The sequence below is a fragment of the Macaca fascicularis genome, chromosome X (assembly GCF_037993035.2).
Source record: "Macaca fascicularis isolate 582-1 chromosome X, T2T-MFA8v1.1".
Lineage (NCBI taxonomy): Eukaryota > Metazoa > Chordata > Mammalia > Primates > Cercopithecidae > Macaca > Macaca fascicularis.
This window is the reverse complement of record NC_088395.1, coordinates 23986724-24052749: the sequence shown is the minus strand read 5'-3', so window position 1 is coordinate 24052749 and position 66026 is coordinate 23986724. Positions and strand designations below refer to the sequence as shown.

Below are 66026 nucleotides of genomic sequence, written 5' to 3'. Positions count from 1 at the left end.
AATAAAGAAAATGTGGTATATCCATATTATTCGAATATTATTTGGCAATAAAAGGAATGATGTGCTGCTATGAGTTGAGTTGTGCCCCTCAAAAAGATATATTGAAGTCCTAACCCCCCAGCACCTCAGACTGCAACCTTATTTGGTAATATGGTCTTTACAGAGGCAATCAAGTTAAAATGAGGACATTAGGATAGGCCCTAACCCATAGGACTGGTGTCCTTAAAAAAGAGGAAATTTGGACACAGAAACAGGCATACATACAAGGAGAATGCCAAGTGAAGATGAAGGCAGAGATAACAGTGACATGGCGGGGCGCAGTGGCTCACGCCTGTAATCCCAGCATTTTGGGAGGCCAAGGAGGGCGGATCACCTGAGGTCAGAAGTTCAAGACCAGCCTCCCCAACATGGTGAAACTGTCTCTACCAAAAATACAAAAATTAGCCAGATGTGGTAGCAGGTGCCTGTAATCCCAGCTACTCAGGAGACTGAGGCAGGAGAATCACTTGAACCCGGGAGGCAGAGGTTGCAGTGAGCCAGGATCACACCACTGCACTCCAGCCTGGGCGAGAGAGTGAGGCTCCCTCTCAAAAAAAAAAAAAAAAAGATATAAGGGTGACACATCTTATCTTTGGAATGCCAAAGACTGCCAGCAAGGCAGCAAAAGCTAGGAGAAAGGCCCAGGCCCAGAACAGATTCTCCTTCACAGTCCTCAGAAGGAGCCATTCCTGCCAACACCTTGACCTCAGACTTCCAGCCTACAGAACTGTGAGACAATACATTTCTGTTGTTTGAAGCCACCCAGTTTGCAGTACTTTGTTACAACATGGATGAACCTTGAAAACATTTTGCAAAATGAAAGAAACCAGGCAGAAATGGCCACATATTATATGAGTCCATAATAAAAGTGTCTAGAATAGGCAAATCCATAGAGACAGAAAGTAGATTAGGGTGTGCCAGGGGCTGGGTGTGTGTTTGAGGTAGTGCTGGGATGGCTGCCTAATGTATATGGGGTTTCATGTTTCAGAATTAGATCGTGGTGGTGGTTGCATAACTTTGGGAATATACTAAGAACCACTGAATTATATATTTTAAAAGGGTAGGTTTATGGTATGTGACTTGTATTTAATAAAAAATTAAGTCCAGGCGTGGTGGCTCATGCCTGTAATCCCAGCACTTTGGGAGGCTGAGGCAGGTGGATCACCTGAGGTCAGGAGTTCGAGACCAGACTGGCCAATGTGGTGAAACCCCGTCTCTACTAAAACTACAAAAATTAGCAGGGCGTGGTGGCGAGCGCCTGTAATCGCAGCTACTCGGGAGACAAGAGAATCGCTTGAACCTGGGAGGCAGGAGAATCGCTTGAACCTGGGAGGTGGAGGTTGCAGTGAGCCGAGATCATGCCACTGCACTCCAGCCTGGCGACGGACTGAGACTCCATCTCAAAAAAATAATAATAATAAAGTAAAAAAATAAAAGAATCACTTGAACCCGGGAGGCAGAGGTTACAGTGAGCCGAGATCATGCCACTGCACTCCACCCTGGGCAATGGAGCAAGACTCTGTCTCAAAAAAATAAAAATAAGGGCTGGGAGTGGTGGCTCATGCCTGTAATCCCAGCACTTTGGGAGGCTGAGGCTGGCAGATCACTTGAGATCAGGAGTTTGAGACCAGCCTGGTCAACATGGTGAACCCTCGTCTTTACTAAAAATAACAAAAATTAGCCGAGAATGATCGCAGGTGCCTGTAATCCCAGCTATTCGGGAGGCTGAGGCAGAAGAATCGCTTGAACCTGGGAGGCAGAGGTTGCAGTGAGCCGAGGTCGCACCACTGCACTCCAGCCTGGGCAACAAGAGCGAAACTCCATCTCAAAAAATAAAATAAAGGCCGGGCGCGGTGGCTCATGCCTGTAATCCCAGCACTTTGGGAGGCCGAGGCGGGTGGATCACGAGGTCAGGAGATCGAGACCATCCTGGCTAACACGGTGAAACCCCGTCTCTACTAAAAATACAAAAAAAAAATTAGCCGGGTATGGTGGCAGGCGCCTGTAGTCCCAGCTACTCAGGAGGCTGAGGCAGGAGAATGGCGTGAACTTGGGAGACAGAGCTTGCAGTGAGCCGAGATCATGCCACTGCACTCCAGCCTGGGCAACAGAGTGAGACTCCGTCTCAGAAATAAATAAATTAATTAATAAAATAAAAATAACAAAAATAAATAATCCCTCAAGCCTCAAGGAACAGGACAAGGCCCAGTGACTGTTCCTATTGTGGCTGGATGTTGAACCCACTGGTTCCTGGGGAAGGGGCTTGATTTAAAAAAAAAAAAAAAGTTGTGAAAACAAAAATAGGGGCTGGGCGCAGTGGCTCACGCCTGTTATTCCAGCACTTTGGGAGGCCAAGGCGGGCAGATCACTTGAGGTCAGAAGTTTGAGACCAGCCTGACCAACATGGAGAAACCCCGTCTCTACTAAAAATACAAAACTTAGCCAGGCGTGTTGGCGCATGCCTGTAATCCCAGGTACTCAGGAGGCTGAGGCAGGAGAATCACTTGAACCTGGGAGGCGGAGGTTGCGGTGAGTGGAGATCACGCCATTGCACTCCAGCCTGGGCAACAAGAGCGAAACTCAATCTCAAAAAAAAAAAAAAAAAAGAAGAAGACAAATAGGAAAGCCTGAAAATAAGTGAGTTATATATTCAGTTCAGGATCTTAGACTTCAAAAAGTAAACTCCAAAGAAGTAGAAAGATGGGTATAAAGTCTATAAGAGCAGAAATTAATGACAGAAAGGAAAGAAAAAGGCAATCAGTACAACCAAAATTTTGTTCTCTGACAAAACTACTAAAATAGAAAAAATTGTTGGGCACAGTGGCTGTCGCCTATAAACCCAGTTACTCAGGATCCTGAGGCAGGAGGATCACTTGAGCTCAGAAGTTCAAGGCTACAGTGAGTTATGATCCCGCCACTGTACCCTAGACTAGGCGACAGAGTAAGACACCATCTCTAATTTAAAAAAGAAAAAGGAAAAAATTCCAGCGAGTCTGATCATCAGAAAGGAGAAGAGAGAAAATAAACAATAATAGGAACAGAAAGGAAATATAACAAATGATAACAGTAGAGATTTTTAATAACATATGAGAACATTGTGAACAACCTTGGCCCAGAACATTTGAAAACTAAGATACCATGGAAAGATTTCAAGAAAAATACAGATTACCAAAATAGGAACTGATAATCAAATACCTCTCATGATAAGAAATATCAAGCCCACACAGTTTTACTAAAAAGTCTTACCAAACCTTCAAAGGAAAGATAATCTCTCTATATTAAATTATTATGAAATAATATATTTCAGAAAACAGAAATAGTGGGAAATTTACTCAGCCCATATTATGAGCTAATACAAATTTAATATCAAATTCACAAAACAGTGTTAAAAAATAATGTTTTAGACCAATCTCACTTATTAACATGCATGCAAAACTTCTAAATAAAATAACAAGCCGGATGCAGTGGTGCGTGCCTGTAGTCCCAGCTAACTAGAGGCTGAGGCAGGAGGATCCCCTAAGCCCAGGAGTTTGAGACCAGCCGTTGCAACATAGCAAGACCCCAACTCCAACAACAACAACAAAAAAAATAGTAACAAACCAAATTTTAGCAGACCTCATCTCTAATAAAAATAATACACCAGGCACAGTGGCTCACGCCTATAATCTTAACAGTTTGGGAGCCTGAGGTAGGTGGATCTATTGAGCCCAGGAGTTCAAGACCAGCCTGGGCAACATAGTGAGACCTCTCTACAAAACATTTTTAAAAATTAGCCAGCTGTTGTGGCGCACACCTCTAGTCCCAGCTACTTGGGAGGCTGAGGTGGAAGGATCGCTTGAGCCTGGGAGGTGGAGGTTGCAGTGAGCCGAGATTGTGCCACTGCACTCCAGGCTGGGTGACAGAGCAAGACCCTGTCTCAAAAAATAAATAAATAAAAATAAAAAGTAATGTGTTATGACTAGGTAGACTTTTATGAGGAATGCATCAAGAAGGGTTCAACATCGGAAAATCTAGCAAAATATTTTATAGATTAAAGGGAAAATATAATCATTTCGTGAGATAAAGAAGAGACAAACACTCATTATTTGAAACAAAACAGGCCAGGCATAGTGGCTCATGCCTGTAATCCCAGCATTTTGGGAGGCCAAGGTGGGTGGATCACCTTGAGGTTAGGAGTTCAAGACCAGCCTGGCCAACATGGTGAAATCCTGTCTCTACTAAAAATACAAAAATTATCTGGGTGTGGTGGCGTGCGCCTGCAGTCCCAGCTACTTGGGAGGCTGAGGCACAAGAATCGCTTGAACCTGGGAGGTGAAGGTTGCGGTGAGCCGAGATCGTTCCATTGCACTCCAGCCTGGGTGACAGAGTGAGACCCTGTCTCAAAAAATAATAATAATTAAGGCCAGGCACAGTAGCTCATGCCTGTAATCCCAGCACTTTGGGAAGCCGAGGTGGACGGATCACCTGAGGTCAGGAGTTTGAGACCAGCCTGGCCAACATGGTGAAACCCTGTCTCTACTAAAAAAACAAAAATTAGCCAGGCATGGTGATGGGCACCTGTAATACCAGCTACTTGGGAGGCTGCAGCAGGAGAATCACTTGAACCCAGGAGGCAGAGGTTGCAGTGAGTCGAGACCATGCCATAGCACTCTAGCCTGGGCAACAATAGCGAAACTCAGTCTCAATAATAATAATTATTATTATTATTGACTGGGCACGGTCGCTCACGCCTGTAATCCCAGCACTTTGGGAGGCCGAGGTGGGTGGATCATGAGGTCAGGAGATCGAGACCATCCTGGCTAACGGAGTGAAAACCCCATCTCTACTAATGACAGGGTTTATGCTATATATTATATAATATATATTATATATGCTATATATTATGTTATGTTATAGATAATATGTATATTATATCATATGTTATGTTATATGACATGTATTATATATATTTATATTATATATAATTTTTATATTATATATTATATCAATTGTATATAATATATTATATATCATATCATATTTTAAAAATAATTATTATGTAATTATATATTATATATAATTTTATATATAATTTATATAACACATAATAATATATAATTATATTATATAACTATATAATTAATATTAATAATTAATATAAATAACATATAATAAATAATAATTGTATATTATATAATGTATATATAATTTATAATAAATAATATATAATATATAATAATTATATAATAATTTTTTTAAAGAAAAAACTTCTAAGAGAATTAGAATTAAAAGGAAATGTCCTTAATCTGGAAAAAGAAATCTATTTGAAAAATAACACTGTAGTAGAGGCAGGACTAGTAAGTACAAAGATGGACAAAATCGACAAAAAACAATTCTACAATGACCTGAGAAGTGGTCATGCCTGAAAAATTGCTGAACTTTGTGCAAGAACGGTGGGAGTCTGCAGTGTTCTTCTCTGGGGCCTCTCCCAGATTCCAGCTCCATTAGCGTGAAGATTCTGCTAAGGCTGGGTTGGCTGTGAGGTAGTCAAAGTGGTCTCACTCAGTTGGGAACAGTGGGTAATGCCCATGCACAGTAGCACAGTCAGAGGAAGTGACGATCTCAGCAAAGGGTGGGAAGGGATGATATACATCTCCCTTAGCCTGGGGTTGCCATTGTGGTTGCAGCAAGCGCATTCCTAGCTGAGACTGTATATACAGCAAAATCAGACAAAATGGCCTTTAAGATAAGAAATACTACTAGAGACAAAGAGGTACATTTCATGATGATAAAAGGTTCAATACATCAGGAAGATATAACAATTATACACTGATACATACCTAATGAGAGTCTCAGAATACGTGAAGCAAAAAGTGAAAGAATTCAAAGGGGAAATAGACAATCAGCAACAATAGGCAAATATTACAATACTTCATTCTTGATAATAGAGTGAAAAGAAAACTTTTTTTAAGAAGAAAACTTTTTTAAAAAGTTTTTTTAAAAAGACAGAGTTTCAATATGTTGCCCAGGCTGGTCTCAAACTCCTGGACTCAAGTGATCCTCCCGCTTCAGGCTCCGGAGTAGCTGGGACTACAGGCATGTAACACTGTGCCTGGCATAGAGAGAAAATTTGAACACTATTGTAGTAGACATAGTCCCTCCAAAATATCCACATCCTAATCTCCAGAACCTGTGAATACGTTATCTTACATGACAAGAGACTTTGCAGATGTGATTAAGTTAAAGATCTCAAGGTGGAAGGATTGTCCTGGATTATCTGGGTGGGCCCAATGTCATCACGAGGGTCCTTAGAAGTAAAAGAGGGAGGCAGAAGAGTGAATGTCAGAGTGATGTAATGTGAGAACGACATGAGCAACCTATTGCTGACTTTGAAGATGGAAGGGGACCATAAGCCAAGGAATGCGGAGCAGCTTGTAGAAGCTGAAATGGCAAGAAAATCCCCTACAGCACCCAGAAAAGAATGCAGCCTTGTCAACATCTTCCCCTCACCCAGTGAGACCGATTGCAAACCTCTGACCTCCAGAACTATACGATAACAAGTATGTGTTGTTTTAAGCCACTAAGTTTGTGGCAACTTGTTAGAACAGGAATAGAAAATGAATACTACTATCAACTAACTCAATCTAACTAACAATTTTAGAACATTCCACTCATCCAGTTCAGAAAACACATTCTTTTCAAGTAGACATGAAACATTCTCCAAGATAGAGCATATCATAGGTGATAAAACAAGTCTCAATAAATTTAAAAGAACTGAAATCATACAGAGTGTGTGGTATTCTGACCACAATGGAATCAAACTAGAAATCAAAATCTCTAAACATATGGGAACTAAACACACTTCTAAATAATCCATGAATCAAAGAGGAAATTTCAAGGGAAACTTTTAAAATACAGTAAATTTAAAAAGATAAATACTGTATGGTTCTACTTAAATAAGGTATCTAAATTAGTCAAATTCATAGAAATAAAAAGCAGAATGGTGGTTACCAGGGGCTAAGAGGAAGAGAGAAGGGGGAGTTGTTTAGTAGGTATAGAGTTTCAGATCTGCGAGATGAAAAAGTTCTGGAGATCTGTTTCACAGCAACAAGGTGGATATATTTAGAACTACTGAACTGTATACTCAAAAATGATTAAAATAGCCAATGTTTATGTTATAGTTTTTTATCACAGATTAAAAGGTAAACACATTACATATTTTGGGAAAACTGGAAAGAAAAATTAATCACCTTTATCAAAATAAAAATGAATACAGTGAACTGCATGAAAGTGAAAATACAATAGCAATTATTGGTAGAACATTAGCTGAAGCAGTATTGAGAGGGGAAAAAAATATCTCAAAGCAATAATCTAAGCTCCCGATAGGAAAGCCTAGGAAAATAAGAGTAAAATAAACCCCAATAAAGCAGAAAGGAGGAAATAATAAAGATAAGATCAGAAACCAATGTGAAAACAGAAAAAAAAAATAGAGAAAAGTCAACAGAACAAACAGCTGGGTTCTTGGGAAAAGACCAATAAAATCTACAAACCTCTAGCAAGATAGTTGAGAGAGAGAGGAAGGACATAAACTACCAATATCAGGAATGGAACAGGGGATATCACCAGAGACCCCGTAGACATCGAAGGATAAGGGAATACCACAAACAATTCTACACAGAAAAATTTGTCTTTTTTCCCCCACCATTTTGTGGAGAACGGGGTCTCGCTATATTGCCCAGGCAGGTCTCGAACTCCTGGGCTAAGCTATCCTCCTGCCTCTGCCTCCCTAAGTTCTGGGATTTACAGGTGTGAGCCACTGCACTTGGCCAAAAATTTGACAACTAAGATGAAGTGCACCAATTCACCTAAAGACACAAACTAATAATGCACCCAATATGAAATACATAATTTCAATAGTCCTATATATCTTAAGGAAATTGAATTCTTACTCTTAAAAATCCCATGTAAGGGCCGGGCGCGGTGGCTCAAGCCTGTAATCCCAGCACTTTGGGAGGCCGAGACGGGCGGATCACGAGGTCAGGAGATCGAGACCATCCTGGCTAATATGGTGAAACCCCGTCTCTACTAAAAATACAAAAAACTAGCCGGGCGAGGTGGTGGGCGCCTGTAGTCCCAGCTACTTGGGAGGCTGAGGCAGGAGAATGGCCTAAACCCGGGAGGCGGAGCTTGCAGTGAGCTGAGATCCGGCCACTGCACTCCAGCCTGGGCGACAAAGCGAGACTCCGTCTCAAAAAAAAAAAAAAAAAAAAAAATCCCATGTAAGAGGCTGGGCGTGGGGGCTCACGCCTGTAATCCCAGCACTTTGGGAGGCTGAGGCAGGCAGATCACCTGAGGTCAGGAGTTTGAGACCAGCTTGGTCAACAAGGCAAAACCCTGTCTCTACAAAAAATACAAAAATTGGCCGGGCGTGGTGGCAGGCACCTGTAATCCCAGCTACTTGGGAGGCTGAGGCAGGAGAATCACTTGAACCCATGAGGCGGAGGTTGCAATAAGCCGAGATCACGCCACTGCACTCCAGTCTGGGCAACAGAGTGAGACTCCATCTCAAAAAAAAAAAAAAAAAAAAAAAATCCCATGTAAAATGCTGTAGCAGCTTTGCAAAATACTTTGGAAGTTTCTTAAAAAGTTAAAACATATAATTACCACGACCCAGCAATTTTGCTTCTAGGTGTATACCCAAAAGAATTGAAAACAGGTGTTCAAACAAAAACTTGTACAGGAATGTTCATTGCACCACTATTCACAATAGTCAAAACATGGAAAAAACCCAAATGTTCAACAACAGATGAATAAATAAACAAAATATGGCATATTATTCAATTGCAAAAAGGAATGATGTACTCACACATGCTACAACATAGATGAACCTTGAAAACATTATGCTAAGTGAAAGAAACCAGACACGAAAGACCACATATTGTATGATTCCATTTATATGAATTATCCAGAGTTGGCAAATCCATATAAACAGAAAGCAGATTAGTGGTTCAGTGGCTGAGGGGAATGAGAATGAGGAGTGACTACTCAATGAGTCTAGGGTTTCTTGTTGGGGTGATGAAAATGTGCTGGAATTAGATGGTGGTAATGGTTGCACAACATTGTGAAAGTACTTAATGTCATATTGTACACTTTGCATAGCTAAAATTGGACATTTTATGCTATGTGTATTTTACCACAATATGTATTTTTTTTTTAAAGAATCACACACCAGCCGGGCACGGTGGCTCACGCCTGTAATCCCAGCACTTTAGGAGACCAAGGCGGGTGGATCACCTGAGGTCAGGAGTTCGAGACCAGCCTGACCAACATGGTGAAACCCCATCTCTACTAAATACAAAAAATTAGCCAGGGCCGGGCGCGGTGGCTCAAGCCTGTAATCCCAGCACTTTGGGAGGCCGAGGCGGGCGGATCACAAGGTCAGGAGATCGAGACCACAGTGAAACCCCGTCTCTACTAAAAATACAAAAAATTAGCCGGGCGCGGTGGCGGGCGCCTGTAGTCCTAGCTACTCAGGAGGCTGAGGCAGGAGAATGGCGTGAACCCAGGAGGCGGAGCTTGCAGTGAGCCGAGATCGCGCCACTGCACTCCAGCCTGGGCAACAGGGTGAGACTCCGTCTCAAAAAAAAAAAAAAAAAAAAAAAAAAAAAATTAGCCAGGCATGGTGGTGCATGCCTGTAATCCCAGCTACTTGGGAGGCTGAGGCAGGAGCTTGAACCTCCCCGGAGACAGAGGTTGCAGTGAGCCGAGATTGCGCCATTGCACTCCAGCCTGGGCAACAAGAGCGAGACTCCATCAAAAAGAAAGAAAGAAAGGAAAGAAAGGAAAGAAAGGAAGGAAGGAAGGAAGGAAGGAAGGAAGGAAGGAAGGAAGGAAGGAAGGAAGGAAGGAAGGAAGGAAGGAAGGAAGGAAGGAAGGAAGGAAGGAAGGAAGGAAGGAAGGAAGGAAGGAAGGAAGGAAGGAAGGAGAAAGAAAAGAAGGAAAGAAAGAAAGAAGAGAGAGAGAGAGAAGGAAAGAAAGAAAGGCTCATATACCATGACTAAGTAAGGTTTTTTCCATGGATGAAAATTTGGCTCAATATTCAAAAATCAGTCAAAGTAAGCCACCACATTAACAAGCTAAAGAAGAAAGATCACATAATCATATCGATTGATGCAGAAAAGGCATTTGACAAAATTCAACACCCATTCCTGATAAAAATTCTCTGAAAACTAGGAACAGAGGGTAATTTCTTCAACTTGATAAAGGATATCTACAAGAAAACTTATAGCTAACATTATATTTACAGGTGAAAGGCAGAATTCTTTACCCCTAAGAACAGGAGCAGCTGGCCGGGCGCGGTGGCTCACGCCTGTAATCCCAGCACTTTGGGAGGCCGAGAAGGGCGGATCACGAGGTCAGGAGATCGCGACCATCCTGGCTAACACGGTGAAACCCCGTCTCTACTAAAAAATACAAAAAAAAAACTAGCCGGGCGTGGTGGCGGGCGCCTGTAGTCCCAGCTACTCGGGAGGCTGAGGCAGGAGAATGGCGTAAACCCGGGAGGCGGAGCTTGCAGTGAGCTGAGATCCGGCCACTGCACCCCAGCCCGGGCGACAGAGCAAGACTCCTTCTCAAAAAAAAAAAAAAAAAAAAAAAGAACAGGAGCAAAGCAAGGATGTCCCCTCTCATTACCTTCTTCAACATAATACTGGACATTCTAGCCAATGCAGCAAGATTAAAAAGAAAAAAAAAGGGGGGGGGAAATAAAAGCCATCTTAGTTGGAAAGAAACCGTCCTTATTTACAGATGACATAATTATCTATGTAGAAAATCCACAAAAGAACTCCTAGAACTAATAAGTGAGTCCAGCAAGGTCACAGGATATAATATAAACATACAAAATCAACTGCATTACTATACATTAGCAATGAACACATGGACAACGAGATTTAAAGTACAATACCTTGGCCAGGCACGGTGGCTCGTATCTGTAATTCCAGCACTTTGGAAGGCCGAGGCAAGTGGATCATCACTTGAGGTCAGGAGTTCGAGACCAGCCTGGCCAAGATGGTGAAACCCTGCCTCTACTAAAAATACAAAAATTAGCTAGGCGTGGTGGTGGGCACCAGTAATCCCAGCTACTTGGGAGGCTGAGGCAGGAGAATCGCCTGAAGCTGGGATGTGGAGGTTGCAGTGAGCCGAGATCACAGCATTGCTCTTCTGGCTTGGGCACCAGAATGAGGGCCTATCTCTCAAACAAAAAACAAAAAAAGAAGAAGAGAAGAGGAGAAGAGAGGAAAGAAGAGAAGATTATCATTTATAATTGCTCAAAAAAAAAATAAAACAGGTATAAATCTGACAAATCATGTATAGGACTTATATGCTGAAAACTACAAAACACTAATTAAAAAAATAAAAGAAGCTGGGCTCAGTGGCTCACGCCTGTAATCCCAGCACTCTGGGAGGCTGAGGCAGGCGGATCACGAGGTCAAGAGATCGAGACCATCCTGGCCAACATGGTGAAACCTCGTCTCTACTAAAAATACAAAAATTAGCTGGGCGTGGTGGTACGCGCCTGTAGTCCCAGCTACTCAGGAGGCTGAGGCAGGAGAATCGCTTGAACCCAGAAGGCAGAGGTTGCAGTGAGCCAAGGTTGCACCACTGCACTCCAGCCTGGCAACAGAGCAAGACTCTGTCTCAAAAAAATATATAAAAGAAATAAATAGGCCGGGCGCGGTGGCTCAAGCCTGTAATCCCAGCACTTTGGGAGGCCGAGATGGGCGGATCACGAGGTCAGGAGATCGAGACCATCCTGGCTAACACGGTGAAACCCCGTCTCTATTAAGAAATACAAAAAAAAAAACTAGCCGGGCGAGGTGGTGGGCGCCTGTAGTCCCAGCTACTCGGGAGGCTGAGGCCGGAGAATGGCGTAAACCCGGGAGGCAGAGCTTGCAGTGAGCTGAGATCCGGCCACTGCACTCCAGCCTGGGTGACAGAGCGAGACTCCGTCTCAAAAAAAAAAAAGAAATAAATAAAAGAAGATCTAAACAAATGGAGAAACATTTCCATGGATGGGAAAACTCAACATAGAAAATATGTCAATTTTTTTCAAATTGATATACAGGTGTAATACAATTCCTATCAAAATCCCAGCAAGATTTTTCTATTGATACAGACAAGCATATTCTAAAATTTACATGGAAAGTAAAAGGAACTAGATTAGCTAAATTAATTTTGAAAAAAATGAATAAAGGGGAAAGAATAAGTCAACCTGATTTCATGCTTTATTATACAGTAATCCAGACTGTGTGATATTGGCAAAGGAACAGACACAGATCAATGGAACAGATTAGAGAACCCAGAAATAGACCCACACAAATATACCCAACTGATTTTTAACAAAAAGCCTTTTCAATAACTGGTGCTACAGAAATTATACATTCATAGGCAAAAATGAGACTCCACCTAACTGCACACCTTATACAAAAACTAACTCAAAATGGGTCATGGTCTTAAATGTAAAACATAAAACTATAAAACTTTAGGGAAAAGAAAAGTAAAAAATCTTCAGGATCTAGGGCCAGGCTAAGTGTTCTTAGATTTAACACCCACAGTATCATACAAGGAAAAGTGGGTAAGTTGAACTTCATCAAAATGTAAAATTTTGCTGTAATAGAATCTGTTTAGAGGATAAGAAGTCAGTCTACAGACTGGAAGGAAATATTTGCAAATCACATATTTGACAAAGAATTAGAATCTCAAAACTCAACAGTAAAAAAGTAAATAATCCAATTACCAAATGAGAAAAGGACATGAACAGTCATTTCATCAAAAAGGATATACAGATGGCAAATAAGCCCATGAAAAGACATTCAATATCATAGCCATTACAGAGATGCAAGTTAAAATCACAATGAGGTATCACTGCACACCTGCACACCTATCAGAATGGCCAAAATAAAAGGTGATGATGGCTGGTGGGAATGTTAAAAAGTACAGCCACAGGCCGGGCGCGGTGGCTCACGCCTGTAATCCCAGCACTTTGGGAGGCCGAGGCGGGCGGATCACAAGGTCAGGAGATCGAGACCACGGTGAAACCCCGTCTCTACTAAAAATACAAAAAATTAGCCGGGCGCGGTTGTGGGCGCCTGTAGTCCCAGCTACTCGGGAGGCTGAGGCAGGAGAATGGCGTGAACCCGGGAGGCGGAGCTTGCAGTGAGCGGAGATCGAGCCACTGCACTCCAGCCTGGGCGACAGAGCGAGACTCCGTCTCAAAAAAAAAAAAAAAAAGTACAGCCACTCTGGAAAACAGTTTGGCAGTTTCTTTAAAAACTAAACATGTTTAAAAACTAAAATTACCTTTTCTGTGAGTTACCAGGAAGAAATAAATAAATACTAAAACTACCACACAACCCAGCAATTGTACTGCTTGACATTTATTCAGGAGAACTGAAAATTTAAGTTCAAAGACCTGCATATGAATATTTATAGCAGCTTTACTTTTTTATACATGTATTTAATCTTGCTTAATTAAGCTGAATACCACAGCTTTATTGTAACAGGCAACAAATGTAAACAACCCAGAGGTCCTCCAATAGGTGAATCGTTAAACTACAGTACATCCAGAATACTATTCAGAAAAAAAAAAAAAAGGAACAAGCCTGGGCAACATGGCAAGACCCCACCTCTACAAAACTTACAAAAAATTAACCGGGTGCGGTGGCATGTGCCTATACTTCCAGCTATTCTGAGGGGCTGAGGTGGAAGGATCGCTTGAGTCCCAGAGGTAGAGGTTGCGGTAAGCCGAGACTGCGCCACTGCACTCCAGCCTGGGGGTCAGAGCAAGACCCTATTTCAAAAAAAAAAAAAAAAAAAAAAAGAACAAACTATTAAACTATTGATACACACAACAATTTGAATGATTCTTCAGAGAACTATGCTGAGTGGGGAAAAAAAGCCAATCCCAAAGTTATAGTTCAATTTATACAACATTCTTGAAATGACAAAATTACAGAAATGGAGAACTGAATAGTGGTTGCTAGAAGTGAGGTAGGAAGAAAACAGACGTGGCTACATGAGGACAACATGAGGGATCCTTGGTGATGCAACAGTCCTGTATCCTGACTGTATCAATGTTAGCATCCTGGTTGTGCTATGGTACTACAGTTTTGTAAGATGTTACCACTGGGGGACACTGTGTAGAAGGTACATGGGATCCCTCCTTATCAGCGATACCCAACCTTTTTGGCCCCAGGGACCTGTCTTGTAGAAGAAAATTTTTTCACAGATAGGGGGTGGGTGGTTTCAGGATGAAACTATTCCATCTCAGATCATCAGGCATTAGTTAGAGTCTCATAAGGAGTGTGCAACCTCGATTCCTCGAATGCAGGGAGTTCTCCCTTCTGTGAGAATCTAATGCTCGCTCGCCTCCTGCTGTGCGGCCAGGTTCCTAACAGGCCAAGGACTAGTAAGGGTCTGGCACTCCAGGGCTGGGGATCTCTGCTGTATATGATTTCTTAGGACAGCATGTTAATCCACAATTATCTCCTTTAAAACGTTTGTTTAGGCTGGGCGCGGTGGCTCAAGCCTGTAATCCCAGCACTTTGGGAGGCTGAGATGGGTGGATCACGAGGTCAGGAGATCCAGACCATCCTGGCTAACACGGTGAAACCCCGTCTCTACTAAAAAATACAAAAAACTAGCCGGGCGAGGTGGCGGGCGCCTGTAGTCCCAGCTACTTGGGAGGCTGAGGCAGGAGAATGGCGTGAACCCGGGAGGCGGAGCTTGCAGTGAGCCGAGATGTGCCACTGCACTCCAGCCTGGGCAACACAGCAAGGCTCCGTCTCAAAAAAAAAACAAACAAACAAAAAAAAAAGTTTGTTTTTTTTGTTTTGTTTTGTTTTATTTATTTATTTATTTATTTATTTTTTTGAGACGGAGTCTCACTCTGTTGCCCAGGCTGGAGTGCAGAGGCAAGATCTCGGCTCACTGCAACCTCCGCACCCCCGGGTTAAAGCAATTCTCCTGCCTCAGCCTCCCGAGTAGCTCTGGGGACTACAGGTGCCCGTCCCCACGCCAGGCTAATTTTTTGTATTTTTAGTAGAGATGGGGTTTCACCGTGTAAGCCAGGATGGTCTCGATCTCTTGCCCTCGTGATCCACCTGCCTCGGCGTCCCAAAGTGCTGGGATTACAGGCATGAGCCACTGCGCTGGGCAGGGTGATTCAGAAATTACCTCTGCTGGGCCGGGCACGGTGGCTCACGCCTGTAATCCCAGCATGTTTGGAGGCTTAGGCGGGCAGATCGCAAGGTCAGGAGATTGAGACCATCCTGGCCAAAATGGTGAAACCCCATCTCTACTAAAATACAAAAAAAATTAGCCAGGCATGGTGGTGGGCACCTGTAGTCCTAGCTACTTGGGAGGCCAAGGCAGGGGAATTGCTTGAACCCGGGAGGCGGAGATTGCAGTGAGCCGAGATCGCGCCACCGTACTCCAGCCTGGTGACAGAGTGAGACTCTGCCATCTAAAAAAAAAAACAAAAAAATCAAGAAGAGGGCCTGGCGGCCGGGCGCGGTGGCTCAAGCCTGTAATCCCAGCACTTTGGGAGGCCGAGGCGGGCGGATCACGAGGTCAGGAGATCGAGACCATCCTGGCTAACACGGTGAAACCCCGTCTCTACGAAAAATACAAGAAAATTAGCCGAGCGAGGTGGCGTGCGCCTGTAGTCCCAGCTACTCAGGAGGCTGAGGCAGGAGAATGGCGTGAACCCGGCGGGGCGGAGCTTGCAGTGAGCTGAGATCGTGCCACTGCACTCCAGCCTGGGGCACAGAGCAAGACTCCGTCTCAAAAAAAAAAAAAAAAAGAAGAAGAGGGCCTGGCTTGGCAGCACACACCTATAGTCCAAGCTACTTGGGAGGCTGAGGCAGGAAAATTGTTTGAACCCAGGAGTTTCAGGTTACAGCGAGCTATGATTGTGCCATTGCACTCCAGCCTGACAGGGTGAGACCATGACTCAAAAAAAAAAACAAACAGATCAAACAGAAAAGAGAGAAGACATAAATTACCAAAATCAGGAACAAAAGCTTACAGAACTACCTACACTTCACATAAAAGGATTAAAAGGCATTCTATGAATAATATTACACCCACACATTAGAAAACTTAGATGACATGAATAAATTCCTGAAAATATACAAATTACCAAAATTAACTCAACAAGCAATAGAAAATCTAAATTATGCAGAATGCCTCATTTTATTACACTTTGCTTGATTGCACTTTGCAGATATTGCATTTTTTACAAATGAAAGGTTTGTGGCCACCCTCCGTCAAGCAAGTCTATCAGTTCCAACGTTTTTAACAGCGTGTGCTCACTTAACGTCTCTGGGTCACATTTTGGTAATTCTTAAAATATTCCAAGTCTTTTCATTATTATTATATCTGTTATGGTGATCTGTGATCAGTGATCTTTGATGTCACTACTGTAATTGTTTTGGAACACCAGGAACCATGTCTATGTACCCATAAACGTTATGTGTGTTCTGACCGTTCCACCCACTGGCCACCCCTTGCCCTCTCCTGGGGCCTCCTTATTCCCTGAAACACAACAATATTGAAAATAGGCCGATTAATCACCCAACGATGGCCTCTAAATGTCCAAGTGAAAGGTAGAGTTACGTATCTCTCACTTTAAATCAAAAGGTAGAAATGATTAAACTTAGTGAGGAAGGCACGTGGAGAGCCAAGACAGGCCAAAAGCTAAGCCTCCTGTGCCAAACAGTCAGCCAAGTTGTGCAAAGGAAACCTTCTCGAGGGAAATTAAAAGTGTTACTCCAGCAAACACATGAATGATAAGAAGCAAAACAGCCTTACTGCTAATATGGAGAAAGCTTGAGTGGTCTGGATAAAGATCAAACCAGTTACAGCATTTCCTTAAATCAAACTCCATTCAATTCTATGAAGGTTGAGAGAAGTGAGGAAACTGCAGAAGGAAAGTTGGAAGCCAGCAGGAATTGGTTTATGAGGATTAAAGAAAGAGGCCATCTCCATAACAAAAAAGTACAAAGTGAACCAGCAAGTGCTGATTTAGAAGCTGCAGCAAGTTATCCAGATCTAGCTAATTGATTAAGGTGACTACACTAAACAACAGATTTATTTTCAATGTAGACAAAACAGTCTTCTATTTGAAGAAGATACCATCTAGGACATTTATAGCTAGAGAGACGTCAATGCCTGGCTTCAAAAGCTTCAAAGGACAGGCTGACTCTCTTGTCCTAGGGGCTAATGTATTAATAGTTGATGACATTAACTTGAAGCCAACGCTCTGGCCATTTCAAAAATCCTAGGGCCTGGGCCTGGTGTCGTGGCTCATGCTTATAATCCCAGCACTTTGGGAGGCCAAGATAGAAGGATCCCTTGAGGCCAGGAGTTTGGAGACCAATCCAGGCAACATAGCAAGACCCCAATTTTACAAAAAATTTAAAAAATTAGGCACGATGGAGCATGCCTGTAACTTTAGCTACTCAGGAGGCTGAGGCAGGAGGATTCCCAGAGCCCAGGAGTTTCAGGCTGCAGTGAGGTATGATTATGCCACTGCACTCCAGCCTGGGCAACAGAGTGAGACCCCATCTCTAAAAAATAAAATAAAATCCTAGGTCCCTAAAGAATTGTGCTAAATCTACTCTGCCTGTGCTTTATAAATGGAATCACAAAACCTGGATGACAGCACATCTATTAGCAGCATGGTTTACTGAATATTTTAAGCCCAATGTCAAGACCTGTTGCTCATTTTTTTGAAATCCCTTTCAGCCAGGCGCAGTGGCTCACGCCTGTAATCCCAGCACTTTGGGAGGCCCAGGAGGGTGGATCACCTGAGGTCGGGAGTTCAAGACCAGCCTGGCCAACATGGTGAAACCCTGTCTCTACTAAAAATACAAAAATTAGCCCGGCATGATGGCATGCACCTGTAGTCCCAACTACTCAGAAGGCTGAGGCAGGAGGATCGTTTGAACTCAGGAGGCGGAAGTTGCAGTGAGCCCAGAGATCATGCCTCTGCACTCCAACCTGGGTGACAGAGCAAAACTCTGTCTCAAAAAAAAAAAAAAAAAAAAAAAACCCTTCAAAATGTTACTGCTCACTGACAATGCACCTAGTCACCCAAGAGCCCTTATGAAGATGTACAAGGAGATTAATTTTTTTATTTGAGACAGCGTCTCTCTCTGTCACCCAGGCTGGAGTGCAGTGGCACAATCACAGCTCACTGCAGCCCCAATCTCCTGTGCTCAAGCCATCCTCTCCCCTTAGGCTCCTGAGTAGCTAGGACTATAGGCCCATGTCACCACGCCTGGCTAATTTTTAAATTTTTTGTGGAGATGGAGCCTCCCTGTGTTGCCCAGGCTGGTCTCGAACTCCGGGGCTCAAGAGATCCTCCCACCTCAGCCTCCCAAAATGCTGAGATCACAGGTGTGAGCCATCACACTCAGCCCTAATACTGTTTTCATGCCTGCTAACACAGCATCCATTCTGCAGCCCATGGCTCAGAGAGTAATTTCAACTTTCAAGTCTTATTGTTTAAGAAATACATTTCGGCCAGGCATGGTGGCTCACGCCTGTAATCCCAACACTTTGGGAGGCTGAGGCAGGTGGATCACGAGGTCAGGAGTTCGAGACCAACCTGGCCAACATGGTGAAACCCCATCTCTACTAAAAATACAAAAATTAGCCAGGCGTGGTGGCGGGCACCTGTAATCCCAGCTACCTGGGAGACTGAGGCAGGAGAATTACTTAAACCTGGGAGGCAGAGGTTGCAGTGAGCCAAGATTGCACCACAGTACTCCAGCTTGGGCAACAGAGCAAGACTCTGTCTTGGGGAAAAAAAAAATACATTCCATGGCCTGGAGCGGTAACTCATGCCTGTAATCCCAGCACTTTGGAGGCTGAGGCAGGCAGATCACTGGAGGTCAGGAGTTTGAGATCAGCCTGGCCAACATGGTGAAACCCGTCTCTACTAAAAGACATTCCATGTTCATGAATTAGAAGAATCAATATTGTCAAGATGGTACTTCCCTCCAAACTGGATCTAGAAATTTAGTGTGATCCCTAACAAAATTCCAGAAGGTTTGGGTTTTTTCGTTTTTGTTTTTGTTTTTGTTTTGGGGGGGGTGGAATTGACAAGCAGATCCTAAAAGTTATATGGAAATTCGAAGGACTTCAAATAGCCAAAACAGTTTTGAACAAAAAAAGAAGATAAAGCTGAAGGATTTACATTACCCAATTCCAATTTCAAAACTCCCTGTAAAGCCACAATAATCAAGATGGTGTGGCACATAGATCAATATAGTAGAATTAAAGAAATTAACTTTTATACTTACGTCAACTGATTTTCAATAAAGATGCCAAAACAATCCAGTGGGGAAAGAATAGTTTTTTCAACAAATGCTTTGGGAGAATTAGACATCCATTTAAAAATAAAATTAGGCCGAGTGTGATGGCTCATACCTGTAATCCCAGCAGTTTGAGAGGCTGAGACGAGAGGATCACTTGAGGCCAGGAGTTTGAGATTAGCCTGAGCAACATAGTGAGACCACATCTCTACAAAATAAAATAAAATAAATAAAAATTAAAAAATGAACACAGACCTTTACCCCACACCATTGAAAAATTAGCTTACAATAGAACCAAAACTATAAAACTTCCAGAAATTATTAAGAAGCACATGAAAAGTGCTCAACATCATTAGTCATTAGGAAAATGCAAATTTAAACCACAAGATACCACTACATACCCACTCAAAGGGTTATACAGGGCCAGGCGCGGTTGCTCACACCTATAATCCCAGCACTTTGGGAGGCCGAGGCAGTCAGATCACGAGGTCAGGAGATTGAGACTACCCTAGCTAACATGGTGAAAACCTGTCTCTACTAAAAATACAAAAAAAATTAGCCAAGCATGGTGGCAGGCACTCGTAATCCCAGCTACTCAGAAGGCTGAGGCAGGAGAATCGCTTGAACCAGGGAGGCAGAGGTTGCAGTGAGCCAAGATTGCGCCACTGCACTCCAGCATGGGTGACAGAGCGAGACTCTGTCTCAAAAAAAAAAAAAAAAAAAAAAAAGGGTTATACAGGCCGGGCAATGTGGCTCACTCCTATAATCCCAGCACTTTGGGAGCCCAAGGCAGGCGGATCACTTGAGGTCAGGAGTTCGAGACCAGCCTGGCCAACATGGTGAAACCCCGTCTCTACTAAAAATACAAAAATTAGCCGGGCGGGGTGGTGGGCGACTGTAATTGCAGCTACTCCGGAGGCTGAGGTAGGAGAATTGCTTGAACCAGGGAGGCGGAGGTAGCAGTGAGCCGAGATCACGCCACTGCACTCCAGCATGGGCAACACAGTGAGACCCTGTCTCAAAAGAAAGGGGGGTTATACAGTAATCCCCCTTATCTCCAAGGTTTCAGTTACTTGTGGTAAACCAGTCTGAAAGTATTTTTTTTTTTTTTTTTGAGACGGAGTCTAGCTCTGTTGCCCAGGCTGGAGTGCAGTGGCCGGATCTCAGCTCACTGCAAGCCCCGCCTCCCGGGTTCACGCCATTCTCCTGCCTCAGCCTCCCAAGTAGCTGGGAGTACAGGCGCCCGCCACCTCGCCCGGCTAATTTTTTTTTGTATTTTAGTAGAGACGGGGTTTCACCGTGTTAGCCAGGATGGTCTCGATCTCCTGAACTCGTGATCCGCCCGTCTCGGCCTCCCAAAGTGCTGGGATTACAGGCTTGAGCCACCGCGCCCGGCCCAGTCTGAAAGTATTAAATTAAAAATTCCAGAATAAGCAATTCATAATTTTGAATTGTGTGCTGTTCTTTTTTTTTTTTTTTTTTTTTTTTTTTGAGATGGAGTCTGGCTCTGTCGCCCGGGCTGGAGTGCAGTGGCCGGATCTCAGCTCACTGCAAGCTCCGCCCCCCGGGTTTATGCCATTCTCCTGCCTCAGCCTCCCGAGTAGCTGGGACTACAGGCGCCCGCCGCCTCGCCCGGCTAGTTTTTTTGTATTTTTTAGTAGAGACGGGGTTTCACCGTGTTCGCCAGGATGGTCTCGATCTCCTGACCTCGTGATCCGCCCGTCTCGGCCTCCCGAAGTGCTGGGATTACAGGCTTGAGCCACCGCGCCCGGCCTTGTGTGCTGTTCTTAATAGCATGATAAAGTATGATGCCATCTCACTCTGTCTTGCCTGGGGTGTGAACCATCTCCTTGTCCAGCATATCCATGCTGTATATACTATCTGTGAATTAGTCCCCTAGTAGCCATCTTGGTTATCACATCAAAAAATATAGTATATATAGGATTTGGTACTAGCTACTCTTTCAGGCATTCACTGAGGGTCTTGGAATATATCCCCTGCAGGTAAGGGGGGACGACTGTAATAAAAAAAAAATACCAAGTATTAGAGAGGATATTGAGAAACTAGAACCCTGCTCCATTGCTGATGGGAATATAAAACGGCACAGCCTGGCCAGGCATGGTGGCTCATGCCTGTAATTCCAGCACTTTGGGAGGCTGAGGTGGGTGGATCATTTGAGGGCAGGAGTTCGAGACCAGCCTGGTCAACATGGTGAAACCCTGCCTCTACTAAAAATACAAAAATTCGCTGGGTGTGGTGGTGGGCACCTGTAGTCCCAGGTACTCAGGAGGCTGAGGCAGGAGAATCGCTTGAACCCGGGAGGTGAAGTTTGCAGTGAGCCAAGATCATGCCACTGCACTCCAGCCCAGGTGACAGAACAAGACTCCATCTCAAATAAAATAAAATAAAATAAAATAAAATAAAACAAAACAAAATAAAATAGCACAGGTACTTTGCAAACGTTTAGCAGTTTCTAATTTTAACATACACTTATCACACAACCCAACATTCCACTCCTAGGAATCTACTTAAAGCAATTAAAACATACGGCCTGCCACAGTGGCTCATGCCTGTAATCCCAGAACTTTGGGAGGCCGAGGCGGGCAGATCACCTGAGGTTGGGAGTTCAAGACCAGCCTGGCCAACATGGTGAAACTCCGTCTCTGCTAAAAATACAGAAATTTGTTGAGCATGGTGGCGCATGCCTGTAATCCCAGCTACTTGGGAGGCTGAGTCAGGAGAATCACTTGAACCTGGGAGGGTGAGGTTGCAGTGAGCCGAGATTGTGCCATTGCACTCCAGCCTGGGCAACGCAGCAAGACTCTGTCTCAAAAAAAAAAAAAAGAATTAAATTTAAAAAAAATATGACTACACAAAGACTTGCATGTGAATGTTTATAGCGCATTATTCTTTTCTTCTTATTATTATTATTTTTTTATAGAGATGAGGTCTCCCTATGTTGTCCAGGCTGGTCTCTAACTCCCAGGCTCAAGTCATCCTCCCTCCTCGGCCTCCCAAATGCTGGGATTACAGGAGGGAGCCACTGCGCCCCGCCTGCATTATTCTTAATAGCCAAAAAGTGGCAACATCCGAATGTCCATCAAGTGGTGAATGGATTAAAAAAATGTGATATTTCTTTATAGTACAATACTATTCAGCAATAAAAAGGAACAAACTATTGAGACATGCTACTACATGGATGAATCTCAAAAACGTTTTACGTGGCTGGGTGTGGTGGCTCATGCCACACTTTCAGAGTGTAATCACAGCACTTTCAGAGGCCTTGGTGGGGAAATCACCTGAGGTCAGGAGTTCAAGATTAGCCTGGTCAACATGGCGAAACCTTGTTTCTACTAAAAATACAAAAATTCGCCAGGCGTGGTGGCACGCGCCTGTAATCCCAGCTACTCAGGAGGCTGAGGTAGGAGAATCACTTGAACCCGGGAGGCGGAGGTTGCGTGAGCCAAGATTGCTCCACTGCACTCCAGCCTGGGTGACAGAGTGAGACTCTGTCTCAAAAAAAAAAAAAAAAAAAAAAGGCCAGACACGGTGACTCACGCCTATAATCCCAGCACTTTGAGAGGCCGAGGCGGGCGGATCACTAGGTTAGGAGATTGAGACCAACCTGGCAAACATGGTGAAACCCCGTCTCTACTAAAAATACAAAAAAATTAGCCGGGCGTGGAGGCGGGCCCCTGTAGTCCCAGCTACTCAGGAGACTGAGGCAGGAGAATGGCATGAACCTGGGAAGTGGAGCTTGCAGTGAGCAGACATCACGCCACTGCACTCCAGCCTGGGCAACAAAGCAAGACTCTGTCTCAAAAAAAAAAAAAAAAAAAAAAAAAAAAAAAATTTAAGTGGAAGAAGCCAGATGCCAAAAGACAACATATTGTAGAAGGATAAGGGAATTCTCTGCGGTGATGGAAATGTTCTGTATCTTGTTTAGGCTGCAGGATACAAGGCTGTATACAATTATCAAAATGCATCAAAATGAATATTCAAGATTTGTGCATTTTATTGAATATAAATTATACCTAAATAAATGAAGTCTTATTTGCTCAGCTAAGGAAGTACCAAGTGGGAAACTTTAGCCTTAAATGTTTATACCAGAAAGAGGGCTAAAAGAAAATTAATGGGCTGGGTGCAGTGGCTCCCACCTGTAATCCCAACACTTTGGGAGGCCAAGGTGGGTGGATCACTGGAGCCCAAGAGTTCGAGACCAGCCTGGGTAACATGACAAAACACGTCTCTACAAAAAATACAAAACTTAGCCGGGCATGGTGGCGTGCACCCGTAGTCCCAGCTACTTGGGAGGCTGAGGTGGGAGGACCTCACTGGGTATGCAGTGAGCCTTGCTTGTGCCACTGCACTCTAGCCTGGGCAAAAGAGGGAGACCTGTGTCAGAGGGAAAAAAAAAAAAAGAAAGAAAAGAAAATTAATGAGTTAAGTACTTACAAAAAAAATAGCATGATAAACCCAAATAAAGTAGAAGAAAGGAAATGAGAAAGGTAAGAAATCAGTGAAGTTAAAAGTACAATAGAGAGGCTTTAACAAAATAAAAAACTGGTTGTCTTTGTTTTCTGCTGCTACAACAGAATACTACAGTCTGAGTAATTTATAAAGAAAAGAGACTTGTTTGGCTCATGGTTCTGGAAGCTAGAAAGTCCAAAAGCATGGTGTTGGCATCTAGTGAGGGTCTTCTTGCCGCATGGTAACAGGAGCCCACTTTCATGACAACCAACCCACGCTTGAGATGAAGGCGTTAATCCATTTATGAGGGCAGAACCCTCTCGGCCTAATCACGTCTTAAAGGTCCCACCTCTCAACACTGTTACAATGATTAAATTTCAACATGAGTTTTGGAAGGAATGTTCAAGCCATAGCATTGATCTTTTGAAAAGACTAATATAATTTTTGAAAAATAGGCCATGAGTGCCTGTAATCCCAGCACTTTGGGAAGCCGAGGTGGGCGGATCACGAGGTCAGGAGATCGAGATCATCCTGGCTAACACGGTGAAACCTGGTCTCTACTAAAAATACAAAAAATTAGCCGTGCGTGGTGGCGGGCGCCTGTAGTCCCAGCTACTCGGGAGGCTGAGGCAGGAGAATGGCGTGAACCTGGGAGGTGGAGTTTGCAGTGAGCCGAGATTGCGCCACTGCACTCCAGCCTGAGTGACAGAGTGAGACTCCGTCTCAAAAAAAAAAGAAGAAAAAAGAAAAAGAAAAAAAAAAGAAAAATAGGCCATGAGTCATATTTGATGAGAAACTTTGAGACAAGCAAAAGACTGTTGGGTTATGCTTTTGAGAATGCCAACCACTGGACTAATGGGTTTTGTTGTAATTGTGCAACCCTTTGGAGAAAGTTGAAGATGATTACAAATGATGAGGTCTCTAAGACTTAGGAGATTTTGCAGTAGACAAAGGTCTTGTTTAAGTTTGAGCTATGCATATTCTGCGTCTTACTACCACTAAAGTGTGTTCTGGGCTCATTGAAACTCCTACTGTGACATTCTTGGTATACTTTTTTTTTTTTTTTTTGAGATGGAGTCTTGCTGTGTCACCTAGTCTGGAGTGCAGTGACGTGATCTTGGCTCACTGCAACCTCCACCTCCCAGGTTCAAGCAATTCTCCTGCCTCAGCCTCCTGAGCTGGAACTACAGGCATGTGCCACCACGCCCAGCTAATTTTTGTATTTAGTAGAGATGGGGTTTCATCATGTTGGCCAGGCTGGTCTCGAACTCCTGACCTCAAATGATCCACCCACTTCGACCTCCCAAAATGCTGGGATTACAGGCATGAGCCACTATGCCCAGCCCAGTATACATATTATTATTATTATTTTATTTATTTTTCTTGAGATGGAGTCTCTCTCTGTTGCCCAAGCTAGAGTGCAGTGGCACAATCTCTGTTCACTGCAACTTCCACCTCCCAGATTCCAGTGATTCTCCTGCCTCAGCCTCCTGAGTAGCTGTGACTACAGGTGTGCGCCACCACACCTGGCTAATTTTCGTATTTTTAGTAGAGACGGGGTTTCACCATATTGGTAAGGCTTGTCTCGAACTCCTGACCTCGTGATCCACCCGCCTCGGCCTCCCAAAGTGCTGGGATTATAGGCTTGAGCCACCGTGCCTGGCCCTAGCCCAGTATACATATTATTTTTAAAGGATTTATTGTTATCTCTTTTGGAGTATAATACTCAGTTATGATTCCTGCTATGTCTTTTTTTGTTTGTTTGTTTGTTGTTTTTGGAGATGGAGTTTCCCTTGTCACCCAGGCCGGAGTGCAATGGCGCAATCTCGGCTCACTGCAACCTCCACCTCCCGGGTTCAAGCAATTCTCCTGCCTCAGCCTCTGGAGTAGCTGGGATCACAGGCACCCACCACCACACTCGGCTAATTTTTGTATTTGTAGTAGAGACGGAGTTTCACCATGTTGGCCAGGCTGGTCTCGAACTCCTGACCTTAGGTGATCCACCTGCCTCAGCCTCCCAAAGTGTTGGGATTACAGGCGTGAGCCACCGTGCCTGGCCTCCTGCTAAATCTTTGTATGTTTCTTGTGGAGAACATATTACTCAACGTTCACTTGTAATAGGAAATTATATTTAGGCCGGGAGCAGTGGCTCGCGCCTGTAATCCCAGCACTTTGGGAGGTAGAGGCGGGTGGATCACCTGAGGTCAGGTGTTTGAGACCAGCCTGGCCAACATGGTGAAATCCCAATCTACTAAAAATACAAAAATTAGCTGGGTGTGGTGGTGCCTGCCTGTAATCCCAGCTGTTCAGGAGGCTGAGGCACAAGAATCACTTGAACCCAGGAGGTGGAGGTTGCAGTGAGCCAAGATTGCGCTACCGCACTCCAACCTAGGCGACAAAGTGAGACTCCGTCTCAAGAAAAAAAAAAAGTAAAAGGAATTTATATTTGATAGAAAGCATGTGTTTTAAGAAAATAAACTGTAATGGACACACCAGCTCAATAGTGATTAACTTTAACGTATAATTTCACTACTATAGAAGTGGTACAAATTCACTTGTTAGTGTTAGATTTCTCCCTGTGACGCTGTATGAGAAAATAAAGTTGTGATTCGAACAGATTCAATGCTAATACTGATGTGAGGCGTGTTCCTTTTACATTCCTCTTCCTTCTTGTTGAGTCAGCAATAATCAATACTGTATTTTGAATTCTCAAATCACTTGAAGTCAAAAATTATTTCCTCTCAGGGATTCCCAAGAAATATTTTTGGGACCAGTATTTTCACTTTTAATTTTAACCAGGCTGAATCAAAGGTAGCTCATTGCTTTATTTCATAATAGAATGAATTTACCACAAAATATTTTAAATCATTCCCTTTGACTAACATTTAGGTGCCTTGCAATAGTTGCTATAATAAACAATGCTGGGGCCCATCCCTGGTGGCTCGCACCTGTAATCCCAATGCTTTGGGAAGCTGAGGTGGGACGATCACTTGAAGCCAAGAGTTCCAGACCAGCCTGGGCAATACAGGAATAAAATAAAATAAGTAAACAACACTGGAATGAACATCCTTCTACATATATCTTTATGAACATGAGCAAATATTTATGATTTATTTTCAGATATGAATTCTGGGTCAAAAGGTGAGACATTTTAAATCTTGATAGATATAACAGTAATATATCCTCACCTACATTGATTATATTTTTAATATTTTTGTTTTTGAGATAGGTTCTTGCTGTCACTCAGGCTGGGCTGGAGTGCAATGGCGCCATCTAGGCTCGCTGCAATCTCCACTCCTGGGCTCAAGCCATCCTCCCACCTCAGCCTCCCGAGTAGCTGGGACTACAGGCAGTGTCACCATGCCTGGCTTTTTTTTTTTTGAAATGGAGTTTTGCCATGTTGCCCATGCTGGTCTGGAAGTCATGGCCTGAAGCCATCTGCCCTCCTCAGCCTCCCAAAGTGCTGGGATTACAGGCACGAGGCACCGCCCCCGTCCTTTTTTTTTTTTTTAGACACGGAGTCTTGCTCTGTCACCCAGGCTGAAGTGCAGCGGCGCCATCTGGGCTCACTGCAACCTGTCTCCTGGGTTCAAGCGATCCTCCCACCTGTCTTCCGAGTTGCTGGGACTACAGGCACACACCACAACGCCCAGCCAATTTTTGTTTTTGTTTTTTTTTTTTTGAGACCGGGTTTCCCTATGTTGCCCAGGCTAGTTTCAAACTCCCAGGCTCTACCTCGTCTTGTACCACAGAGTGAGACCCTGTCTCAAAAAAAAAAAAAAACAAAAAAAAAACAAAAAAAATTTTTTTAAGCCTTTCTGGATTATGTTGAATTTGTAGAAAAAAATGGCAGTCATCTGTACATTGATCCCATCCAATATTTTCCTTGTAATTCATATCTTCTTTAGCAAAATGTTTTATTCATACATATCTTGAGTATTCCTGTTAAATGTATACGTGGGTAGTTTACATCTATCACATTTTGATTTGTGTGTGTGTGTATGTGCGCGTGTGTGTGGTGAATAAGGAAACTAATATTAAATAATTTTGCATATTTATCTTGAACTTTATCACCTTACTCAACTGTCCTAGCAGTTTTTCAGTTTCTGGGATGTATTTTCTACGTGGACTATCTTACACTTTGTGAATAACATTCAATCTCTCCATAAGGTAAACTATCTTACATTCAGTCTCTTCCATTCCCAGTACTTTTATCATTTGCTAAGCCCCAGAGAACAATGTTGTAGAATTGTAGTAGTAGCTGACGTTCTTGTTTTAGGCCTTAATGAGAACAGAGGTGATGAATTCTGATATAATGCAAATGATTGCTTTTCACGCTCTGAATTGCATCCTAATTATTTCATCAACTTACAATAACCCATTTTACCCAACTGAAATATTTACCTCACCTATCACATTATGGCAAGATGTTACTGTGCTCCAATGTCTCATCACTGAAAATAATTCTGAAAGTTCTTTGCTTAGCACACATTAAGTTCAGTTTCCTTTACATGGTATCTCTTTTAAAAATCACTTTGAACTGTATCAAACACATCTCCAAGGTACTTTCTTTCAACCTATAATACATCCCTGTATACACAATGTGTTATTTTTAATACACTGCTGGGTTTATTAAATTTTAGTATGGACTTTATATTTGTATGTGAGAATGGTCTCTAGTTTTTCTGGGTTTTTGTTGTTGTTTTTGTGTAGAATTCTCTCCCAAGTTTGAGTAGTGGGGACAGAATAATTTTTTTTTTCAGAGTCTCACTGCAACGCCCAGGCTGGAGTGCAATGGCACAATCACTGCAACCTCCACTTCCCAGGTTCAAGCAATTCTCCTGCCTGTTTCCCAAGTAGCTGAGACTACAGGCGTGCGCCATGACCAGCTGATTTTTCTATTTTTAGTAGAGACGAGGTTTCACCATATTGGCCAGGCTGGTCTCAAAACTCCTGATCTCAAGTGATCCACCCACTTTGGCCTCCCAAAGTTCTGGGATTACAGGCATGAGCCTCCATCCCGGCCAGCAGAGGTAATTTCTTTTATTATTATTTTTTTGAGATGGAGTCTCGCTGTCACCCAGGCTGGAGTGCAGTGGCATGATCTCGGCTCACTGCAACCTCCACTTCCCAGGTTCAAGTGATTCTCCTGCCTCAGCCTCCTGAGTAGCTGGGACTACAGGCGCATGCCACCACGCCCAGCTAATTTTTGTATTTTTAGTAAAGATGGGGTTTTGCCATGTTAGCCAGTCTGGTCTCGAACTCCTGATCTCAGGTAATCCACCTGCCTCGGCCTCCCAAAGTGCTGGGATTACAGACGTGAGCCACCGTGCCCGGCCCCAGCAGGGGTACTTTCTGAATCACCTGTTTCATGGTTATTAATCTTTTATCTGCTTCATTTTAGGTAATTAAAATTTTCAAAATGTATCTCCAGAAAATCACCCATTTCACTGGAAGCATCACCCTATCAAGTTTTTCTAGAAATGGGATTTTATGAGTGGTTATTTGCATATCCTTATTAGAATAAAAGTCACATTGCCTCTGCAAAAACGAGCACACACAGGCATCCTCTTTGGAAGTTAGATATGAGGAGGAAAGTACTGATGGCTTTCCAGGTCAGCTTCAAAATCACCTGGAAGATGTCACAGCTAGTCTGTCTTCATACCCCCCATTTCTGTGAGGCTAAAAAAGGCTAACTTTTACACCTTACTATCACAGAGTTGTATGTAGTATTCGCTAAAAAACAGGCACTCTATTGTGTTGTGAACAGACTGCAGCAGGGCAAGTGTAGAAGCAGGAATTAGAAGGCTAGTCCAGGTGAGAGCCAGTGATGGCTTTGACTAAGGTGGTAGCAGTGGAAGTGATGAGAACTAAAGACTTTGAAAATATCTTGACAGTAGAGCCAAGAGAATTTACATATGCAATATATACATTTTTTTTTTTTTTCTCTCCAAGACAGAGTCTTCCTCTTGTCGCCCAGGCTGGAGTGCAATGGCACAATCTCGGCTCACTGCAACCTCCACCTCCCAGGTTCAAGCAATTCTCCTGCCTCAGCCTCCAGAGTAGCTGGGATTACAGGCGCCTGCCACCACACCCGGCTAATTTTTGTATTTTTAGTAGAGACAGGGTTTTGCCACGTTGGCCAGGCTGGTCTCGAACTCCTGACCTAGTGATCTACCCACCTCAGCCTCCCAAAGTGCTGGGATTATAGGTGTGAGCCACCGCGCCTGGCCGCAATGTACTTTCATCAGAAACATTACAGGCACATTCTCAACTAGGTACATCTCTTGATAAGAATCACTGCGCTGGCTTCAAGTTCTATGAAAATAAGGTCCATTTTCTTCCTATCTGTATATGCCCATTACACTCAGTACAGTGCTTTACAAATTTGCTGATAATTCATGTGGATGTCTGAAATTCATTATAATAGAATTCTGGTTTCAAATCTTACATGAGATTAATTACAATAAATTAGTCTATATTTTAAGTCTTATTCCAAAATTTCTGGTAGAAGGTACCTTCAAAACACATGGGGACATGTTAGATATAAAATTAATGTTTGATTTAGAATTGTTTTATTTGTGTTCCTCATGCTACAACACAACCTTCAAAGTCAGCGAAGTTTATAACATTAATATGCTTCCTCAAAACATCAATTTAGATAACCCATAGCCAGAGCTTCTAAACTTCTACAATGCAACTTCAACATTCCCAAGAGCACAATATGCTTCAAATCCCATCTCAATGCAAATTTAAGAAAAGCAAAGCAAACTGTATTACCAGACTACCAAAATTCAGTAAGATTCTGTAATTTAATATATCTACTTCTCAACTCTCTAAATTTGTTTCTCAACACTGGGGAGAGTTTTTAAAGATATCAATACTTGAATTCTACTCCAAGCCAATTAAATCAGAACAATTAAAATCAGAATCTCGGCCGGGCGCGGTGGCTCACGCCTGTAATCCCAGCACTTTGGGAGGCCGAGGCGGGCGGATCACAAGGTCAGGAGATCGAGACCACAGTGAAACCCCGTCTCTACTAAAAATACAAAAAAAAATTAGCCGGGCGCGCTTGTGGGCGCCTGCAGTCCCAGCTACTCGGGAGGCTGAGGCAGGAGAATGGCGTGAACCCGGGAGGCGGAGCTTGCAGTGAGCCGAGATCACGCCACTGCACTCCAGCCTGGGCGACAGAGCGAGACTCCGTCTCAAAAAAAAAAAAAAAAAAAAAATCAGAATCTCTGTGGGGCATCTTTTTTTTTTTTTTTTTTTTTTAAAAAAAAAAAGCTTCCCCAGCAATTCTATTGCCAGTGAGTTGTAAATCACTGCTCAACAGAACCTCTTATGAAGCAAAAACATAAAGAAAAATAAGCCGGGCACAGTGGCTCACGCCTGTAATCCCAGCATTGTGGAAGGCAGAGGTGGACAGATCACCTGAGGTCAGGAGTTCAAGACCAGCCTTGGCAACATGGTGAAATCCCATCTCTACTAAAAATACAAAAATTAGCCGGGTATGGTGACACGTGCCTGTAATCTCAGCTACATGGGAGGCTGAAGCACGAGAATCACTTGAACCAGGGAGGCAGAGGCTGCAGTGAGCAAAGATCGTGCCACTGTACTCTAGCCTAGGTGACAGAGTGAGCCTCTGTCTCAAAAAAAAAAAAAAAAAAAAAAAAAGGAAAAGTACACGAAGTATAGGGACATGGGGAATAAGTTAAAAATCAAAAGGACTCACTCACTGCTTTCTAACATCTTTTACTTCTTGACCTTTCGAAACATCCAAAAATTAGTAATATAATCTGTGTCACAATCTTAACAGTTAAGAAAAACCATAAAATGAAGGCCTAGAAAGATCTTTGTTACTCATCTAGAATTATTTGGTATAACAGTATTTTCCAATGGAGGAAGACTATTGGATTTCAGGCATAAAACAATGCAGAAAAAAATCTCAAGGCATCACAGGGAGAGGGAGATAACTTCTGACTCTGGTTTCCTGTGTTTCAGGCCAGGAAGAGCAAGGGGAGAAAAATATCTGTCCATGGGAACAAGTAATCATGCTTTAAAGGACAATTTCATTCGAACCCATTCATTTCCTTTTCATGCAAAATTTCAAAGATAAAGCAACATAAAATATGGGGCCAAAGAAAAGAGAGAAGGTCTTCAAAGGAGAATTTGTGCCTTTAAGTTTTTACTGGTACAACAGTCCTTCAGCCTGGAGGTACTCAAAGACGAATCATGAAAAAGAAAAAAAAAACTTTATTTCAAGCAGGTTCAGTGATATATGTGTGTACTACAGCAAAGGCTGGTTGTGGCAAAGTTTCATTTCAAACTGTATGATGTGGGCTGGGCAAGGTGGCTCACGCCTGTAACCCCAGCACTTTGTGAGGCCGAGGTGGGCTGATCACCCTGAGGTCAGGAGAGACTGGCCTGGCCAACATGCCGAAACCCCGTCTCTACTAATAATACAAAAATTAGCTAGGTGTGGTGGCGTGCACCTGTAATCTCAGCTCCTCGGGAGGCTGAGGCAGGAGAATCGCTTGAACCCGGGAGCTGGAGGTTGTGGATCACGCCACTGCACTCCAGCCTGGGTGACAGAGCCAGACTCAAAAACAAAAGAAAATAAAACAAACAAAAAAACCAAAACTGCATGATGTATAATTTTGACATTATGTGGGAACGCTTGACTTCTGCCAAAATGTAGATTCAATCCAATATTATGCCAATTTTTATATTCACTGTAGTCCCTAAATTTTCATAACCAAAAAAAAAAGAGAATAACCTTACAGTTACCTACTAAGGTAACGAACTGTGAAATCAATTCCCCAATATTGCTTTGAAAATAAACCCCTTGGTTGTTAAGAGAAATTCCAACTTCCAACTCCATCCGAATGTATTATTTAACCGGTATTCTTCAGTCATCATCTACTGTTGGCTTGATTGTCACTCCTCTTCTTATCTGACCCCAACCAATTAAACTGCAAAATGAAAATAAAAGAAATCATAAATCTTACATCCATTTCACTCTCATTACCACACAATCGTATGATAAATTTTACCTGCTTATCTTCTGAATTCAAATTTGTTCCCAAAGCCTGCTCCTCCATAAAGAAAGCCTACATTATATTCTTAGATTCTTTTTTATTCTTGCTTTTTTGTTTTTGTGGTTTTTTTTGAGACAGTCACTCTGTCACCCAGTCTGGAGTACGGTGGTGCGATTTCGGCTCACTGCAACCTCCGGCTCCCGGGTTCAAACAGTTCTCGTGCCTCAGCCTCCCGAGCAGCTGGGACTACAGGCATGCGCCACCATGCCCGGCTAATTTTTTGTTATTTTTAGTAGAGATGGGGTTTCACTATGTTGGCCAGGCTAGTCTCAAACTCCTGGCCTCAAGTGATCCGCCCACCTCAGCCTCACAAAGTGCTGGGCTTACAGGCATGAGCCATCGTGCCCGGCCTGAAAGTTTATTGTTTAAATCTATTTTAAAATACACTGGAAGTCGTATGTCTGCAATAGCAAAAAAATATATAATCACAAAAGAGAGTAAAATCAAAAGGGCATAAACCACCACAAATAATTATTTACTTAAGAGACAGCAAAAATTTAACTTTCTAAATTACAGGGCAATAATTCAGATAAATCTCCTGGACAAGTGATGAGACCATCATGGGCACAGTAGCATGGAAGCCTTAACAAAGGAAACAGGGCTGGGCAGGGTGGCTCATGTCTATAATCCCAACACTTTAAGAGGCTGAGGTGGGAGGATGGCTTGAGGCCAGGAGTTTGAGATCATGCTGGGCAACACAGTGAGACGTGTCTACACGAGACAGTGAGGAGTGTCTACAAAAAACAAAAAAATTAGCTGGTCATGGTGGTGTGAGCCTATAGTCCTAGCTAGTTAGACACTGAGACTGCAGTGAGCTATGATCAAGCCACTAAACTCCAGCCTGGTCAACAGAGAGACCCTGCCTCTAAAAAATATAAAATAAATAATTAAGGAAGTAGATAGTGGGCAGGGGTGATCTGAATAATTATGGGGACAGTCAGGGCACAAAATAGTCTAATTTAGAGGGTTTATATAAGACAATGCAGAAGGAAAGGTTAAATGGGTTGAAGCAGGTTTCTAGAAAAGTCCCAAATATCAAAAAGTAGTGAGAAGCCTCTAGAAATTATTAAACACAGCATGATGAAAATGTTTTAAGAAGACTAATTTTGACCAAGCTCTTAAGTAATAAAGAGGCAAACTAGGGGTCTTTCACACTAACTGTGAAGTGTAAAGTATGGTGGTATGGACTGTGATGATGTGACAAGGAATGGAAAGCAAGGGGCAAATTCAATAACTAACCTGGAAAGAGCAAAAAGTCAGGAGCCAAAAATGTGTGTATGCTTCCTGGGTCTATGCTCTCAAAAGACCTAGAAGCAATAGCACCCTAGGAGCAATGAGCACACCTGAACACTCAGCTTTTCATTTCTAAGAGAAATGGCCAGTTCTAAAACTGGAACAGAGAAGGTACAAGATGAGTCTGGAAGATACTGTGCCAGAAAATAAGGAAATGTTCCAAAAAAAGAAGAGGTTGGGCATGGTGGCTCACGCCTGTAATCCCAGCACTTTGGGAGGCCAAGGAAGGCGGATCACCTGAGGTCAGGGGTTCGAGACCAGGCTGGCCAATGTGGTGAAACCCCATCTCTACTGAAAATACAAAAATTATCTGGGCACGGTGGCACGTGCCTGTAGTCCCAGCTACTTGGGAGGCTGAAGCAGGAGAATCGCTTGAACCTGGAAGGCAGAGGCTGCAGTGAGCTGAGATCACGCCACTGCACTCCAGCCTGGCGACAGAGCGAGACTCCGTCTCAAAAAAAAAAAAAAGAAAAAAAAATGATGAATACATGTCAAAAGGACACAAGAGCCAGCCTGAAGGACCTCCACTGGCCAAACGTTGAAAAATGCACATGAAAATAAAGGAAGACAGTGATGGATCATAACATGTTGAATAAAATGGGACTCCATGAGTCCATATTATAACTAGATAGGGAAATAAATAACGGCAAAGAAAGAATGCCAAATGATAAATGTGGGGTGGTAGAGTTGAGGGAGGATACTGTGACCTGTAGAGGTGCTATGATTTTGTAATCATTATAGTCAAGTTCAATTCAGGCAAGAATCATCAGTGGATGCTACATCCAGGGGTGTGGGATTCGATAAGCAGCAGGCTATTCGTATTGGCTGAAAAGATCTCCCTACAGATTGCTTACTAGTTGCAAGGGTAGAGAGTAACTACACAGTAGAGAGGCTGGACAACATCTTGACTACATAGTCAAAACTAACCTTAATAAAGAGGAGCAGTCAGATATCATGTGCCTCTAGCTGTGATTCCTGAGAAGGAGACTTCACAGTATATTTAACTTAAGAACCCGAATCTAATGTTACACTTCCGAACCATAAGAAAAACCCAAATTGAGGAATATTCTATAAAGTAACTAGCTTGTATTCTTCAGAACTGTTAATGTCAATTAAGACAAAGGCTGAAAAAGCTCCAGATTAAATATCAAAGAGACATAAAATTAAATGCAATGCATGATTTCAAACAGGAGGAACATAAAGTACGTTATTGGGATAAGTAATAAAACTGAAACATGCACTGTAGATTTCAGTATTTTGCCAATGTTAAATTTCTAAGTGCTTATATAAGAGTATCCTTTTTTGATGGGAAATATACACTGAAGTATTAAGAGATCAAGAAGCATAACATATATAGCCTACCCTCAAATGGTTCAGGAAAAAACTTATATTTGTAAATAAATCTGTATGTGTATTTGTCAATCTAGGAAAAGGCTATAGAGGAGTTTTCTGTAAAATTCTTGCAATTTTTCTATTAAGTGTGAAATGATTTCCAAAGTCAATGACAATAGAAATACTGAACCCAAATTCATTCGGTTTTGCATAGGTTGTGTCTAACAGGCAGAGAAGCCAATCACAGTATTTGGACTAAAATATGGGACTATAGTCAAGGTTGTAGTTTTTTCTGAGACGGAGTCTCGCTCTGTCGCCCAGGCTGGAGTGCAGTGGCGCCATCTCGGCTCACCTCACTGCAAGCTCCGCCTCCCAGGTTCACGCCATTCTCCTGCCTCAGCCTCCCGAGTAGCTGGGACTACAGGCGCCCGCCACCACGCCCGGCTAATTTTTTGTATTTTTTAGTAGAGACAGGGTTTCACCATTAGCCAGGATGGTCTTGATCTCCTGACCTCATGATCCGCCCGCCTTGGCCTCCCAAAGTGCTGGGATTACAGGCGTGAGCCACCGCACCCGGCCGAAGTATAGTTTTCAAAGTCATCCAAATAAATAGTCGAGACTGAAAGCCACAGTAACTGTTGTCCTCAAGGAAGAATGTGCTTTTTTTTTCTGTACAACAAGACTGTGTCTTTTTTTAATTAGACAGTGGCAAAGACTAACAAACTTACCGCCAGTGTTTTTCAACTCTTCGGCTAAGGGCAATTTTTTCTCCTACCTCTGTGCACACTGGATTGGTCAAAACAATTTTACCCAAATCGGCCTTGACAGCACTAACTCTCCCTCCTGTCGACAGGGATCCTATGTTCACCATGAGCACTTCATTCTTAGACAGCTTTTGAACCTAGAAAAATAAATTAGGGAAAAATAAATCCCAAAATCAAGAAAATGCTTTCCAAATATAAGTAAGAATTTACCAAATACTATGGGAAATACGTCAATCATAAAAGAAAAAAAATTCTATATAAATTTTATTGTAAAGGAATTTGAACTATATACAGTCTAAAGACAGCAAAAGGAAGGTTTATTTGGCACCCACTGAACTTACACAAGATCCACCTGTACAAAATAAGGTAGGAACCATACCAAAGAACCTCTTAAAATTCTGAAGCAGTTACCTAGTACAAATGAGGTACAAAATTTCCCAAAGTGGGGAATGGGGAGGACTATGGCTATGTAAGAGTTAACATGGGCCAGGCGCAGTGGCACATGCCTGTAATCCCAGCACTTTGGTTGGGAGGCTGAGGAGAGCAGATCACCTGGGCGGGGGGGAGAGGTATGATTGCTTATTTTCCTAAATCTTTGCCAACACTAGGTGTCAGCAATTTCCCATCTCTGCCAACCTAATCTGGGACATTTTTTAATAATCATGAAGCTGGGCACAGTGGATCACACCTATAATCCCAGCACTTTGGAAGGCTGGGGTGGGCAGATTGCTTAAGCCCAGGAGTTGGGAGATCAGCCTGGGTAACACGGCAAAACTCCGTCTCTACAAAAAATACAAAATTAGCCAGACGTGGTGGCCCGCACCTGTAGTCCCACCTACTCAGGAGGTTATGGTGGGAGGATGGCTTGAGCTGGGAGATCGAGGCTGCTGTGAGTCAAGATCGCACCACTGCACTCCAGCCTGGGCAACAGAGCAAGACTCTCAAAATAAACAACAAAAAAATCATATCGATTTTAGGAATATCATGTCTTTGTCATAAATGGCAAATACTTTTCCCTGTTTTTTAAGTTTCTTTCTTAAACTGACTGCCATATAGTTCTCAATTTTGGCCGGATGCAGTGGCGCATGCCTGTAATCCCAGCACTTTGGAAGGCCGATGTGGGCGGATCACTTGAGGTCAGGAGGTCAAGACCAGCCTGGCTAACATATAGTGAAACCCCATCACTACTAAAAAATACAAAAATTAGTTGGGCGTGCTGGTGCATGCCTATAGTCCCATATACTTGGGAAACCGAGGCAGGAGAATCGCTTGAACCCAGGAGGTGGAGGTTGCCATGAGCTGAGATCGCGGCACTGCACTCCAGCCTGGGCAACAGAGCAAGACTCCAACTCCTTAAAAACAAAAAACAAAAAACAAAAAAAACCTCAATTTTGGGGAGGTCAAATTTATTTACCTTCTCTTTTTTTCTTAATTTCATGTTAACTACAAAACAATAAAACTCAACACTGGTTTAACACTCCCATTTGTCACTTTTTTACAAACAGGAATTATAAAAAGCATTTACCTTTGCTGCTTTCTTGTCTCCTTCAGTGCGTACACCTAGAAGCCGTCTAAGCAGGAAATAGGAAATTTCCAATTCTGTGAATATCTCAGGTAAAGCTCCGACTGCACCAAGTACTTGTCCCACCATTCTGTCAGCCCGGCACAAAGTGGGGTCAATTTTTGTTCCAACTCCTAATATAAAAATAAGATGTATACAGCTCAATTTTTTATTTCCTAAAACACCTATAAAGTGAATTAGTCGGCCAGGTGCAGTGGCTCACACCTGTAATCCCAGCACTTTGGTAGGCTGAGGCGGGTGGATGCCTGAGCTCAGGAGTTCAAGACCAACCTGGGCAACACAGTGAAACCCCATCTCTATTAAAATATAAAAAATTAGCCAGGTGTGGCGGCGTGCGCCTGTAGTCCCAGCTACTCAGGAGGCTAAGGCAGGAGAATCGCTTGAACCCAGGAGGCAGAGGTTGCAGTGAGCAGAGATCGCACCACTGCACTCCAACCTGGGTGACAAAGTGAGACTCCATCTCCCAAAAAAAAAAAAAAGTGAATTAGATACCCCAAAGCCATATAAGCACAGCACATACCTACACACTTTCATACTTTTATTTTCATACTCATACAATAGCTATATAGGCACAAGAAAATACCCGTTTTATCTAGACAAATAGAAATGTACACTCATGAGATGACTGGGCAAATGAGAACAGAAAGATTCTCTTGATTTAAATTCTATTTTTTTTTTTTTTTTTTTTTGAGACGGAGTCTCGCTCTGTCACCCAGGCTGGAGTGCTGTGGCCGGATCTCAGCTCACTGCAAGCTCCGCCTCCCGGGTTCCCGCCATTCTCCTGCCTCAGCCTCCCGAGTAGCCGGGACTACAGGCGCCCGCCACCTCGCCCGGCTAGTTTTTTTTTTTGTATTTTTTAGTAGAGACGGGGTTTCACCGTGTTAGCCAGGATGGTCTCGATCTCCTGACCTCGTGATCCGCCCGTCTCGGCCTCCCAAAGTGCTGGGATTACAGGCTTGAGCCACCGCGCCCGGCGATTTAAATTCTAAACAAAGGGTTTAGAAATCTGATTTTCTAGGAATGATGGCTTGGCTGAGAACTTAATGCAGGAGATGTAAGTATTACTGACCTGGTCTTGAAAACAATAAAAATAAATTCTAAACAAAGGGCAAATAGAGATAATAAGTGAACTCAAAATGAGTCTGAATATCCTTAACAAAAACTGAAAGAATATAAAATCTTAAATGAGTAGTTTGCAGAGTATTTGCATGCCATTTCTCCCCTGAAAGACTGATCGAAAAGATAATTAAAGACCACATATGGGCTGGGCGCGGTGGCTCACGCCTATAATCCCAGCACTTGGGGAGGGGTTCAAGTTGGAGGATTACCTAAGGTCAGGAGTTCAAGACCAGCCTGACCAACGTGGCAAAATCCAATCTCTACTAAAAATACAAAAATTAGCCGGGCATGGTGGCAGACACCTGTAATCCCAGCTACTGGAGAATCACTTGAACTCGGGAGGCAGAGGTTGCAGTGAGCCGAGATCGCGCCACTGCACTCCAGCCTGGGTGACAGACTCTCAAAAAAAAAAAAAAGACTACATATGATTCCTGGGGTCTACTTCAAAATATTCTAGCTGTGTCTTGAGGGGAGTAGGGGAAAGATACATAGATGGAACAAGATTGATTTGGAAAACTTTTTTTTGCTGCTGTTGTTGAGACACAGTCTCTCTCTGTCGCCCAGGCTGGAGTGCAGTGGTATGATCTCGGCTCACTGCGACCTGGGATTACGGATATGTGCTGCCATGGCTAATTTTTTTTTTTTGTATTTTTAGTAGAGACAGGTTTCTCGAACTCCTGACCTCAGGTGACCCGTCCACCTCGGCCTCCCGAAGCGCTGGTAATACAGGCATGAGCCACTGCACCCGGCCAAGATTGGTAAAATATTAATAATTGCTGAAGCTGAGCGATGGCTCTATGGGGGTTATCATTACAGTATAGGCCAAGTGCGGTGGCTCACACCTGTAATCCCAGTATTTTGGGAGGCCAAGGAGGGTGGATCACTTAAGAACAGAAGTTCGAGACCAGCCTGGCCAACATGGCGAAACCCCATCTCTACTAAAAATACAAAAATTAGCTGGCTGTGGAGGTATGTGCCTGTAGTTCCAGTTACTCGGGAGGCTGAGGTACGAGAATTAACTGAACCCAGGAGGCAGAGGTTGCAGCGAGCCGAGATCATACCACTGCACTCCAGCCTGGGTGGCAGAATAAGACTCTGCCTCAAAATAAATAAATAAATAAATAAAAAGTTCCTTAAGTTAATTTTTAAAAAGTTACCAGATCTCCCTTGTTTACCACACACATGCACACAAAGGATAAAATGAGAGATGGAACTACAGGCACCAAACCAAGTTTATTTTACTATTTGATTGGAGAAACGGCATCTCACGGTTTCCTAGGCTGGTCTCAAACTCCTGGTCTCAAGCAATCTTCCCACCTCAGCTTCCCAAAGCACTGGGATTATAAGCATGAGCCACCATGCCCAACCTGGTAAACTCTTTTTTTCTTTTCTTCTTGTTTTTCTTTTTTTTTTTTTGAGACAGAGTGTCACTCTGTCACCCAGGCTAGAGTGCACTGGTGTGATCTCGGCTCACCCTCCGCCTCCTGGTTTCAAGCGATTCTCGTGCCTCAGCCTCCCAAGTAGCTGGGATTACAGGCGTGGGCCACCACACCCAGCTAACTTTTGTATTTTTAGTAGAGACAGGGTTTTACCATGCTGCCCAGGCTGGTCTCAAACTCCTGAGCTCAAGCGATCCATCCACCTCAGCCTCCCAAATTGCTGGGATCACAGGCGTGAGCCACTGCGCCCAGCCAATCTGGTAAACTCTTTTTCGTTTTTCTGTTTTCTTTTATTTCCCTTTTAAAATTTTCAACCAGACACACAGCTTGTTTGGTGAAGAATAAACTGTGTCCTTACCAAACATTTTCTTCTTTAATCTAAAGGTACATACACCCCCTCTAATTCTCACTGAATCTTTCATTTTTCTGGGTATTGAGTAATACAGTAAGTTGTAAGAGACTAGAAAAGTTTTTAAATCATTTCAGTAATTGCTAAACAAAGAAATTTATTTTCTTTTATTTCTACATCATTGGAAATACGATCTGACATCATTCAACTGACATTTGTAGGTAATTTCCCATTTGCAAAATATACACAAAAGCAACCATGGCCGGGCACGGTGATTCATGCCTGTAATCCTAGCACTTTGAAAGGCCAAGGCGGGGGACTGCCTGAGCTCAGGAGTTCGAGACCAGCCTGGGCAACACGATGAAACCCTGTCTCTACTAAAATACAAAAATCTTAGCTGGGCCTGGCAGCATGTGCCTGTAGTCCCAGCTACTCGGGAGGCTGAAGCAGAAGAATGGCTTGAACCTGGGAGGTGAAGGTTGCAGTGAGCCAAGATTGCACCACTGCACTCCAGCCTGGAGGACACGGCAAGACTCCATCTCCAAAAAAAAAAAAAAAAAAAAAAGGCAACCATTATCTACCACAAAAATTGTGTTAACAAAAACATAAGTGTACGTAAATACCTTACATGGTAAGTCATCAAACTTTTTTATATTGCTAAAAAGCAGTTACTCTATATTTGACCAAAATGTATCCTTTGTGTTTAAAAATCATTTTTACAAATGCATGAAACCATCTTATAACCTAAAACAAGAGCTTAACCACGATTGTTCCCCCGCCCCACTCTATTATTAAAATACCCAATTAAAAATCTATAATATGTCCCTTTTGGTAATCCATCCCCCATGAAAAGTCCACAAATAGCCACAAATTAAAAGAGATGAGAAAAAATCCTTACCAATAAGACCGCCTGGAGCAGCATATTGCAGATCATTATGCTCTGCAAAAAGTGATACAATTTTGGAAAAGATTGGTTTACACATGAGTTTTCCTTCACTATCTTTGGAAACAATACCAGGTCTTACTTCTATCTCCTGGCCCACCTGTAAACATATAATTAATAATTAGAATTACTGTGTTACACAAAATGATCATTTACCTATCAAAAGTTCCAACAGGGACTGGGTGCGGTGGCTCACGTGTGTTATGCCAGCATTTTAGGAGGCCGAGGCGGGTGGATCACCTGAGGTCAGGAGTTCGAGAGCAGCCCAGCCAACACGGTGAAACCCCATCTCTACTAAAAACACAAAAATTAGCCAGGTGTAGTGGCACGCGCCTGTAATCCCTGCTACTCAGGAGGCTGCAGCAGAATTGCTAGAACCTGGGAGACAGAGGTTGCAGTGAACCAAGATCGCACCACTGCACTCTAGCCTGGGCGACAGAGAGAGACTCCGTCTCAAAAATAAAATAAAATAATAATAAAGTTCCAACAGGAAGACCATAAAACTGAAAAGGCAATCATTCCTATATTTCAAAGATAATTATTCTTTTAAAAAAAAAAAAAAAGGCCGGGCGCGGTGGCTCAAGCCTGTAATCCCAGCACTTTGGGAGGCTGAGACGGGCAGATCACGAGGTCAGGAGATCGAGACCATCCTGGCTAACACAATGAAACCCCGTCTCCACTAAAAATACAAAAAAATTAGCCGGGCGTGGTGGCGGCGCCTGTAGTCCCAGCTACTCGGGAGGCTGAGGCAGGAGAATGGCGGGAACCCGGGAGGCGGAGCTTGCAGTGAGCTGAGATCGCGCCACTGCACTCCAGCCTGGGTGACAGAGCGAGACTCCGCCTCAAAAAAAAAAAAAAAAAAAAAAAAAAAAGATGTGAACGAGACTGTCAAAACCAGAACAATCCAACTGTTGCTAACTACCCACCACACAAGTCTATTACCACATCAAATGTGCTCCATACTTATAAGTCTATAAATTTTGAAGTCAGACACAAAAGACATAATGGAAAACAAAGAAATATAGCTGGGCATGGTAGCTCATGCCTGTAATCCCAGCACTTTGGGAGGCTGAGGCAGGCAGATCACCTGAGGTCAGGAGTTAAGAGACCAGCATGGCCAATATAGCGAAACCTCGTCTCTATCAAAAAAAAATTAGGCTGGGCGCGGTGGCTCACGCCTGTAATCCCAGCACTTTGGGAGGCTGAGGCGGGTGGATCACGAGGTCAGGAGATCGAGACCATCCTGGCTAACACGGTGAAACTCTGTCTCTATTAAAAAAAAAAAAAAATACGGCCGGGCGCGGTGGCTCACGCCTGTAATCCCAGCACTTTGGGAGGCCGAGGCGGGCGGATCACAAGGTCAGGAGATCGAGACCACGGTGAAACCCCGTCTCTACTAAAAATACAAAAAATTAGCCGGGCACGGTGGCGGGCGCCTGTAGTCCCAGCTACTCAGGAGGCTGAGGCAGGAGAATGGCGTAAACCCAGGAGGCGGAGCTTGCAGTGAGCCGAGATCGCGCCACTGCACTCCAGCCTGGGCGACAGAGCGAGACTCCGTCTCAAAAAACAAAAACAAAAAAAATACAAAAAAATTAGCCAGGCGTGGTGGCGGGCGCCTGTAGTCCCAGCTACTCGGGAGGCTGAGGCAGGAGAATGGCGTGAACCCGGGAGGCAGAGCTTGCAGTGAGCCGAGATGGCGCCACTGCACTCCAGCCTGGGCGACAGAGCGAGAGTCCGTCTCAAAAAAAAAAAAAAAAAAAATTAGCCGGGCGAGGTTGCGAGTGCCTGTAGTCCCAGCAAGTCGGGAGGCTGTGGCAGGAGAATCATCACCTGCACCCAGGAGGTGGAGGTTGCAGTGAGCCGAGATCATGCCAATGCACTCAAAAAAAAAAAAAAACAAATAAACAAAAAAAAAACAACTATTATCAGGGCATGTAAATTAGTACAGCTACCATGGAGAACAATATGGAGGTTCCTTGAAAACCTGAAAATATGAAAATAGAGCTACCATATGATGCATCAATTTCACTAGTGGGTATACATTCAACAGAAAGGGAAACAATATATCAAAGAGGTATCTGCACTCCCATGTTTATTGCAGCACAGTTCACAATAGCCAAATATGGAATCAACCTAAGTGCCCATGAACAGATGAATGGATAAAGAAAATGCAGTATATAGGCCAGGCGCAGTGGCTCACGCCTGTAATCCCAGCACTTCGGGAGGCCAAGGTGGGTGGATTACCTGAGGTCAGGAGTTCAAGACCAGCCTGGTCAACATGGTGAAACCCCATCTTTACTACAAATACAAAAATTAGCTGGGCTTGGTGGCAGGTGCCTGTAATCCCAGCTACTTGGGAGGCTGGGGCAGTGAGAATTGCTTGAACCCGGGAGGTGAAGGTTGCAGTGCGCCGAGATCGCTACAGCTTGGGCGACAGAGCAAGACTCCACCTCAAAAAAAAAAAAAAAAAAAAGAAAGAAAGAAAGAAAGAAAAAAAGAAAAGGCAGCATATATATACAACGGAGTATTATGCAGCCATAAAAAATACAGAAATTCTGCCATTTGCAGCAACATATCTAGAATTGGAGGCCATTTTAAGTAAAATAAGCCAGGCACAAAAAGACAAAACATCACACATTCTCACTCATCTGTATATGTGGGAGCTAAAAAGGTGGATCTCATGAAGGTAGAGTGGATTCAGAGGTCTAGAAGGGTGGGGGGAGTGAAGTTTGAAGATGGAAAAGAAGAATATTAAAAAAGAGAACTCTTTTATCAAATGCCAGAAACCATGGAAAAAATTTTATTTTTCAATTTGGATTGTCCATACTTTTTTTCCTGATTAAGACAAGGGTAAAACAAACAAACAACAACAACAACAACAAAAACCAAAATCACAACAACCAAAACCCATTTTACCTTTAATACTCCTTTTAGGATACTACCACCAGCTACACCTCCCTTAAGGTCATCAACTTCACAGCCAGGTTTGTTGACATCAAAAGATCTAATAACTAAAATAAAATAAAACAAATTAAAGTCAGTTCTGTTCATTTTAACTTTAGAAGAAATAATATTTTCCATGTTAACATTTCGAAAATAGTGACCATTTGAGATTTATACCAAAGGGGTGCCTTTGTAACAAAATCTAGTATTATCCCAATGCTTATGCAGTCTTACTTATGATGGGAAAAATGAAAATAACTTAAGTTTGTTAACAAGTGGCATATATGGTATACCAGTATTATAGAGCATCTATAATATTAATAATGTTAATATTAATAACTATTAATAATGTTGGAGCTGTATGTAATGATCTGGAAGGATGACCCTCATGTACTGTTAAGAAAAATTATAAAAATTATATGTATAATATAATCCCACTTCCATAAAGAAAAATAAACTAATCAATGTCTGTATATGGATTTCTTTTTCCCTCTATCATAGAGGCTGGAGTGCAGTGGCACAATCATAGCTCACTATAGCCTCAAATTCGTGGGCTCAAGCGATCTTCCTGCCTCAGCCTACCAAGTAGTTGGGACTACAGGTACACACCACTGCACCCAGCTATATTTTATTTTGTAGAAACGGGGTCTTCCTTTGATGCCCAGGATGGTCCCAAACTCCTAGCCTCAAGTAATCCTCCCACCTCAGCCTCAGCCTCCCAAAGTGCTGGGATTACAGGTGAAAGCCACCATGCCCAGCCTGTGTATATGTTTATACATGATGATATGAACAATGAGGAAAGTGTGGGAATAATGGACAGCAAATGTTAACTTTGCTGACTTTAGGGCTAAGGGACTAGAACTTGAAGACAGAGAGATTATGGACATTTTCTTTACATACCTCTGTAACTCCTGTAAGAACAATTCAGCTTTATAACTACAAAATACTAGGACTACATGACCTGCACTTCGGAAAGTATTTCCTACTAAACACCAGGAGCCTGGATGAAGGCCCAGAGGAGCTCAAATGTCTGTTTCGAGAAGGTTTCTACATCCTTGTGTAGGAACCACAAGCCTAGGTGATCAAATTATATCAGTATCAGTTCTTCGTTAATTGAACAACAAAATCATCTGTATGATGTTTTAGTCAGGAAGTTCGAACACCCTGACTAAAACATTATGATTCCATAGAGAATACTGTATTACTCCATCTTGATCATGTACCATATATTGAGCACAGAAAGGTTAACAGTTGTTTTTGGTTTTTTTTTGAGACGCAGTTTCACTCTTGTTGCCCAGGCTGGAGTGCAGTGGCACGATCTCAGCTCATTGCAACCTCTGCTTCCTGGGTTCAAGCGATTCTCCTGCCTCAGCCTCCTGAGTAGCTGGGATCACTGGTGCCCGCCACCATGCCCAGTTACTTTTTTGTATGTTAGTAGAGACAGGGTTTCACCATACTGGTCAGGCTGGTCTCAAACTCCTGACCTCATGTGATCCACCCACCTTGGCCTCCCAAAGTACTGGGATTATAGGCATGACCCACCATGCCCGGCCTAGGTTTACAGCTCTTATTGTGTTCAGGACTCTGTCCCTCATTCAGTAATACAATCTAGCACTACTAATACAATCTCAGAATTGATTTCAAAAAAATTGTATGAATCATCACCTCTGCAGAAAGAGGAAATATTAATAAACATCCTTGAAGAGGAATCACCAATGTGGAAAAGATCAGATTAAGAGTTAAAGGCAAATCCTATCACTTACCAATAAGCCGGGGCTCTGAAGTAAAGTCTCTTGGGGGTACTGGAATTTTCTTTACTATGTACTCACAAACAACTTCAATATTGTATTTCAGCTGAGCTGAAATTGGAATAATGGGAGCTCCCTCTGCTACTGTACCTATATGACAAAATTCAGAAAGATCAAAATTATTCAGTTTTTAAAAATTTATTCTATGTATGTTACATAAAACGATTAAGATTACTATAATAAAATAGATGCCTAAACCCCATACAAATGTCAGCAACAAGTGGAAAGTGGATAATTCTGTTCAGAAAGATGGCAATATTGTTTGTTTTCACTCCTGAAAATGAATACTAATCCCTTTAAGGGAAAATTTGTTACTTTATATTAGTCGACATACTTAATATTAGTACAACGATAAACTTGTTTAAAGAACATACTAACACTCCTGTGAAAGAACACTCTACTAGTTGAAAAGATTTCTAACAACATGTAATTAATCTCCCAATAAATGTCAAGATAAAATTACAGACTCTGCTAATCAAAGACTGCTAGCACATATAATTTTAATTTAATTTAATTTTTTTTTTGAGACAGGGTCTTGCTCTGTCGCCCAGGCTAGACTGCAGTGGCATAATCACGGCTTGTTGCAACCTCCACTTCCCAGGTTCAAGCGATCCTCCCACCTCAGCCTCCTATATAGTAGCTGGGACCACAGGTGTGTGCCACCAAGCCCAGATAAATTTTTGGATTGACGGAGTTTTACCATGTGGCCCAGGTTGGTCTTCAACTCCTGGACTCAAGCGTTCCACCCGCCTCGGCCTCCTAAAGTCGTAGTATTACAAGTGTGAGCTACCAAGCCCAACCATATATATTTGCTCTGTATTAATTATATGTCAAACAAGCTAGTCAAAGAAATAGACCAAACACAATTAGACTTTAATCAAAATCACTTACTACTTTTCATGATGACAGAACTGAGTTCATAAGAAATTAACCTAACAAGAAAAACAAGACTAAGAGAGAAAATGTCAAGAATAAGATACATCATGTCTCCTCTGAAATGAAAAACATTATGCTATTAGAGAAGGGACACTCAAGAGATTTATTTACTTATTTATTTATTATTATTATTATTTTTTAGATGGAGTTTCACTCTTGTTGCCCAGGCTGGAGTGCAATGCCAACCTCCGCCCCCTGAGTTCAAGCGATTCTCTTGCCTCAGCCTCCCAAGTAGCTGGGATTACAGGCATGTGCCACCACACCCTGCTAATTTTGTATTTTTAGTAGAGACAGGGTTTCTCCACATTGGTCAGGCTGGTCTTGAACCCCGGACCTCAGATGATCCACATGCCTCGGCCTCCCAAAGTGCTGGGATTACAGGCATGAGCCACCGTGCCCGGCCAACACTCTAGAGATTAAATAATCACTGTCACTTCCAAATCTTAAAGTAGCTGTTCAGTAACAAATACTGTAAGATGAGGTTTTTAAAAATTATTTTATTCATTTTACTGAGATTTTTTTTTAATCTGATCGATAAAGTTTCCAGAAAACAACCCCAGTTCTAACTTGCTGCCAGCAAAAATATAGTTTAGTATATTAAATTCAGAATCATAGATTTCATTAGTTGTATCAGGTTGCTAACAAGCAGTAGGTAGGGCAATAAGGCTTAAGACTCATAAGTTTACCTTGTTTTAGATAATATATTAAAAGTTAATTTAACATCTGGTATCCAGAGTAAATGGCTCTCAAAGTGATTCATAGATTTATTACATATTATGGCTTCTTACCTTGGACAAATGCAAGGATCTGCTCGTATTGTTCTTTAGCCTGACTTTCTTTTACCAAATCAATTTTATTTTGTAGAATCAAAATATGCTTCAGTTTCATGATCTCTATAGCAGCCAGGTGTTCAGACGTCTGAGGCTGAGGACAAGATTCATTACCAGCTAGTTGATGAAGAATAAAAAAGATACATATAAGAATAGCTGGAAATATCCAGAACAGGCAGGCAAATCCATAAAGAGAGAAAGCAGATTATTGGTTGCTAGGGGCTGGGGGAGGAAAACATGGCGATGGATGCTTCATGGGCATGGCGCTTCCTTTTGTGGTGATATAAAAGTTCTGGAACTAGATAGTGGTGAAACTACAAACACTATGTTGTACAAAATTGTCAATGTACTTAATGCCACTAAATTGTACACTTTAAATACATAAAATGGTACATTTTGAGTCTCTTTTGCCACCCACTCCCCCCCTGCCAAAAGAAGTTGGCATCTAATAAAGGAGACTTCTCAATGTTCTAACCCTAATGAAGGCAACATTCCTAGATATTATTGCCAGATATCCACCGTTTGGCCCCGCTTCACTGTCTGTTGCCTGCGTTCACTGGAACCTCCCAATTGTCTGGTTCCCAATCCTGGTCCTGAGCAAGAAGCTTAAAATCAGTAAGTCTGGCTTTTCTCAGGGTCTGTACCCAGTTTTTGCTCAGGTATGGGGTATAGCCCTCTAACTCTCTCCAGTCTTAGAAATGTTCTGGCCCAGTCAAATTCCTGAGAACTAGACACTAATTAAAAGGGAAAGGCACCTAATACTGTCCATGAATTTTAACTAATATCAGAGGCTATTCTTCAACCGAGGGAAGGAAGAATGCTAACTGCGAAGATAACCCACAGTGTATTATAAAGAAATGGGCATGTTTTGTTGAGGACTCCAATGATCAACCCCCTCAAGTCGTGATGTTCAAGTGTCCTGACTATACCGACATGGCATGCTTTAAAAAAAAAATTTTTTTTTTCTTTTTTTTGAGACTGAGTCTCACTCTGTCTCTGTCACCCAGGCTGGAGTGCAGTGGCGTCACCTCAGCTCACTGCATCCTCTGCCTCCCGGGTTCAAGCGATTCTCCTGCCTCGGCCTCCTGAGTAGCTGTGATTACAGGTATGCCCCACCACGCCCGGCTAATTTTCGTACTTTTAATAGAGGCGGGGTTTCACCATGTTGACCAGACTGGTCTCAAACTCCTGATACCTCAAGTGATCCACCTGCCTTGGCCTCCCAAAGTGCAGGGATTACAGGTGTAAGCCACCACGCCTGGGTTTTTTTTTTTTTTTTTTTTTGAGACGGAGTCTTGCTCTGTCACCCAGGCTGGAGTGCAGTGGCCGGATCTCAGCTCACTGCAAGCTCCGCCTCCCGGGTTTACGCCATTCTCCTGCCTCAGCCTCCCGAGTAGCTGGGACTACAGGCGCCCGCCACCTCGCCCGGCTATTTTTTTTGTATTTTTTAGTAGAGACGGGGTTTCACCGTGTTAGCCGGGATCGTCTCTCGATCTCCTGACCTCGTGATCCGCCCGTCTCGGCCTCCCAAAGTGCTGGGATTACAGGCTTGAGCCACCGCGCCCGGCCTGGGATTTTTTTTTTTTTTTCTTTCAAGATCAAGTCTCCTTCTGTCACCCAGGCTGGAGTGCAATGGCTCGATCTCGGCTCACTGCAACCTCTGCCTCCTGGGTTCAAGTGACTCTCATGCCTCCGCCTCCCAAGTAGCTGGGATTATAGGCATGCACCACCATGCCTGGCTGATTTTTTGTACTTTTAGTAGAGACAGGGTTTCACCCTATTGGCCAGGCTGGTCTTGAACTCCTGACTTCAAGTGATCCATCTGCCTCAGCCTCCCAAAGTGCTGGGATTACAGGCATGAGCCACCATGCCCAGTCGCTTTTTTTTTGAGATGTAGTTTTCACTCTTGTTGCCCAGACTAGAGTGCAATGGCGCGATCCTGGCTCACCGCAACCTCTGCCTCCCGGGTTCAAGAGATTCTCCTGAGTAGCTGGGATTACAGACATGTGCCACCACACCCGGTTCATGTTTTTTGTTTTTTGGTTTTTTTTGTTTTTTGAGACGGAGTCTTACTCTGTCACCCAGGCTGGAGTGCAGTGGCGCGATCTCAGCTCGCTGCAAGCTCCGCCTCCCAGATTCACGCCATTCTCCTGCCTCAGCCTCCCGAGTAGCTGGGATTACAGGTACCTGCCACCACGCCTGGTTAATTTTTTGTATTTTTAGTAGAGACGGGGTTTCACCATGTTAGCCAGGATGGTTTCGATCTCCTGACCTCGTGATCCGCCTGCCTCAGCCTCCCAAAGTGCTGGGATTACAGGCGTGAGCCACCACATCCGGTGCTTTTAAAAAATTTTACCCCAGGCTTGGCGCGGTGGCTTACGACTGTAATCCCAGCACTTTGGGAGGCCGAGGCGGGCAGATCACAAGGTCAGGAGATCCAGACCATCTTGGCTAACATGGTGAAACCCTGTCTCTACTAAAAATACAAAAAATTAGCCAGGCGTGGTGGTGGGTGCCTGTAGTCCCAGCTACTCAGGAGGCTGAGGCAGGAGAATGGCATGAACCCTGGAGGCAGTGCCTGCAGCGAGCGGAGATGGCACCACTGCACTCCAGCCTGGGCGAGACAGAGCCAGACTCCGTCTCAAAAAAATAAAATAAAATAAATAAAAATAAAAAAATTTTATCCCATAGTAATGAAATCTCTCAACAGCTAACGTAAGAAACAATACATACGCTACCCTTCAAAACTCCACTTATTCCTAGACTTCAGCACTTATTATGAATGGTATTTGTATCTTAAATACTTCCACAGTAGACAGTTCAGACATACATACACACACAAACCATAACACAAAGTTTTACACATACATTTAAAACTAAATCACCTCATGTGATTTAAATGAGAAAAATGAACTACTGACTTTTTTTCATTTTCTCAAATGCTACCACAAGAATTCTCACAAGCTATCAGCCCCAAATCTATCTTTTTCAGTATTTTGTGATAGCTGGTAGGTAGGAAAGTCATCCTGGATGACACGTTAGTTCCCATTCATGTCACCCTTAGGTAATAGATATGATCCTTAAAGGCCTTAGTTCCGCTTTAAATACTTCATCTTGGATTTGCTCCACACTTGATTTGTCCAAACCAATTGTGAGGTATTTACCTATCAACAGAAGAGCTGCATCCATCACTGCTGCACCATTCAGCATAGTAGCCATCAAAATATCATGGCCAGGACAGTCAACAAAGGAAACATGTCTAACAATTGAGAAATAACAATCAGCCTTAATATCAATCACTACTTAAACATGCTAGTTATAGATTTTTTTTAAAGTTAAATCAACTTAGGAAATAATCTTATTGGTATAAAATGGTTACAGGGCTTGGTGTTTCTAGAACTTGGAAATAAGTTCACCAGCTGATTAAAACCACTGCAGATTACAAAGCAAATTAAATTAGTTATGTGCAGAACGGAAGATAAAGAAACTCCCAAATCCAACGAAAGTGAAAATGGTATAGAATAATGGTGTAGAGTATATACTGAGAATGTCATTGATTTGAAAGCTAAAACTTATAATGACTTATCCCAGCACTTTGGGAGGCTGAGGCAGGTGGATCACCCGAGGTCAGGAGTTTGAGACCAGCCTGACCAACTAGTGAAACCTGGCCTCTACTAAGAAAAAAAAAAAAAAAATTATTTTCCAAAAATACCTGTAGCACCTTGAAAAGCTAGAATTGCCCATTTGAAACAGAGATGGCAGCCCTTTTTAAAACAAAACTATGGTATTCATTCAGAGTCACAATTTTTTTTTTTCATCGTATGCTCACATTGTCATGATCTAAAACAGAGGTCAGCTCTTAGGCCAAATCTAGCCCACCACCATATCTATTTATACATATATTGCCTACATCTGCTTCTGTAATAGAAGAACAGAAGCAACAGAAACTCTGGTTTGCAAAGCTGAAAATATTTACCACCTGGCCCTTTGTGGAAAAAAGTTTGCTAATCCCCTACTAAGGACCAGGACTACAGTGAGACAAGCGCGAACTTTAAGAGAATGCCAAAAAACTCAGTAATCAAGGAAAATGGCCAGGCATTGAGGCTCATGCCTGTAATCCCAGCACTTTGGGAGGCTGAGGCAGGCAGATCACTTGAGGCCAGGAGATGGAGACGAGTCTGGACAATATGGTGAAAGCCCGCCTCTACTAAAAATCTAAAAACTAGGCTAGGCACAGTGGCTCACACCTGTAATTCCAGCACTTTGGGAGGCCGAGGCCGGCGGATCACAAGGTCAAGAGAAAAAGACCATCCTGGCCAACATGGTAAAACCCCGTCTCTACTAAAAATATAAAAATTAGCTGGGCGTGGTGGCGCGTGCCTATAATCCCAGCTACTCGGGAGGCTAAGGCAGAAAAATAACTTGAACCAGGGAGTCAGAAGTTGCAGTGGGCCGAGACCACGCCACTGCACTCCAGCCTGGCGACATAGCAAGACTCCATCTCAAAAATAAATAAATAAATAAAAATACAAACTAGCTGGACGTGGTGGCTCATGCCTGTAATCCCAGCTACTCAGGAGGCTGAGGCATGAGAATTGCTTGAACCCAGAAAGTGGAGGCTGCAGTGAGCCGAGATCGCACCACTGCACTCCAACCCGGGCAACAGAGAGAGACTGTCTCAAAAAAAAAAGAAGAAAAGAATAAGAAAGAAAAATATATGCATTCAATATTTTTAAAAAGTCAAAATTAATGCAAAAAATCAATCATAAACAAAATACAAAGCCATGCTGAGCCACAAAGTGATACTGAAGCGAGAGGAAACAAATTCAGTAATATTGAGTCTGCCTTTATTTAAAATTCTGATATTGTTTATCATATTTTTTGCATTAATTCCAAAAAAACTGCATTAAAATATTTATCCTAATTACTGAGTTTTCTGGCATACCTCCACCCCCAGGCCCACTTAAATTTTGGGCTTGAGGTGAAGGCCTCACTTGTCTCTCCCTGGTCCCAGCCCTGCCCCAATCTAAACATTCCTTGTAGGGCATCTCCAATCCCCATAAACATCACTAGACAGATGTCAGTATCCTGATAAAAAACCAGGTATGCAATCATATTCAGAAAATAGATGGCGAACAAGTTCAAGTGTTTTAGAGAATTAGAAATGGCTCTGTTCATCTCTATTTAATATACAAAAACAGCACTGTTTAAAAGAAATTCAGGAAGCCTAGAAAAAGAATCCCTTCAATCCAATGAGTTGTTTTTCTATTTTGTTTAAGTGATACTTTTAGTTTGGAGAAACTGCAGGTAAGTATTTTAACTCAGGTTTAGATGCTTGACTTTTCAGATTTGCCATAAAAACATAAAACAATGGAAAAACAACAAAACCATTTAGCAATTAGATTCATTGTTTAACATCTCAATATTTCAAAAAGTACAAAACAGAAGACAATAAAATATAAAGTGTAGTATGCTTAGCAAAAAAGAGGTCACCTGACTAATTTGAAGTTCCCTTTGGTCCCTGCAATGTCTGTAGGAAACTCATCAGGTGTACTGCTCCCACAAGATCTATAACATTCTGGCCGAGGGCAACTTGGGTCATCAAGTTTATAAATCTAAAATTTCAATAAAAAAAGATTTTGATTTATTATCTGCACAACAATTAAAGTTAGTTTCTTGTTCCACAGTACACAGCTTACCTTAGCATTAGCATATCCAAGCTTGATCGTAATATTTCTTTCTAGTTCATTTTTGAACCTGACGGTGTGAACTCCAGAAATAGCTTTGACAACTGTGGATTTCCCATGAGCTACATGACCAATTGTACCTATGGTCAAAGTTCAAAAAATTAATTCATGTGTATTTAATTACATACCAAATATTTTTTCAAATAGTGTTAAGTGTAGAAAACCCAAAGCCGGCTGGACATGGTGGCTCACGCCAGTAATCCCAACACTTTGGATCACAAGGTCAAGAGATCGAGACCATCCCAGCCAACATGGTGAAACCCCATCCTACCAAAAATACAAAAATTAGCTGGGCGTGGTGGCGCGTGCCTGTAGTCCCAGCTACTGGGGAGGCTGAGGCAGGAGACTCGTTTGAACCCAGGAGGTGGAGGCTGCAGTGAGCCGAGATCGCATCACTGCACGTCAGCCTGGCAACAGAGTGAGACTCTATCACAAAATAAAATAAAATAAATAAAATAAAGCCAAAGCCATAACTTACTGTAAATATCAACATAAAACCAACAGTGATTTCCAGTTTTCCTCCTCCATACCCCTTCCTACTAGAAACGTGTTCTCATATAGGACTGAAGAGAAACTTCCATGTAACAGCTTTACCTAAAAAACATACTCTGGGACAGACTGGAGTGCAATGCCCTGATCACAGCGCACTGCAACCTCAACCACCTGGGCTCGAGCAATCCTCTCACCTCGGCCTCCTTAGTAACTGGGACTGCAGGCATGCACCACCACACACAGCTAATTTTTTGTATTTTTTGTAGAGATGGGGTTTGGCCATGTTGCCCAGGCTGGTCTCCAACTCCAGGACTCAAGCAATCCACCCGCCTCCCAACGGGCTGGGATTACAGGCATAAGCCACTGCACCCAGCCAGAACTTTATATATTAAGGAACCTTCCAGCATTTCCAGATTAAAGTAAACAGGTATGATGGGCCCTGACACAACAAAAAGGGATTTGTGAACAAACAAGGAAACAACCTAAGTTTAATTGTAATTTGTTCCAATGATCAAATTATTGGGTCAATATATGCATAGTAATTCGCTTTAACTGGTATAGTCTTAGCATAGGTTGTTCGGAGATTAAGTTATGCTCCGAGGTCACCCCAACCAAAATTTTAAATGCAGGGGCAGTAGTTTAAGGCCTGTAGGCTTATTTGGGCTTTGTTTGCATTAATAAGTTAAAGCTTCAGACTGTAATACTGTAACTTTAATAGCCTCATGGTGGGGTCTTACTTTTTAACTAGGTTAAAAACTAGTCTTACTTTTTAACTATGCTGTTTGTACAAACTCAAAATGTCCAAAATTTACACTCGGTCAACGTAACTTCTCCTCTAAAGTTCCAGGTGCCAATTAAGAAAAAAAAAACCCTCTACTTAATCACAGCTTGTACATCAAATAAATCTTTCATAAATTCGGCCCTTGAAATAATCCTGTGTGGCAAGTACAGCCACATTTTCACCTCTTCCTTAAACTTCTGCTACGTATGACTACATACTGCCTTATGCTATTAAACTTTTCTTATGTCTCCATTTTTTCTTCTTACCAAGTCTGTAAGCTAGACATGGGCAGCATTCTTTGTGCTCCCTTCCCCCGCAAATCTAGCAGGTGCTTTATTCACAAGGACTCAATATCTATTTCTTGAATATGTGAATCCTCATATTATCCAGGTAATCACACAAAAAGTGAGGTTAAAATTAATTGTTGGAGATCAAGAAGATCAGGTTTCTTAAGTTACTCTTACCTATATTAATTGTGGCTTGCCTGCTGATAACTTCGTGTGAAAGTGGCGTCAACTTGGTAACATCCTGCAATGAAATATATTTTAAAACATCGCACATAAAACAAAGCAGAACTTTTCCTTTGACTTTACGTTTGCCATCTATATCTCGCCACCATCTGCACAGCTTTCTACTACTTCTAAAGTGCCTTTCCTCTATCGGTAACTCTGTACTCCTATGGCTGGGAAACTGTAAGAGCCCTTCATCATTACACAACAGACTACATCTCCACTCAACTATGGGATATCTGGGGATCAGAGGCTCCCCCAATCTTGGGAACATTAGCACTAAAAGTAATACAGACAAGACACTCCCTTCCCAGACGTTAAGAGGCTGAAACCATGACAATCAACATCAAGACTTCCAGCCGAATCCTCCAGAAGCTCGAAGTCCCACGACCGTACACCTCTGCGCCCAGATCGTGGACTGGCCTGGGTACAGGCGGCGTGAGCATGGCTTAAGGCGCCCAGCTCCAGGTCTCCCTCCTGACCCAGGCTCCTGACCCATGCTCCCGACACTGACTAGTACCAATGCCACCGGGAGGCTCGGTCATCTCCACTCCCGAGCTCACTCTGCATCCTCCCCAAGCAAAACCTCACCAACGTGGTGAGATCCTGACGCGAAAGATGCGGCTGCCCCAGAGTCACTCCAGCTTCTCCGCCCGCCATGTTGCCAGAAGAGGAAGGAAGTCACCCCGGCTGCCGCCTGATCCTCTGCAGGGGTCCTAGTGCGGGGCGGGGAAGCGGAGGCGGGAAGGCCGAGTAGGGGCTCAGGATGGCCAGTTCAGCAGCGGCCTCACTACTTGGACTTCTCTCCGCTTGAATCTGCACAGTGCCTGTCGGTAGGCTTACTGGAAAACACGGTGCAAAGTTGCTGGAGCAATTCGTCGCAGACCTGGTAGATATTTGTGCAGGCAATACTGAGGGCAGCCACCAAACCCCCGCCCCGCCCGGCCCGTGCGAGGCGGGTGATGCAACCCGGCGCGCGCGCTGGCCAGGGAGAGACCATTTCCGTTTCCTGTGGAGTTTCCCGAAACCTGGGAATCAGCTAGGGTGTGAGAACAGAAAAGAGGGAGTGTCCACCCCGCCCTTTTTTTTGAATACCGATTTCTGTAATTTAATAAGGCGAGATCGGCTCGGGGTCCGCGCCCACCTATGACGGGGCTCTTGGCTGGGAAAAGGCCGCGTGCTGAGCCCCGGCGGGTGGCGGGGCGGGCGCCCCCTCGCGGAGGTTTGGTGAACGGCTCAGAGGGGCAGGGCTAGCAAAATCAAAGTCCCTAGCTTGTTCCCAGAGAGTGATTTCTAGGGCCCGGGAGGTGGGCCTTGGTGACGTTAGACTGCGTTCCCAGTGAATTTAGCTAGGTGTCGTGAGAGCATCTAAAGTGCGCTGTTTTGTTTTGGTTTTTTTTCTTAAAGAAGTAGGTCCAAAAAAACCTCGATTACCGATAAATCGGTATTTTAAAATTTAAAAATCCTTGACACCTTAACCCACTTTTCGTCGTGTTGAAAAGCAGTTGAGTGATTTTTTTTCTCTGTGCATTTCTACACAAATTTTGTCATAAACAGCTATTTCCTTTTTTGTTGTTTGCAATAAATTTATTTACATAAAAACGTGTGAGACAACTATTATGCAAAATTATAGTAAAGAGAAGTGAAAAGATAATATGAAAGCCACAATGACGAATACTGAGAAGCCAAGCTCACTTTACAATACTTGTAAGTAGTCATCAAGTTAGCTTTTAGGAAATAAATATTATTAATGAGGCCGGGCACGGTGGCTCACGCCTGTAATCCCACTACTTTGGGAGGCCGAGGCGGCCGGATCACGAGGTCAGGAGTTCGAGACCAGCCTGGCCAATATGAAACCCCGTCTCTACTAAAAATACAAAAAAAAAAAACACACAAAAATTCGCCAGGCGTGGTGGTGGGTGCCCGTAGTCGCAGCTACTCGGGAGGCTGAGGCAGGAGAATGGCGTGAACCCAGGAGACGGAGCTTGCAGTGAGTGTGCTGAGATGGCGCCCCTACACTCCAGCCTGGGTGACAGAGCGAGATTCCGTCTCAAAAAAAAAATATATATATATATATATATATATAAAATAAATGAAATAAAAGGGAAATTGGGGAAAATGAGGGGCAATATGAGAAGTGAAGAAAAATTCATTAACGTGATAATTTCTCTGCTACCTCTCTTTTTTTTTTTTTCCCGACTTTTAAGTTCAGGGGTGCATGCGCAGGATGTGGAGGTTTGTTACATAGGTAAACTGTGTGCCATGGTGGTTTGCTGCACAGATCATCCCATCACCCAGCTATTAAGCCCAGCATCCATTAGCTATTCTTCCTGATGCTCTCCCTTCTCCCACCCCCAACCCTCGGACAGGCCTCAGTGTGTGGTGTTCCCCCGCATGCTTCCATGTGTTCTCACTATTCAGCTCCCACTTATGAATGAGAATATGCGGTATTTGGTTTTCTGTTCCTGCGTTAGTTTGCTGAGAATAATGGCTTTCGGCTCCATCCATGTCCCTGCAAAGCATATGATCTTGTTCGTTTTTATGGCTGCATGGTATTTCATGGTGTATATGTACCACGTTTTGTTTATCCAGTCTATCATTGATGGGCATTTGGGTTGATTCCATGTCTTTGCTATTGTGAATAGTGCTGCAGTGAACATATGTGTGCATGGATCTTTATAATAGAATGATTTATATTTTGGAGGCTATATACCTAGTAATGAGATTGCTTGGTCAAATGGTATTTCTTCCTCTAGGGCTTTGAGGAATTGCCACTCTGTCTTCCACAATGGTTGAACTAATTTACACCCCCACAAATAGTGTAAGAGCGTTCCGTTTTCTCCACAACCTCACCAGTATCTTTTGTTTTTTGACTTTTTAATGATCACCATTCTGACTAGTCCGAGGTGGTATCTCATGTGGTTTTGATTTGCATTTCTCGAATTATTAGTGATATTGAGCTTTTTTTCCATGTTTCTTGGCCGCATGTATGCCTTCTTTTGAGAAGTGTCTGTTTGTGTCCTTTCCCCAATTTTTAATGGAGTTGCTTTTTATAAACAGCTATTTCAAACCAGAAAAAAATGTAAGGACAGGTGAATAGATAAGAATTTAGGTTTTCTGGGCCAGGTGCGGTGGTTCACGTCTGTAATCCCAGCACTTTGGGAGGCCGAGGTGTGCTGATCAGTTGAGGTCAGGAGTTCGAGACCAGCCTGATCAAAATCCTGACCTGGCGAAAACCCTTTCCTAAAAAATAGAAAAATTACCTGGGCGTGGTGGCACGTACCTGTAATCCCAGCTACTCGGGAGGCTGATGCAGGAGAATCGCTTGAACCCGGGAGGGGGAGGTTGCAGTGGGCTGAGATTGAGACATTGCACTCTAGCCTGGGCAACAGAGCCAGACTCCATCTCAAAAAAACAAAAAACAAAAAAGATAGAATTTAGGTTATCTGTGTGTTCATTGAATACTTAAGTAAAATTTATATGAATACGTGTTTTATATTACATAAATTTTTAGTACAACAATTTACCTAAAATAGGAAGTTATGTTTCAATAAATGCATGCGTTAGTTAAGTGATGGTGAAAACTGGAGGTATTCACTTTAATCTTACATTCTTTTTTTTTTTCTTCTTCTTTTTTTTGAGACAGTCGTGCTCTGTCGCCCAGGCTGGAGTGCAGTGGCACAATCTCAGCTCACTGCAACCTCTGCCTCCTGGGTTCAAGCAATTCCCGTGCCTCAGCCTGCTGAGTAACTGGGATTACAGGTGTATGCCACCACGTGCAGCTAATTTTTTTGTATTTTTACTAGAGACAAGGTTTCACGTTGTTGGCTAGGTTGGTCTCAAACTCCTGACCTCAAATGATCTGCCTTCCTCCGCCTTCCAAAGTGCTGGGATTGCAGACCTGAGCCACCGCGCCCCACCTTAATCTTACATTCTAAATATTTATACCAGCCAATTACGAAAACCCACTGAGGTGATTAAAATGTTGGGGTATTATATAGTGGTGATGATTGCGCATCTTTGTAAATATGCTAAAAAACAATGAATTGTACGGTTTAATGGGGTGAATTTTAGGACATGTGAACTTTATCTAAATAAAAAAAATCCGGACAGGCTTGGTGGCTCACGCCTGTAATCCCAGCACTTTGGGAAGCCAAGGCGGGCAGATCACGAGGTTAGGAGTTTGCGACCAGCCTGGCCAACATAGTGACACCCGTTGCTACTAAAAATACAAAAAAAAAATTTGCCGGGAGTGGTAGTGTGCGCCTGTAATCCCAGCTTCTTGGGAGGCTGAGGCAGGAGAATCTCACGAACCTGGAAGGCAGAGGATGCAGTGAGCCCAGATTGCACCATGGCACTCCATCCTAGGATACAGTGTGAGACTCCGTCTCAAAAAAAACACAAAAAACAAAAACAAAAACAAAAAACTCCAGTGAGATCGTGCCACTGCGCTCCAGCCTGGTTGACAGAGACCCTGTCTCAGAGAAAAAAAAAAAAAAATTCAGGCCACGCGTGGTGGCTCATGCCTGTAATCCTAACAATTTGGGAAGCCAAAGCCAGAGGATCTCTTGAGCCCAGGAGTTCCAGACCAGTCTGCGCAACATAGGGAGACCCCCATCTCTACAAAAAATACAAAGATTAGCTAAGCGCAGTGAATCACGCCTGTAGTCCCAGCTACTAGGGAGACTGAGGTGGAAGGATCGCTTGAGCCCAGGTTGTTGAGGCTGCAGTGAGCTGCGATCGAGCCACTGCACTCCAGCCTGGGCAACAGAGGAGACGCTGTCTCAAAAATAAAAATGAATAATAATTAATAAAATCCATTGTTAATAGACAGAATAATAATATGCTTCATCGTCAAACATTTATTGGAAGTAGAAACGTCACAGGAAATAAAATGTTTATTAATAAAAATAATATAGTTAACAATTACTGGCACCAGTCAAACAAGTATTAACATTAATTCTCACAAAATCCAATGGGATAGACACTGTTATTCCCATTTTACAGGTGAGAAAACAGTCCTAGAAAGATTGAATAACGGCTAGGCACGGTGGCTCACGCCTGTACTCCCAGCACTTTGGAAGGCCGAGGCAGGCAGATCACCTGAGATCAGGAGTTCGATACCAGCCTGGCCAAGATGGTGAAACCCTGTTTCTACTAAAAAATATCAAAAAAATATATATATATTATTAGCCAGGCGTGGTGGTGGGCGCCCGTAATCCCAGCTACTGAGGAGGCTGAGATGGAGAATCGCTTGAACCCAGGAGGCAGGCAGAGGTTGCAGTGAGCCAGGATCCCACCACTGCACTCCAGCCTGGGTGACAAAGGGAGACTCTGTCTCAAAGGAAAAATAAATAAATAAAAGAAAGATTGAATAACACGCCCAAGATTCTACAGCTAGTAAGCAGCAGACCTGGGATTCATAGTCAAGTATGAGTATACTCTTAAAAAAAAAAAAAAAAGAAAAGAAAAGCTTTTTGAGATTAAATTTACATATTATAAAATTCACCAATTTTAGGCTGGGTGCGGTGGCTCACACATGTAATCCCAGCACTTTGGGAGGCTGAGGAGGGTGGATCACCTGAGGTCAAGAGTTTGAGACCAGCCTGACCAACATGTTGAAACCCCGTCTCTACTAAAACACTAAAGAAATTAGCCGGGTGTGAGGCGCGCCTGTAGTCCCAACTACTCAGGAGGTTGAGGCAGGAGAATTGCTTGAACCCAGGAGGCAGAGGTTGCAGTGAGCCGAGATCGAACCATTGCACTCCAGCCTGGGTGACAGAGCGAGACTCCGTCTCAAAATAACAAAAATAAAATAAAATAAAGATTAAAAAGACCGGGTGTGGTGGCTCAGGCCTGTAATCCCAACACTTTGGGAGGCCCAGGGGGGCGGATCACCTGAGGTTGGGAGTTCCAGACCAGCCTGACCAACATGGAGAAACCCCTCTCTACTAAAAATACAAAATTAACTGGGCGTGGTGGCACATGCCTGTAATCCCACCTACTCGGGAGGCTGAAGCAGGAGAATCACTTGAACCCGGGAGGCGGAGGTTGCCATGAGCCGAGATTCCGCCTTGCACTCCAGCCTGGGCAACAAGAGCGAAACTCCGTCTCAAAAAAAAAAAAAAAAAAAAAAAGCATCCAAAGTTCGCTGTATTTTTTTTTAAAGAAGCAGATCCAAGAAAACTCCGATGGGCGGGCGCGGTGGCTCACGCCTGTAATCCCAGCACTTTGGAAGGCTGAGGCGGGCGGATCACGAGGTCAGAAGATCGAGACCATCCTGGCTAACACGGTGAAACCCCGTCTCTACTAAAAAATACAAAAAATTAGCCGGCGTGGTGGCGGGCGCCTGTAAGTCCCAACTACTCAGGAGGCTGAGGCAGGAGAATGGCGTGAACCCGAGAGGCGGAGCTTCGAATGAGCAGAAATAGCACCACTGCACTCCTGCCTGGGCGAGAGCGAGACTCCGTCTCAAAATAAAAACAGAAACCAAACCAAAACAACAACAACAAAAAAAACGATTACTGATCAATCGGTATTTTTAAATTTTTGAGACATTCTTAAACCAATTTTCGTCATGTTAAAAAGCAGTTGAGGCCGGGCTCGGTGACTCACGCCTGTAATCGCAGCACTTTGAGAGGCCGAGGCGGGTAGATCACGAGGTCAGGAGTTAAAGACCAGCATAGCCAAGATGGTGAAACCCGGTCTCTACTAAAAATACACAAATTAGCCAGGCCTGGTGGTGGGCGCCTGTAATCCCAGCTACTTGGGGGGCTGAGGCAGAGAATGGCTTGAACCCGGAAGGCGGAGGTCGCAGTGAGTCAAGATCATGCCACTGCACTCCAGCCTGGGCGACAGGGCGAGACTCTATATATGTATATATATAATTAAAATAAAAACAGCTTTATTGAGATTAAATTTACATACTATAAAATTCACCAATTTTAGGCCGGACGCGGTGACTCACACCTGTAACCCCAACACTTTGGGAGGCCCAGGCGGGCCGATCAGCTAAGGTTGGGAGTTAAGAGACCAGCCTGACCAACATGGAGAAACCCCGTCTCTACTAAAAATACAAAATTAGCCGGGCGTGGTGGCACATGCCTGCAATCCCAGCTACTCGGGAGGCTGAGGCAGGAGAATCACTTGAACTCGGGAGGCGGAGGTTGCTGTGAGCCGAGATCCCGCCATTGCACTCCAGCCTGGGCAACAAGAGCAAAACTCCATCTCAAAAAATAAATAAATAAAGCGTCCGAAGTTCCCTGTATTTTTTTTTTTTAAGGAAGCACATCTGGTATATACCCAAAGGATTCTAAATCATGCTGCTATAAAGATACATGCACACGTATGTTTATTGCAGCACTATTCACAATAGCAAAGACTTGGAATCAACCCAAATGTCCATCAGTGACAGACTGGATTAAGAAAATGTGGCACATATACACCATGGAATACTATGCAGCCATAAAAACGGATGAGTTCATGTCCTTTGCAGGGACATGGATGCAGCTGGAAACCATCATTCTCAGCAAACTATCGCAAGAACAGAAAACCAAACACCGCATGTTCTCACTCATAGGTAGGAATTGAACAATGAGATCAGCGAAAGGGGAACATCACACACCGGGGCCTATTATGGGGAGGGAGGAGGGGGGAGGGATGGCATTGGGAGTCATACTTGATGTAAATGACGAGTTGATGGGTGCTGACGAGTTGATGGGTGCAACACACCAACATGGCACAAGTATACATATGTAACAAACCTGCACATTGTGCACATGTACCCTAGAACTTAAAGTATAATTTTAAAAAAAGAAAAAAAAAAGAAGCAGATCCAAGAAAACCCCGATTACTGATCAATCGGTATTTTCAAATTTAAAGATTTTTGAGACATTCTTAAACCACTTTTCGTCGTGTTAAAAAGCAGTTGAGGCCGGGCTCGGTGACTCACGCCTGTAATCGCAGCACTTTGAGAGGCCGAGGCAGGTAGATCATATGGTCAGGAGTTAAAGACCAGCCTGGCCAAGATGGTGAAACCCAGTCTCTACTAAAAATACACAAATTAGCCAGGCGTGGTGGCGGGCGTCTGTAATCTCAGCTACTCCGGAGGCTGAGGCAGAGAATTGCTTGAACCCGGGAGGTGGAGGTTGCAGTGAGCCAAGATCGAGCCACTGCACTCCAGCCTGGGCGACAGAGCGAGACTCCGTCTCAGAAAAAAAAAAAAAAAAAAGTTGAGTGATTTTTTTTGTTGTTTATCGCCATGCATTTCTGTAGATTTTATCATAAAGTGCTATTTCTTTTGTTTGCAATAAATTTATTTCCATAAACACTTATTAGACAACTATTATGCAAAAGTATAGTAAGGAGAAGTGAAAGGATAGTATGAAAGCCACAATGACGAATACTGAGAAGCCAAGCTCACTCACTTATAAATACTCATCAAGGTAGATTATTTAGGAAATAAATATTATAAACGAAAAAAACGAGGAAAATTAGGGAAAGTGAGGTGCAACATGAGAAGTGAAGAAAGGAATTCATTAAGGTTGTAATTTCTCTGCTACCTCTCTTTTTTTTTCCCGACTTTTAAGTTCAGGGGTGCATGCGCAGGATGTGGAGGTTTGTTACATAGGTAAACTGTGTGCCATGGTGGTTTGCTGCACAGATCATCCCATCATCTAGCTATTAAGCCCAGCATCCATTAGCTGTTCTTCCTGATGCTCTCCCTCCTCCCACCCCCAACCCTCGGACGGGCCTCAGTGTGTGTTGTTCCCCCGCATGTGTCCACGTGTTCTCACCATTCAGCTCCCACTTATAAATGAGAACATGCGGTATTTGGTTTTCTGTTCCTGCGTTAGTTTGCTGAGAATAATGGCTTTCGGCTCCATCCATGTCCCTGCAAAGCATATGATCTTGTTCGTTTTTATGGCTGCATGGTATTTCATGGTGTATATGTGCCACATTTTCTTTATCCAGTCTACATTGATGGGCATTTGGGTTGATTCCATGTCTTTGCTATTGTGAATAGTGCTGCAGTGAACATATGCGTGCATGGATCTTTATAATAGAATGATTTATATTTTGGAGGGTATATACCCAGTAATGAGATTACTTGGTCTAATGGTATTTCTGCTCTAGGGCTTTGAGGAATTGCCACTTTGTCTTCCACAAAGGTTGAACTAATTTACACCCCCACAAATAGTGTAAGAACATTCCTTTTTCTCCACAACTTTGCCAGCATGTGTGGTTTTTTTTACTTTTTCTTTTTCTTTTTCTTTCTTTCTTTCTTTTTTTTTTTTTTTGTGACTGAGTCTTGCTCTGTCACCAGGCTGGAGTGCAGTGGCGCCATCTTGGCTCACTGCAACCTCCACCTCCTGGGTTCAAGTGATTCTCCTGCCTCAGCCTCCCAAGTAGGTGGGACTACAGGCATAGGCCACCACGCCCAGCTAATTTTTGTATTTTTGGTAGAGACGGGGTTTCACCACGTTGGCCAGGATGGTCTCCATCTCTTGACCTCATGATCCGCCCGCCTTGGCCTCCCAAAGTTCTGTGCTTATAGGCATAAGCCACCACTCCCAGCTGTTTTTTGACTTTTTAATAATCACCATTCCGACTGGTGTGAGGTGGTATCTCACTGGGGTTTTGATTTGCATTTCTCAAATGATCAGTGATGTTCAGCTTTTTTCTATATGTTTGTTGGCCACATGTATGTCTTCTTTTGAGAAGTGTCTGTTCATGTTCTTTGCCCACTTTTTAATGGGGTTGTTTGTTTTTTATAAACAGCTATTTCACACCGGAAAAAAAAATAAGGAGAAGTGAATAAATAAGAATTTAGGTTTTCTGGGCTGGGTACAGTGGCTCATGCTGTAATCCCAGCACTTTGGGAGGCCGAGGCTGGCCAATCACTCGAGGTCAGGAGTTTGAGACCAGGCTGGCCAACATGGCAAAATCCTGTCTCTACTAAAAAATACAAAAATTACCTGGGCGTAGTGGCACGTGCCTGTAATCCCAGCTACTCGAGAGGCTGAAGCAGGAGAATCACTTGAACCCGGGAGGCAGAGGTTGCAGTGAGCTGAGATTGCACCGCCGCACTCCAGCCTGGGTGACAGAGCGAGACTCCGTCTCAAAAAAGAAAAAGAAAAAGAATTTAGGTTATCTGTGTGTTCATTGAATACTTAAGTAAAATTTAAATGA

General features: G+C 43.2%; 1 protein-coding gene across 3 annotated transcripts; it reads right to left on the bottom strand.

The window, feature by feature from the left end:
• Positions 1-30428: 30428 nt before the first annotated feature.
• EIF2S3 (eukaryotic translation initiation factor 2 subunit gamma) lies at positions 30429-56518 on the bottom strand. Of its 3 annotated transcripts, none has more exons than XM_005593183.4 (12): positions 56427-56518; positions 55791-55854; positions 54006-54133; positions 53800-53921; positions 51471-51565; positions 48265-48423; positions 46496-46630; positions 44706-44800; positions 41745-41889; positions 37883-38052; positions 36322-36494; positions 30429-32842 (listed from the first exon to the last, which is right to left on the bottom strand). In XM_005593183.4, the coding sequence occupies exons 1-12, from the start codon at positions 56493-56495 to the stop codon at positions 32779-32781; spliced, it is 1419 nt and encodes a 472-aa protein (XP_005593240.1). In that variant the 5' UTR covers positions 56496-56518; the 3' UTR covers positions 30429-32778. The 3 variants fall into 3 exon arrangements, with proteins under 3 accessions (XP_005593240.1, XP_065394460.1, XP_073886339.1); XM_065538388.1 differs by having other exon boundaries at positions 36404-36494; XM_074030238.1 differs by lacking the exon at positions 51471-51565.
• Between the last annotated feature and the right edge of the window lie 9508 nt (positions 56519-66026).

What these genes read in the sequence shown, in the direction of transcription:
- EIF2S3 (XM_005593183.4), bottom strand. Translation starts at nt 56,495, where the DNA reads ATGGCGGGCGGAGAAGCTGGAGTGACTCTGGGGCAGCCGCATCTTTCG. An exon ending in TTCAGAGCCCCGGCTTATTG is followed by an intron (nt 44,801 to 46,495) that starts GTAAGTGATAGG and finishes ATTTTATTTTAG; the next exon opens with TTATTAGATCTTTTGATGTC. An exon ending in TCCTAAAAGGAGTATTAAAG is followed by an intron (nt 41,890 to 44,705) that starts GTAAAATGGGTT and finishes ATATGTTTACAG; the next exon opens with GTGGGCCAGGAGATAGAAGT.